Source organism: Euphorbia lathyris, chromosome 8, assembly GCF_963576675.1.
Source record: "Euphorbia lathyris chromosome 8, ddEupLath1.1, whole genome shotgun sequence".
NCBI lineage: Eukaryota > Viridiplantae > Streptophyta > Magnoliopsida > Malpighiales > Euphorbiaceae > Euphorbia > Euphorbia lathyris.
Genome location: NC_088917.1, coordinates 7,280,036 through 7,351,795, shown reverse-complemented (window position 1 = coordinate 7,351,795; position 71,760 = coordinate 7,280,036). Strand labels below are relative to the sequence as shown.

The 71,760-nt window shown below is 37.7% G+C and overlaps 4 protein-coding genes across 12 annotated transcripts; 2 read left to right on the top strand and 2 right to left on the bottom strand.

Annotated features, from left to right (window-relative positions):
• The first annotated feature begins 16,032 nt into the window (after positions 1-16,032).
• LOC136202705 (ubiquitin carboxyl-terminal hydrolase 18) lies at positions 16,033-25,393 on the top strand. The gene is made up of 11 exons (XM_065993486.1): positions 16,033-16,502; positions 17,350-17,545; positions 17,659-17,747; positions 17,982-18,067; positions 18,163-18,325; positions 18,400-18,523; positions 19,050-19,207; positions 21,074-21,158; positions 21,282-21,494; positions 22,282-22,343; positions 24,160-25,393. Exons 1-11 carry the CDS (start codon positions 16,243-16,245, stop codon positions 24,860-24,862), a joined length of 2,139 nt encoding a protein of 712 aa, XP_065849558.1. The 5' UTR covers positions 16,033-16,242; the 3' UTR covers positions 24,863-25,393.
• A 662-nt stretch (positions 25,394-26,055) lies between these two features.
• Positions 26,056-31,827, bottom strand: LOC136204018 (B3 domain-containing protein REM7-like). Its single transcript, XM_065995219.1, has 7 exons — positions 31,606-31,827; positions 31,201-31,525; positions 27,959-28,080; positions 27,643-27,880; positions 26,852-26,994; positions 26,366-26,603; positions 26,056-26,300 (listed from the first exon to the last, which is right to left on the bottom strand). Exons 1-7 carry the CDS (start codon positions 31,678-31,680, stop codon positions 26,164-26,166), a joined length of 1,278 nt encoding a protein of 425 aa, XP_065851291.1. The 5' UTR covers positions 31,681-31,827; the 3' UTR covers positions 26,056-26,163.
• Positions 31,828-42,780: 10,953 nt separating this feature from the next.
• On the top strand, positions 42,781-45,924 carry LOC136204021 (probable serine/threonine protein phosphatase 2A regulatory subunit B''gamma). 9 transcript variants are annotated; one of them, XM_065995222.1, is made up of 5 exons: positions 42,781-43,203; positions 43,541-43,742; positions 44,737-44,817; positions 45,125-45,208; positions 45,284-45,924. In XM_065995222.1, the coding sequence occupies exons 2-5, from the start codon at positions 43,647-43,649 to the stop codon at positions 45,335-45,337; spliced, it is 315 nt and encodes a 104-aa protein (XP_065851294.1). In that variant the 5' UTR covers positions 42,781-43,203; positions 43,541-43,646; the 3' UTR covers positions 45,338-45,924. The 9 variants fall into 9 exon arrangements, 2 of the variants coding, with proteins under 2 accessions (XP_065851294.1, XP_065851293.1); XM_065995221.1 differs by having other exon boundaries at positions 42,873-43,203; positions 45,482-45,924; XR_010675003.1 differs by lacking the exon at positions 44,737-44,817 and having other exon boundaries at positions 42,873-43,203; positions 43,541-43,770.
• A 2,245-nt stretch (positions 45,925-48,169) lies between these two features.
• Positions 48,170-51,435, bottom strand: LOC136204020 (B3 domain-containing protein REM9-like). The gene is made up of 4 exons (XM_065995220.1): positions 51,259-51,435; positions 50,844-51,174; positions 48,370-48,490; positions 48,170-48,291 (listed from the first exon to the last, which is right to left on the bottom strand). The coding sequence occupies exons 1-3, from the start codon at positions 51,331-51,333 to the stop codon at positions 48,462-48,464; spliced, it is 435 nt and encodes a 144-aa protein (XP_065851292.1). The 5' UTR covers positions 51,334-51,435; the 3' UTR covers positions 48,170-48,291; positions 48,370-48,461.
• Between the last annotated feature and the right edge of the window lie 20,325 nt (positions 51,436-71,760).

Sequence of the window (71,760 nt, the reverse complement as noted above, 5' to 3'; positions counted from 1 at the left end):
TCTTCAGGTAATGTTCCATTTAGCAAGTATTGGCGGATAACCGTCCTCCAATCATCTTCCACTGTTGTGAGTAGGGTTACCTCTGCAGATACAAATGCCGGGGCCATTTTTACCTCGAAGGGACAGTCCGGATCCGCCCAGTTTGCCTCACAAGAAGCCATTTTGGCCAATTGATCCGCCTCTGTGTTGGATTCTCTTGGTATGTGAACCAATTCCCATCTGGCTTCTTTAGCTTCAAGGTTATCTAGCAATTTCTTGACTTCTGCTACATATTTGGCCAGGATCTCGTCTTTTACCTCGTAATTCTTGATGACTTGGTTGACCATTAGTTTTGAATCGCTGTAGATCACGATCCGCTCCGGGGTGATCTCTTGAAGTATACGTAGACCCAATATCAGGGCCTCGTACTCAGCAGCATTATTAGTGACATGGAAATTTAATTTTGCTGCGTACCGTAATTTTATGTAATGGGGACCCTTGATCACAACTCCCACCCCTGCTCCCTCCGCCGATGAAGCCCCGTCGGTATACATCGACCATTATTCGAACGGAGGTTTGGGATGAGATATCCCCTCATCAGTGAATTCATTCACGAAGTCCGCCAGGACTTGACTTTTTAATGATGACCTGCTTTCATATCTTACATCAAATTCGCCTAGGCGGATCGCCCATTCCATCAACCTTCCCGAAGTGTCCGGCTTCTGCAATACTTTTCTCATTGGTATATTGGTACGAACTATTACTGTATGCGCCTGAAAATATGGTCTAAGGCGTATTGCCGTGGTTACAACAGCCAGTGCCATTTTATCTAGTCTTGAATATCTGGTTTCAGCATCTTTCAAAACCTTGCTCACGTAATAAATTGGGAACTGTTGGCCATCCTCCTCCCATATCATGACCGTGCATACGGCTTTATCCGTGACCGATACATACATGTATAAATCTTCTCCCTTCAAAGGTCGACTCATCATAGGTGGTTCTGTGAGGAACCGCTTGATTCCTTCAAAGGCATTCTGACAATCTTCATTCCACTCGAATGCTTTTTGCTGTTTGATAACTTCGAAAAAAGGCTGACATCTACGGGCTGAGCAAGAAATAAACCTGCCCAAGGCTATGATACGTCCGTTAAGGCGTTGTACCTCTTTGATGTTCCGGGGCGCTTGCATCTCAAGAACTGCTTTGACTTTGTCAGGGTTTGGGCTAACTCCTTTTTCACTGATCATGAATCCTAAAAATTTTCCATATGTAGCTCCAAAAGTGCATTTCTCGGGATTTAACTTGATGTTGTGGTGTCGCAGTACACCCAGTACTTCCTTTATATATTCTGCATGTCTTTCTGCCGTCGTGCTTTTAATGATCATGTCATCTACGTAGACGGAATAATTACCACTTTTATTGTCCGCGAATATCTTGTTCATCATCCTCTGATAGGTAGCTCCCGCATTCTTGAGCCCGAAGGGCATAACTTTGAAACAATAAGTGGCCTGATGTGTTACGAACGAGGTCTTGATTCTATCTGAGGGCTCCATAGGGATTTGATGATAACTAGACTTTACATCAGTAAAGGAATACATTGCGTGACCAGCAGTTCCATCTACAAGCATGTCTATGCACGATAGAGGATAGTTATCTTTAGGACAAGCTTTATTAAGATCTGTGAAATCGATGCACATACGATAAGACCCGCCAGCTTTCTTGACTAGTATGACGTTCGCCAACCACTGGGTGTAAAGCACCTCCTCGATGGCATCCGCCTTTTGGAGCTTGGCGATTTCATCCTCAATCACTTTTTGCCTTTCCGGACCATGGTTTCTCCTCTTCTGAGCCACAGGAACCGCGTTTTTGTCAATGTTGAGTTTATGGGTGATCACGTCTGGGCTAATCCCGGGGAGTACTTCATCCTTCCATGCGAAAAAATCTTCAGTTTTGCCAAGTACTTTGTTGATTGCGTCTCTGATCTCACCTTGTAGACTTTTAGCTATCCGCACCTGCTTCCCATCCGCCACAGGGTACATTTCGGTTTCCCCCAAAGCCATTGTGACGCGTTCCTCCTCATCCTCCTCCTTAGATTGAGGGCGAATCATTAAGGATGCAGAATATGTCTCTTGGGCCACTTTTTGACAACCTTTGACCATCATGCATCCCTTGGCCGTGGGAATGTAGAGTGTTAAATGGCGAATGGAGATAAGAGCTGCAACTTCGGAGATAAAAGGTCGTCCAAGGATAATATTGTAAGCTAATTGTCCATCTAAGATCGAAAACTCCAAATCTTCTCTCCAAACTTGATCATCCCCAGTAAGCTCGCAATCCAAAGTAACCTGACCTTTCGTCTGAATGGTATGACCAGTTACTCCTAAAATATCGACCACAGTTGATTCTACCCGGATAGGATCAATTTTGAGTTTGGCGAATGCTCCTCGCGTAATGATGTTACATGAACTTCCCATATCAATCATTACTCGCCTTATTTCCCAACCTTCAACCCTCATGGTGACAACCAGTGCGTCCGCATGGGGTGCAATCTTCTGACCTGTATCTGAAAAAGGGCGATTTAATGACATTCTCTTAAGGATGGTCATCCTTGCCTTCTTTGCCGTTGGCTGATAACCAAGTCCACCAGCTATGACGTTAATTATGTTTTTTCTCTTCCTTTTCGTCGAGTCCTCCTTGAGTCTAGCATCTTCTCTTCCTTCTATTTGGATAAATCGATCCAATTTACCTTATCCACCAAGTCGTTTGGTTTTTCGAGCCAACTCCCAGCGAGCATCCGCGTAGCCATTTTCCTTGTGACATTTATAACAATTCTCAGGAGTGGTCGTATCTGTGCGACCAGCACTTGGCGGTGTAATTATCAGTGATTTAATCTCAGAGGAGGAATTTCGTCTTTCCTCCGTCATGATGTTTCAGTGTGAACAAAAAATCCTTTATTTGACCAAGGATTCCACGTTCACCGCACCAATTGATAACACTGGAGAAATTTCCAATCAGATCACGTCCCTGTGAGGCGCCGTTGGGATCGGCCGGGGACACTCCGATGCCAAAGTCAGTAACAAATATGGAGAATAAACTGAATGGACAAAGCTTAGCGAAAAGTAAGTATGAGTGAATGTACCTTGATAGCCTAGACGTAGGCTATTTATAGTAGATGGATTTGTAACTTCTAGGTAACTAGAGAGTCTCTATTAATGCTCATTTAATGGCGGTTACAAGTTACTCTTAACCTGGCGGGTTAAGACTATTAATGATTCATTTAATGATCATTATGGCCGAGTTGTCGGTTTAGCCGTTAAGTAAATGGAGAGATTCGCCTTAGAGATCCGCCAGCGGATCTCTTAGAGCTAACCCAGGGGGATCCGCCGGGCGGCTTCCTATGCCAGGTGGCATATTTGAGGCGATTATCTCTTTTGGTCCTTGCGATAATATCCCGATGTTATCATTAATTTTTGCTAATGAGATGAGATTGCTTGGAATTAACAATATGAGATTGTATACTTATGCGGAACAAAATTGTGCGAACTATCATTGATAATATTTACGGAGGGTTTGTACATTCCAAGAGTTGTTCAAAGTTTCGCGCGATAGGTGAGCTAACTTGTATGCTCCGTTGTGGAAGTCCATGATGACTTGGCAGGGGCATTCCTAGTCTTGACCAAGCTTGCCTTTTTGCCAAGGGTGACTGTGATGCAACAACGTCTTTTAAGACCAAGTCACCGACTAAGAAGCTACGTGGTCGTAGCCGCTTGTTGTTATATCGAGCCACGACCTATTTCTGAGTGGTGATGGTAAGGAGTGCATTAAGGCGGTCTTCCTCTAGCCTATCATTGGCGTCCGTCAAGGCTTCTTGGTTAGTGATCTTACTGAAGTTAAGTATCCTTGGGGATTGGAGGATAACTTCTGTTGGCGCCATTCTGCTTTGTAGGTGAGAAAAAATGGTATTTTCCTTGTAGCCATGTGAGGAGTTGTTCTATAAAACCAAAGGATGGCTGACAGGTGGTCTGGCCAAAAAAGTCCTTTGTCGTATAGGCACACTTTAATGCCTCAAAGTAATGTTTGGTTGGTGACCTTTATAAGGCCATTGATTTGGGGGTTCATGATGGAAGTAAAGTGGTTCCGGATTCCCTATTAAGAGCAGAATTCCTATAAAAGAGGTGCACTCAAACTTCCTACCATTGCCCGTAATGAAAGAATGGAGAATTCCAAAATGGTGTAGAATGGTTTTCCGCATGAAGGAGATAACATTATCGGTTGTGATTTTGGTGATGGCCTCGTCCTCTTCCCATTTGGTAAAGTGGTCGATGGCTACTACAACAAATTGTTTCTGCCCAACCGCTAGAGGGAAAGGCCTTAGGATGTCGATTCCCCATACTGCGAATGACTATGGTGTTATGATGCCTTTAAATGGCCCCCAAGCAAGTGGTATGTGTGCACATGCATTTGGCAGGCCTGACAGCTCCGGACAATTTTAGTTAGCATCTACATCTATAGATTGCCAGAAGAGGCCATACAAGCATGCTTTTTTGGCTATGGATCGAGCTCTTTGATATGATCCGTAGACCTCTAAGTGGATCTCTTTGAGGCAGTGGTCGCCTTCCTCTTCTGAAATGCACTTAAGCCATAGGAGTGCGTAAGCCTTGCGATACAAAATGCCATCGCACAGATATCTCCATGAGTGACAAACAATGAGAAGAGCCTCCGTCTTGTCCTTTAGCAGCACCCTGCTTTTGAGAAACTTGATGATTAGGCTTTGCCGACCACTAAGAGATGCATCCGCTCCATCAATTTGAAAAATGGTTTGGCTATGAATGGTTGGGGTGGATGCATGATATCGAATTTGACTCCTCTTTTTGTGAGGGAATGAATGACGTATTTGGCTTCACTAGGTATAGGGCCATTACCGAGTCCTTTGCCTTGTATGAATCGTTAATATGGTAGACGACCAATTTGGAGTCGCAGTAAATTGTCAGATGCCCATTGACTACGAGCTTGGCAATTTTTAGTGTGACAATGACCGCCTCATACTCAGCCTGATTGTTCATTATTAGGAAGTTAAATCAAACTACGTAGCTAAAATGGAAACCTCTGGGTCCGCGAATGGCAATGTTGGCGCCACCCGTCTGGGTCCGCTGGAACCATCTATGTTTATGCTCCACTTGTCTTGTGGATGGGTTATTCGTGTTGCTGTGGGCTCTTTCTCGGATTTTCTTGTAAATTCGAAAATGAAATTTTCCAGGGCTTCGACATTGATGGTGGTTCTTGCCTCAAAACGTATGTTGAATTGGGACAGGTGGATGGACCAATCGGTGATTCTTTCAGACACTTTAGGTTTTTGGAATACATTCTTGAGTGAGTAGTTGGTTTTTATGATGACAGCGTGTGATTGAAAGTAAGGTCATAGGTGCTCCGTGGCGTGTGAGATGGCGAACAGATCCTTCTCAATGTCAGAGTATCATAGTTCTTCCCCCTTGAGAACACAACTCAAAAAGTAGAAGGGAAAGACTTCATTGCCCTCGTCTTGGACCAAGACTACTGCGACCGCTTCTTCGATGATTGTAAAATAGAGGTAAAGGTCTTTGGTTGGTATGGGTGTAGTTAGAAGTGGTGGTGAGGTAAGGAAGACTTTGATTTCTTTGAAGGCTTTCTGACATTGTGTGTTCTATAAGAAAGGATGCTCCTTCTTGAGTACTTTGTAGATAGGTAGGCATCTTTGTGCTGAGCAGGATATGAATCTTCCTAACGCAATGAACCGTCCATTGAACCTTTGCATCTCTTGTAGTGATCTTGGTGTAGTCATTGCCAAAATGACGGCTACCTTTTATGGGTTGGGCTCAATCCCTCGTTCGAATACTACGTAACCTAGGAACTTGTCGGATTGAATGCGAAGAAGTATTTCTCCGGGTTAAGTTTGAGGTTATATTGACAAAAAATTATGAAGACGTCTGTTAGGTCACGCAGGTGGTCCGTCTTATTGGCACTGAGGATGATCATATCGTCAATTGAGACCTATATGGTTTTACCTATTAGGTTGACGAACATTTTGTCGATTAGTCGCGGATAAGTGACCCCTGCATTATTTAGCTTGAAAGGCATTACATTCTAACAGTAAGTGCCTTCATGAGTGACGAATGAGGTTTTCTTGGCGTCGATCGGGTCCATTGGGATTTGTTGGAATCCAGCGATGACATCAAATTGAGATAATATTTTTCGACCAGCTGTCTGGTCGAGTAGCTGATCGATGTTAGGCAGAGGATAACAATCTTTTGGATACACTTTATTGACATTGATAAAGTCTACACACATACGGAAATTTTTGTTGCTCTTATTTACAAGTACGAATTAGAGAGCCAATCGGGATAATGTACCTCCCTAGTAAAATTTACAGCTAGGAGCTTGCCAATCTCTGCCTTCATTTCCAGCTGCCTGTCCTTGGCGTGTAGCCGTTTCTTCTGTGTTGATAGGTGTGTAAGTGGGGTCAATGTCCAACTTATGTATGGCGTGTTCCGGGGAGACCCCAGTGATGTCAATCGTACTCTAGGAAAAAATTGTTGTATTATCACTAAGTACCGCCTTAACGGAGGCCTCCAATTTAGTTGGTAGTTTAGTGCCAATCTTCAGGGAACACCCGTCAGTGACGAGGTAGTCAACAACTGGCTCGATTGGTCACAAATTATATCCTCACATATCCATCAGGTCCCCATCAACGCACATTGCCAGTTGCCTATTGCCGGTAATATTGATGATGCCTTTTGCACTGGGTATGGTAAGACTTAGGGCCAAAATGTTGACTGAGGCCTCAGCCTTTGAGAGTAGTGGTCGGCCAAGGATGGCATTGTAGGCCAGGGGAATGTCTACCACCACCCATTCAGCTTTTAGCTCCACCTCTTTTGCTCCTTTTAAGAAGACGATGGGTAGAGAGATCATTCATCGGACGGGGACTTTGATATCGGATAAATCGACCAATGGGAATGTTCCTTCCCGGATCATAATCGCATGGCCTTTTATGGCCTCGAATGCCTTTATAGTTAGTAGGTTGATGGAGCTTTCAGTGTCCACTAGGATCCTGTGGATGTTGAAATTTTCTATTGCTAAGGTCCACCAGAGCCTCTGAGTGCAGTGTTTGCAGCAGGGGCTGTACCGTCAGCATTTTATCGGTAACCTTTCTTTTATCGGAGGAGGCGGAGGCTCCCTCCCTGATCACCTAGATTTTTCCTTGGTATTAGGGCCTTTTGTTGTCCTTTTGCATGGGTGCTAAGTCACGCAGCGTGTGGGTCGACTCTGATTGTCAGGCTGCTCTGAGCGGAGCCCCATGCTCGAGGAGCTTATCAATCTCCTTCAGTAGCTGGTTACAGTTCTCTGTTGAGTGAAGGAAAATAGGCTATCGTTTGACAGCGGAAATATAAAAATTTTAACCTTTGTCCATTAACCCAAGATCCGTTAATCGTTATTTCATATAAAGAGGGATAAAAGGAAATACCAGATGTTGAAGCACCGTCTTTTCCCTTCTTGAGGGAGGCTAGGTACTCCTTGCAGTTCCTTCTCCAATGCCCGTCTTTACCACAGAAGTGGCACTCTCCTTTGGGCTTCTTCACTTCCTTCCCCTTAGCTTTAGTGGGCATGGCCCTCTTGCCTTTCTTGGAATGTTTAGGATTGGGAAAATTCCCTTTCCTCTTCTTTGATCCCTCTATGACAAGAGCCGATATTGCCTTGTCTTTCTTCATATTGGGCTCAACTGTCTTGAGCATATTTGCAAGCTCTTCAAGAGAGGTTTGCAAGTCATTCATCTGGTAGTTCATGATGAACTGTGAATAACTCTCTAAAAGGGATTAAAGAATTAAGTCCACACTTAGTTCGTTATCCATCGCGAATCCAATATTAGAAAGCTTGGTAATATAGCCAATCATCTTGACACAATGTGTCATCACAGATGTGCCCTCTTGCATCCTGCAACGATATAACAATTTTGATATCTCGTAGCGTTCGCACCTAGTCTGTTTCCCAAACAACTCCTTTAGGTGCATGATGATGGAATAGGCATCCATTTCCTCATGTTGCCTTTGCAATTCCGGTGTCATCGATGCAAGTATGATGCATCCCGCATGATCGTCATCAGCCTTGTGCTTCTGGTAAGCATCGATCTCTTCGATGGGAGCATCATCCGCCGGGTTAGGGGGTATCGGTGTATCAAGTACATACCCTATCTTATCGAACTTCAAAACGATTTTGAGGTTGCGATACCAGTCGGTGAAGTTTGAACCGTTCAACTTGTTATCGGTAAGTATATTTTGCAGATTGGTTTTAGTCATGATTTTAGGAGTGTTTTAATTTAACCTGAGAGTGAGAAAGAGTAAACGTATGTTATTCATTTGCTTTAAAGTACATCAATCTAAAATTATAGGTCTTTTAATTTATTTTAAATTGCTCCCACTATTTTGCCAAATTAATAGCCCTCCATATTAATTCGAAAAATTTCACAAATCCTTTAGTGAGCTAGGATCCTAACTCCTGAGATTTCACCTCAACAAGCTAGTCTCATTTGTTAGGTAGATTCATGCAATCAATCACATCTTTAATGTGATTCCTAGGTTATTGGGTTACTAACCACATTAGTAACTAATATGCTATTCATATTAATCCCAACCATATTGCCCATCAGTTTATGATAACATGAGTTTACCCATCCAATTATCATAATCTAATTTAAGTATTACCCCATATTCATGAAAAATGATTTTTCAATAATTCAGGTGTTACCATAAGACCCCGAGCTTGAGTTTACTCAACAACCCAAAGGCCCCCAGTACTGCCGGCTGAATTATAATATTAGGGAGGGGCAACCGATTTTAATAACTTGCTTATTTACTTAACTTTCAATTAGTGAGGGATTTTTATTTTAAGTCTCATAATCTAACCTAGTCTTGATTTTCTTTAGCATACATCAGACACATACATTGGCGTTATGGACATATTATCTAAATTATTCCGTTGAGCCAGAAACGGAATAAAAGGCCAAACCTAGGGAAATACTAACTATTACATATTTCTCTTCAGGTCCTCCGTTTTCTCCATGGCGCCTTGAAATTACATATTAATTTCTATACTACTAAAGAAAACTTCAATTATCTTGAAGGGAATTAGATGAGAGGAGAAATTACAATAGATAGTAGATAGGCAGAACTCGCAGGCCCTATTTCAAAAATACCAAAAGACTAAATAGAGGGCCCAAACATGTCCATAACTCCAAACATACATAGACTCAATTAAATAAATTTAATTTATTGATTACATAAAATATTTATGTAATATTTAGCCTTTGTTTGGGAGTTTGGAGGTTAATGGAGGGGAGAGTTAAAGGAGGTAATGGAAAGGGAAGGGAAGTGATGGAAAGGAAAGTTAAAAATTAACCTTGTTTGGGAGTTTATAGGATGTAAATGAGGTTAAATGTTTAACTTCGTTTGGAAGTTTAAATTTGGAGGGGAAGGAAGATTAAATTTACTCTGCAGAGACAAGAAATTTTAAAAAAGTTTACGTTACTCCCATTAACCCCCAATTTGGAGGTTAGAGTTTGGAGGTTAGAGGAAGTAAACATTTAACCCCATTAACCTCCATTTACTCTCAAAAAATAACTCTCAAACAAGGTTAACTTAATACTTAACCTTCCATTACTTCCATTTACTCCCATTAACCTCCTCCCAAACAAGGGCTTAGGTTAATCACATTAACTTATCAAATTAACTTTCATCTAATTTTAATTCTATCAGTTTCGTATCTTCTATATTTAATCACATTAGATTAATACAACTATACAAAACCTTATCTATGCATATCCCGGTTATTTTGATTTAATTCATTTAATACTTTTGATTTACAAATAGGTAAAACAAACTTTTAAATAAATTCTTTTATCCGATAATCAAAAACAGAAAACTATTAATTTTTGAAACATATATATATATATAAATATATTTAAAACTCAATTTTATTTTAAAAAAATTTTAAAATAAATATGAGTGGGCTCGTGTCGGGTCCACAAAAAGGGGGCCCGAGACAGTGGCGCCGCTGCCGTTTGGCAGCGGCGCCGCGGCTGGCCGCCGCTGCCTTACGGCAGCGACGTCCAGCCGCACACGGTTGCTGCCGCGAGGTAGCAACCGCGAACATCAGTTCGGGTTGCTGCCTCGCGGCGCAACCCGTACTGTTGTTCCAGAATTTTTTTTTAAATATAACAAATATATATATATATATATATATATATATATATATATATATATATATATATATCAGTTTCAAAACGATTTTCAGAAAATAAGAAAAATCTATTAAAGATTTTGTTTTATCTTTAGAATTAATAAAACTAATTATTATCAATGTAACTATAAAACCAATAGTTTTGTTATAATGATTATCAACCAAAATATAATCCCGAACATATGCATAATCTATTTTAATTAACAATTAATTAAAACTTATTTATCTTTAGTATTAATTAATCAAAACAGTTTCGTTAATTAACCTAACTATAAATATTTATTCAATCTGATTGAAAAACCTTTTAATTTTCATATATGAAATAACGGATTTAACGCAGGCTCTGATACCACTGAAGGAAAATAGGCTATCGTTTGGCAGCGGAAATATAAAAATTTTAACCTTTTTCCATTAACCCAAGATCCGTTAATCGTTATTTCATATAAAGAGGGATAGAAGGAAATACCTTTCGATGAACTATCTACCGTTGAAATCGTAGTGCCCACAACTCTTACTCCGAGTTCCCGAGCACAAGACAAAAACACAATTCAAAATACGATTAGAACTCAACTGTATGAAAGCAACCAAAGTAGATTGCCTCTAATAAATCAACACAAGATCAAGGAATAAGAGAAAGAGATTCATAATCAATTGAAACGGAAGGAAGCGGTAGATGATCTCGTCCTCAACAATGGGGTCGAAATTCTCTCTCTCCAGTTGGCCAGGGTTGGCCGAAATTCTACTATAAGGGGGGTATATATAGTCTCTTGTATCTAAACCCTAGTTAGATAGAATTAGGTTACTGAAATAAGAATTTAATTCGGAATAAAATTCTTATTAGTTATTATCTATAATTATATCTAAGTATAAAGATAATAATAATAACTTATTGATAGGATAATAATAGGAGCAATTTAATCTCATTAAACCTCATAACTTATTTATCCTTTAATTAATTTAATTCACAATCATAATCTAATTGGAATTGTTTAAAATCAAATTAATTTATTTATGTATTTTACATACATAAATCGCCCCCCTAGTTACTGGGCCTTAGTGGACTCAGTTGGGCTTCCATCAATTAATTAACATCTGTTTCTCTTTTGGGCTCCAAGTCTTATGTGTGACCTATTAGGTTCTTATTGCTTCTAGCCGTATGCAACTATTAAATTAATTTTCTCAGAATTATATTTAATCTTTGCATAACGGAATGAGTACGCAAAATGTGATTGGCAGATCCGAAACATTCCCCCAGAGCTATAAGAAGACAGGTTGATTCTGTCGTTGACCTTTCCATATTAGTTACAGTATAATTCGATCCTTCATCAACTACATCCTTGAACTGAATCTTATGACTATGGATAATGTCAAGTCACATATAACGAGACGTTCGTTTTACTTGTACAGGCCGAGTTAACTCCAATTAGATAGGTTAAGTGAAATCTGCATTTCAAGTCTTAAGCTATCACCTTGCAAGGATTTAGAGTCAAGTCTTCAACGAGCGATCCTTGGACGTATCTCCCATTTATCGGGAGTGACAAATGCTCAATCCAATGTATAACTATCCTGCAATTACTTCATGTGATACCCAACGTCTGCCGTTCACACCCCAGAGTCATCTCTGTTATGGATCGTGTTACAACAAGATCAAAGCATCACATTCCATAATCCAGAATCACTAATTAACATTCCTTTGAGTCTTAGGATTACTTATACCTATTAATACCAATGAGATGAACATGTGACAATGATAAATCCACCCATCCTGTTATCTCAAGTCGGGTCCCCAATCCTAATGAACTCCCTTTCATCGGATCCATGCAACTGTCCAGATATCTGCATATCTGAAGCTTGTGAGATCAGCTCTCTGTCTCGACAGAAGACATTGTTACATGCAAGTCTCAGCCGTGATATGTCAATCCTATTTCTAAACATATTACTTGACTTGGGGTGGTTTTAAGTTTATTATAAAGTTTCGTCTCACTTCATGCTTGTATGAACACTTTATAATCACTTTAAACAAACTTAGGGATTTCCTTTTAGTAGACTTATTTAGTTTTTAAAAGAGGTTGCCTTTATATAGTTATGAAACCATATCTTATTAAAACAAATGATATAAAGAACACTTCATTTACATTCAGTTCATATCCTAGAACAATTGTCTATAGGACACTAAACCCCAACATTGAGTGCCCAGTGGATTTGTGATACTTGTAGTACTACTCCTTGTCCATATGGGGCATGGACGCCCTTTCAAGTGGTGGCTGTTGCTGCTTGCTCTTGCGCAAAGGCTGTTAGGCGATGCGCTCAGTATATTGCACTTCTCTCCCTAAAGTTCTATCAGATTTGGGTATGCTTCTTCCATTCATATGATCGGGATCTCTCCAAGGTTGGTAGGGTATTGGTGCTTCGTCCCTCTTACTTCTTGCGCTGTCTCTCGGCTCTATGGGAAGTTTCCCTTTTTCCTCGCGCTTAGAGTCACCCTTGACCTTGTTTTTTCGGATTCCTCATATCTTGATGGACGATCATAGTCATCATACCAAATGAAAGTTTGTGCCATGGTCATGAGCTCCTCGAATGATCAAGGCATCTTACGGAAACAATCTACTTGAGGGGCTCGTAGGAGATGCCCTTTTCTAGTGCGTCATGCAACACTTCCAAGTTGAGACCCTTGACCTAAGAGGCTAAATGGAGAAATTTAAGAAGAAGTTTCTAAGTGGTTCTGTTTGACTCTTCCGAAGACCATTAAGGTCGGAGCTAATATTTCTAACCTTTTCCATCGCTGCAAACCTTGACAGGAAAAGGTCCTTCAAGAGGTAAAAAGAGTCGACTGATTCAGGCGCGAGTTCGTGGTACCACTCTTGAGTGCTCCCAGAGAGTGTTGTGAGGAACACCTTGCACATTATATCTTCATCCTTTGAGTAAAGGTTAATGGTGCTCATTAAGGAAGCCACATGATCATTAGGGTCTTCAGTGCCCGATTTGAACAAGAGGTGTTTTGCTGGTGGTGACATTTCCTCCCATTACTCTGTCCAAAGCGCGGTTGTTAAGGAATCGCTGGATCTTGGACTCCAGTAAGTCCTCCTTTTAGGATGCCATGGTTTGAGCTATGGACCCACTTGTGGATGTCTTCCGCCTAGGCAGATTTGTAGTGATCTGGATTGGGGCAGTGTCAATATGGTTGCGGGCTCTGCCACGTTCACAGAGCTAGTGGGGAAGAGTTGCTCACTTACGTCGGTCCTGCTCTTGAGGAACTGTAAAATCTTCACGTTTTCTTCCTGTAGGCTCCGCTACTGCTCAATTATTTTCTTCTGTGCTACGCTCTACACGGCTTGAGTAGTTTGAAAACTGCGTAAAGCATTGACCAACTGAGTGGTAGTGCTTGCCTCTTCCTCCTTTAGCTCTACCTCCACGAGTAGAGGAGTCAAGTTTAGCGATGCCACCACAGGGCTTAGAGACGGTTCCTCTTGCTTGGGGTTGGAGGTTCCGGCCGGGGTGATGAGCGTCTTTTTGACATGAGTTAATGCTTGTGGGTCATCCATTTTTAGTGGGAGATTCTAGTTCGGCTGATGATCACTTGCTCTTTATGTTCACCGCACCAAATATTGAAAATGTGGGGTAACAACTAATCTTCGAAATCTTTATCGTCCCTACGTTAGGAGCGGTCCCTAAAAACACTACGACGGTCAAGTCAGTAATTGATAAAGAGAGAAAGAGTGAGAGTATTCAAGTAGAGAGAGAATGTAGTAGACCTGTTTATTGGGTGTTGGGGGTCTCTTTATAGAGTGTAATTATGATATAGTGGGATGTTGGGCCTTGGCCCGTGTCGTATGGAGAAGGGTTCGGCGGGCCTGGATTGTCTGGCCCATATTCCTTATCAATTTTTTATTTACATATACTTGAAAAATAAGGGACAGTAGAATGTTAAAAGTGGAATTTTGAAAAGTGAAAATAGTTTTATAAAGCCCAATATCCATTGAGATAAAACCGATAAGTGTTTAGATTTAGAGTTTTATATCCCTCTCGACTTGGTGCATATCTCATGTATATAACTTTATATTCTCTAAATGTAAACTTAGTTTCATAAGGTGAAAGAGATTAATCCCCTTTTGATTCTATTAGCTTTGGCTGAAATATATACAAAATTTGCTAGCTAAAATCAAGCCTATAATTATGGTGATATACCATAAATATAGTCAAGCCTAAAATCAAGCCTGCAATTACGTAATCAAGCCTATAATTATGGCGATATACCATAAATATAGTCAAGCCTACAATTACTACGTATTCAAGGCTATAGTTATGGTGATATACCATAAATACAAAATATGTAAACATACCATAAATACAAAATATATCAACTCTACAAAATAGTGACACAATCTAATATAAGGTTTGGTGTTTGTGATATAATACAAACAACCAAACACTTTAAACTTCTTAAGTTTGGCTCATTGAGAGTTTGTGACATAGATGGACTCTTCCAATTGAGAATCCTCTAGGTAAGACATTTATGATTTGAATGGCTTGTAACATGGCTTCACCCTAATACTTTGTGGTTAAAAGAGGCTTTGTTGAAATAGAGCTTTGTCAATCTCAGTTAGATGTATATGCGTCTTTTCCACTACACCATTTTGTTGTGGTGTATGGATGCAATCTCTGATGCAAAGTGCCATGTGAATAAAGTACTTGTTGTGTATCTTTACTAATGAGTTCATTACAATTATCCATCCTTATACACATGATAGAGGCTCCAAGCTGTATTGAAAGTATGAAAGAGGGGGGGGGGGGGAGGGGGTTAGAAGAAACAGGGGAAAACCTCCTTTTTTCGACAACGACAATGGGGGAGTCGCCAGTATCATCCATCTCTAGCCAAGGAGAAATGGATTGAGCACACTTATGGTGGGGGCGGGGAAGCCTCCCAATTCTCACAAACTTGTCTAGCAAACAAGATACTTGTAACTTGTAATATAACACCAAATTCCAAGACACTCTAGAAAAACCATCAATTATAGTGAGTATAAATCTCCCACCATTGGTAGCAGATCGTTTATAAGAGTCATAGACATCTACATGTAAAAGGTGAAGACAATGAAATGTTTTAATTATACTAGAAGGGAAGTCTTTCTTGCTTTTTTTTAATCTCCCACCATTGGTAGCATATGTTTTTGCCTATGAATCTACTATCCAAATAGAAGATATGAATGTATGTAAACAAACTCGATGAATGTTAAATTTATACATCAAATATTTAATTTTAGTATAAATTTTAAACTATATGTATTTTTAGATGGACTTATTTGATACGAGTTTGTGATTTGATTTTTAAGTCCAAACTCACCTAAGATAACAAAGAACTGGACTAAGTCTAGGCTAATCATTTTTTGACATAAGCTCAATGGATATGTATAGTTCCAATTATAAACTTCAACAATGATAACAGAAATCGAATCAGACGAGTATCAAATTCTTAGGGGTGTTTGGTTACTCATTTTTTCCCTTCTAGTTGCATTTTCACATTGAAATTTTTGTATTTGGTTAGAGATCTCCTCTTTGCATTTCTCTACCTAAAAATTAGTTTTTTACAAAAGTAGAGAATATATGATTTTCGGGAAAGCAGTCTTTTCCAACGACATACCAAACAGCAAAACCATAAGATTAAAATAAAATAAAGAATGTTTTAAAAAAATAAAAACAAAGAAAAAGTTTTAGGTCAAAGAATTAGGGAAAAGAGTTGATGAGAAAGTTGATTTCTTTTCAAAGAAGAAAACAAAAACGGATTTCCATAACAGGCTCATAACAGAGACAGAACGAAAGGAAGAAGAGAAAGGAAACAATGGCCAAGGCCCACTTCCTTCTTCTTCCCTAATTATTTCTTAATTTCACTGTTTTTGCATCCTTCATTTTTCACAAATTTCCCCCTAAATTATCCCCCCAAAACCCTAAAAATAAACAGTTTTCCAATTACACTTGTCTTTATGTATATATATGATCAACGGGTAGATGCATGTCGGCGGAATAACGGTGGATCTCAATTGGTTCCTTCGATTTATATTTACTCTATTCCTAATTGCTTTGGGATTGTTACATTTAGTAAAGAATACGGCGTCCAAGTACTTCGAGGTAGACGCCAGTTTCGAAGGCGGAGGAGGTACCACTGATCGGAATCAGTCTGTTGTTCCTTCCATTTCTATGGAAACCTGCGCTAATTGTGGCGACACTGGGACCAAGAAGTGCTCCCGTTGTAAATCCGTTAGATACTGGTACTTATCGACTTCTTTTCTTCTTTCAATTATAATTATTGCTTCAAGCTGATTCTGTGATTAAGTATCAATTTGATGTTTGATTCTACTTGATAATTTGATATTCGGATAGCAATCAATAGATATTCACTTGTAAATGAATATGAATGGAGTTACAATGTTTAATCCCTAATTCTTGATATGTGAGTGCTCCCGTTGTAAATCCGTTAGATACTGGTACTTATGCACTTCTTTTCTTTTTTCAATTATAATTATTGCTTCAAGCTGATTCTGTACTTAAGTTTCAATTTGATGTTTGATAATAGGATAGCAATCAACAGATATTAACTTGTGAATAAATATGAATGGAGTTACAATCTTTAATCCCTAATTCTTGACATATGATTATCAAAACATGACAGTTAGCAACTTGAATAGGGAAATTAAGGGTTAGTTCAACTAGAAATTACAGAAGAGTAAGACTGTTCCATTAATGTCAATAGGTAGGTAGTTGGTAAACATTCTAACTTCTAGATACAAGTTTCAATTCATCATACAAGAAAGCCCTAATTGCATTTGAATAGACATGATTAGAAAGTCATCTATGCACTTTCTTGAAAATGACGATCTTGTTTTCTATGAATCTATTTCATTGTCAATGGGATGTAATTCTATTATATAATGTTATAAATTTCATGTTTTCCTGTTTCATGAATGCACAATTATTTGTGTTCCATTTTTCGCTTTTAGGATTGTGTTGTTCTGTTTTAGTTTTATGTATGCATTGAGGTGTATTCTTAGTGATTTTGTTGATGAGAATTTTAAATTATATGAATGTCCTAAGGTTTATTGTTTGTCTCCTTTCCAGCTCAGCAAAATGCCAAGAAGCACATTGGAAATCTGGACATAAGTCAAAATGCAAGGAACCAACCAAGGTAAGTTTAGAACGGAACGGGAAAACAAATTTTGGATTGAGAGCATCAGGAGTTGGTGGTAGAAATTTTTCTGGTATTGCACTGATTCCTACCAGTGGAACCTCTAAACTTACAAACAAGGCAAAGAAGGTATATACTTATATATTCTTATAATTCTGTTTTTTAGCACGGTGCCAGCTGGATTTGTTAACTGATTTTTGTTCTACAAAGTGAAAATGTTTATTTACTTGTATTAACTTCAGGTTCTTTTCCCCTATGATGAGTTCATTAAACTTTATTACTGGGATAAGGCATCATTTCCACCTTGCGGGCTATTAAATTGCGGAAACAGGTAAAATTTACTGGCTTACTCTCAATTTGCGTGTCCTTGTAAATCACACATTTCATGCACTGATGCTAGAACGTTTAGTTAGTTCAACTAAATTCATCTCAAATCTGGTTCATGTTCCCCCCCCCCCCCCCCCCCCCCAATTCCACTCAACTTCAGGCACATGCTAGTTTCTGTTGCTGTATCTTATTTATTCTTCCTAGAATATTTTCATTGAAATTTGAGTTTTATGCCCAGCTGCTTTGCCAATGTGGTTCTGCAATGCCTCACATTTACAAGGCCGCTTGCTGCCTACGTATTGGAGAACAACCATCAAAAAGAATGTACGCTTAAAGCTAGATTTATTCGTGGCCTTATTTGTTCTCATTTTCTTAGAAGCTTTTACAATTCCTTATTTGGTCAATTAATTTGCTTTCAGGCAGGCGCAATGACTGGTGCTTTCTATGTGAATTTCAAGCTCATGTCGACAGAGCAAGCAAAAGCTCCAATCCCTTTTCACCAATGAGAATCCTGTCTCGTTTGCCCAATATTGGTGGTAACCTTGGCTATGGAAGACAGGAGGATGCTCATGAGTTTATGAGGTCTGTTTGCTTTCCTTGTATATGGTTTATCTATAGGTTCATCATCCAATGGTGTAATGCTTGCTTTTCTGCAGGTTTGCCATTGATACAATGCAATCAGTGTGCCTTGATGAATTTGGTGGGGAAAATGCTGTTGATCTGGCCTCTCAAGAGACGACCCTTATTCAACATGTATTTGGTGGTCACCTACAATCTCAGGTTGGACATCCTATTTTGCTGCAAGCAGATGAAAATTTTATTTGAGTGCAGTCTGATTAATATGATGGCACACACACGGAGGCAATTCACATTGACATCACATGTAATGTGTTGTGCCTTAAGATTGGTTATCTTCTCAAAATTGAGAAATAAGAACTATCCCTCTTCCATTGTAAGAAATACATACGTTCTTCTCAAAATTGAGAAATAAGAACTATCCCTTTTTTATTTTAATGTTCACATTCCTTGTGACAACAACAATAACAAAGCCTTATTATCAACTACTTGGGCCTAATCTTTCACAGAGTAAAATCAATTGATTACCCTGTCCATTCTTAACCCAATTAAAACTTTTGAGAAAAAGCTGTACTTTATGCAATTAAACTAGTTTCCTTTCTAGGCTTCTTAATCTAATGTTCCAAGCAAATTTTTTATAGCTATTAACATGTATTATTATATCATCACTGATCCAATCGGTAGTGTTAGTACTGGCCCTGATGATTGTTATGTTGAATAATTTCTTTAGGTGATATGCACAAAATGTGACAAGGTGTCAAATCAGTTGGAAAACATGATGGATTTAACCGTTGAAATTCATGGGGATGCAGCATCCTTGGAGGAATGCCTTGATCAATTCACAGTCAAAGAGTGGCTTCATGGAGAAAATATGTACAAATGTGACGGGTATTGTTCTTGCTCTGTATTATTCGTATTACAAGTTGTAATATCTGATTAATTTACTTCGCTTAGTTTGTTATGTTGGCATTTAATCACTGCATGCATTTTGGTATGACTATTGCAATTTATGAGCAGATTCTTGTAAGCAGTTTCTTTTGTGATCTTGTTGTGTTTAGTTTTGAGGCCGACAATACAAATTTGAGAAAATTAAAAAACTAAACAATTACATGCTGGTTGGTATTCTAGGTTAAGGCGTTTTTCTGGGATTAAACCCATATTTGGCCCCGGGGGTATCCAAAAATTTTTCATTTCCCCTTGAAGTATTCCTGTTGGTGACATTTAACCCATTTTGGATGGAAAATTAACCGATTTGTTAAATTTTTTGCCACATTAGACAATTTTTGACACGTGACATACAAGTGGCAATTGATTTTTTTTTTTATTATTTTTATATAGATTTAATATGTGGATAAATAAGAAGTTAATTTTTTTTCTTATTTATCTACATATTAAGTCTGTAAAGATTTTTTTTATTATATTTATATGTCACTATCAAAAATTGTGTTGTGTGACAATTTTTTAACAAATTGGTTAGTTTTCCATCCAGAATGGGTTAAATGTCAGTTATGTGAATACTCTATGGGGCAAATGTTATCAAATAATAACACGGGCTAAATGACAAAATTTTGGATACTACTGGGGCCAAATAGGGGTTTAATCCGGTTTTTCTGTAATAATCTGCTCTGATGGAACATTAGTTCAAATTTATTTACTAGTCTTTATTTTAATGCCTATTTCATTTCTCATTAGTTCAGGAAAACAGCATTCTCCTTGGTTTTCTGTAGGAATCCATATATTCTTAGAGGAGTAGGATGATAATTGATAAGTCCAATGTCTTGTAGGTCCCTACGAATTTTGATAACTGTAATTGAATTTTAATGAACTTTTCGTCCATTATAAAAAAGAGTCCAGCACTTGTTGCTTACATTTTTCTGTGTATGTAACTCCTATGGAGTTCTGGATATGATTGTTGAATTTCTACTATAAACTGACCCCTTTATTTTTTTTACGAGTGTTACCTAATTTTTCTTCAATTCTAATTTGTGTTTAAATCTAAAAATAAAAACCCTACAAAATGTCTCTATTCAGCTTTGAAGAAAAAAATTGGGTCAATTTCGTACTTTTTCTTTTATTTCGTTGAACTTCTTTGCACCACCTGAGGTACAAGTTCACAGTGAAAAACAGTCTCTTTGATCCCTAATCCCTATTTACTTTGTGTGACCTTACAGTCATAGTTTTCAATATTGAAGTACTTGAGTATGCGAAATAATTTTTTATTTTAATTTTTTTAGTAAAAACACAACCAAATATAGGATGGATGAAGAAAAATGATTTCTGTAGCTGATTCCAATAAAAGTAGGGGTTACGTCTATTGAGAATAAAATGAGGGAAAACCGACTAAGGTGGTTTGGCCATGTAAGACGAAGAGCGCTTGATGCGCCGGTTAGGAGGACTGAAGAGCGCTTGATGCGCCGGTTAGGGGTTCGAGCCTTGGTGCGACGGTAAAACGTTGTTGTCGTGTGATTGAGAGGTCACGGGTTCTAGTCTTAGGAGCGGCCTCTTGCCAAAAAATTGGCAGGGAAAGGCTTGCCCCCAGTACACCCTTGTGGTGGGACCCCTCCCCGGACCCTCGCTTAAGCGGGGATGCGTAATGCACCGGGCCGCCCTTTATCCTTGTGAAGAGGGCTGATAATTCTTTTGTTCTTTTCATTGATCCTACAGATGAAATCCAGTAAAACTTAGAAGTAAGGCAACAAAATAAGTTCTATGAATTTCTGTTATTTGATGTCTCCAATGTACTATTTTTAACAGGTGCAATGAGTACGTCAAGGCATGGAAGCGTCTTACAATTCGACAGCCTCCAAATATTCTTACGATTGCCTTGAAAAGATTCCAGGTCTCGGCTGTTCACCTCTTATTTGGATGTTTCAGTGTCTTTAAGATCTTTGTGCTCTGAACTACTTTGTTGTGTGATACTGAGAGATGCTAACTAAAATGTATATTTGGACTATATGTGCAGAGCGGAAGGTTCGGGAAACTGAACAAAAGAGTAACGTTTCCAGAGATATTAGATCTCAGCCCCTATACAAGTGAAGAAGGTGATGGGACAGATAGGTACAAGCTTTATGCGGTTGTTGTTCATGTTGATATGCTGAATGCATCGTTTTTTGGTCACTACATTTGTTATATTAAGGATTTCAGTGGAGACTGGTACAGAGTTGATGACTGTAAGGTAGAATCTCTTTTTTACCCCTATGTCCCCTCTCCCTCTTGCATCTTCTTGCACATCCTTCCTACTTGGTTTTTTGCTTTTGCAAGTCGAGAAATGTGGTATTTTTTTGTTGCAAAAATAGCATGTAATTTAGATGGTTAGCAAAAGCACAAAAGTATATGTTCCTCAACTTGGGTAAATTACACCTATGGCCACTAATGGCCACTAAACTTTAAAACGTAACATAAAAGTCACTCAATTTTACCCTTTTTAACATGATGGCCAACTAAACTTCAATAAACGCCTCAAAATGACCGTTTATGACCTCAAAATAGAAAATTCCAAGAATTGATGATATTCTAAGCAACTTCAATTCTTCAACTTTTTCGTTTTGAGGTCATTTATGTGTTGTTTGGTTAGGAAAGAGAAATTGAATATTTAGAGAAAGGAAGATCCATAAATGGTGATTTTGGAAAATAAAAAATGTGATTCTAAACAACTTTAATTCTTCTGCGTTTCCATTTTGAGGTCGTTAACGGTTATATTGAGGCGTTAATTGAAGTTTAGTAACCATAATGTTAGAAAGTGTAAAGTTGAGTGACTTTTATGTTACGTTTTGAAGTTTAGTGTCCATACCATGAAAATGAGTAAAAAGTTCAGTGGCCAAGGGCTTAATTTCCCCTTCTCGACTTTTAAAAGCGTGGAACTACATTCCTTTCGTCACGAACATTCAAATGAACAGTGCATTTTCTTTCTAGCATGCCATAGAATGTACCATCTGATGGTGTAACTTTTGCTGTTCTCTCAGGTTAGAAGAGTTGACTTAGATGAAGTACTTTCTCAGGGAGCGTATATGCTTTTATATAGCAGGTATATGGCTAACATCCAGTGCTAGTATATCTACTTTTGCATCTTATATCAATTTCATATCTATAAAGGGCGGCCCGGTGCACTACGCGTCCCTGCTAAGCGAGGGTCCGGGGAGGGGTCCCACCACAAGGGTGTGTTGGGGGCAAGCCTTCCCCTGCCAAAAAAAAGGCCGCTCCTAAGACTCGAACCCAATCCATCAATATTTATGTGTCTCAAAATGGCCTCAAGGTTTTTGGGAAGTACCAATTTAACCCTAACATACAAAATAGCACCATTTTATCCTCAACGTTTGTGAAATGATACCAATTTAACCTTGAATGACGAAACTTGATGCTTCAATGTACCATTTCACAAATGTTGAGCCCAAAATGGTACTATTTTGTACGTTGGGGCTAAATTGGCACTTCCCCAAAAACCTTGAGGCCATTTTGATACCTTATCCCTTTATTTTCCAGTAGCTTAGTATAGTTGACCAACTAAATACATGAGAATCTGTCTATATGTTCTAGAAGAATGAAGCAAATAGAAAAATTGTGTAGGACCTTGATAATATTTGAATATGAAAGTGAGCTTGACATGGTTATGGTAACAATCCAAACTATTTTCCATTTTGTGTTTCTTTTGAAAATATTTCCCGAGTTGTGGCATTTTTTTGTCCAAAATGCCTGTTGAGGAGTCCATCCGCCAATGCAAATTCAAAACTCATCCGCCAAATTCTTTTTCTTTTTAGTTTTTTTATCTTTATAATATATATTTCATAAAGGCATAACACCCATTTGGGTCCCTAATTCAAAGTCAATTAGAACACTAAACTATCAAAATCATCAATAAGGTTCCTGAACTAGCTAAAAAAACATCAATTGAGTCTCCATTCTAAACAATAATCTTCAATTGAGGCTTCATCGAAAATCATTCGGTTGAACAATTTCATACATTTTTTCTCAACTCATTTTGAATCAACACAGATATCAAATAGTCACAGTTTCCGATTTTAGGATAGGATAGAGACTCAATTGATGATTTTTGCTTAGTTCAGGGACCTAATTGATGATTTTGATAGTCTAGGATCCTAATTGATTCTGAAGCTTTAGTTTAGGGATCCAAATGGGTATAATGCCTTTCATAAAGGATATATTAGACATCTGATGAAATAATAATTATGATTGTATAGTGTGTGTATATATATTAGGCCTGAACCATATAGAGCCACCTAGAGTTTGTCCATTTTAGTCATTTTGCCTTCCGAATTTAAGGGGCAGCTCATTAGCAACTCCAACTCTGTAAAAGTGACATAACGCACCTTATTGTTTCTCAATCTGAGAAGATTTTGACCACTCACCTGTTGATTGACTTTCCCTATGCAATGGGTTGTCCTTTAAGTTCGGAGGGCAAAGTGACCAAAATGAACAACTATAGGGGCTCCTTATGGTTTAGGCCTATGTATTATAATGTAAAAGAAAAAAAAAAGAATTTGGCATCCACTTCAAAACTCATCTCCCTATGTAATAGGCGGATGCACTCCTCCGTTTGTTTGACAGGCGTTTTAGACCAAAAAAATGCCACAAATGAGAAACAATTTTTATTTTTTTTACCACAATGTGTCAATATGATAGAATCTTAGGTGATCCCACTTTAAAGATAATAACAGCGGGCCTGAATGCGATAGCAGCTCGACAATGTAAAAATGTTTCTGTAGTAAGCAGTTTCATCTAGTGCACCACCCTCTTAATCTTTAGCTTCTAGTTCCTGTCTTTTCTGGCGTAAAATGGTAAATCATTTGTGTTTTTTCTGATAAATATTCCTGATTCCGATGCAGGAGTTCTGCCCGAGCGACATGTTTACGAACCATGGAACCTTCAGAGGAGCAATCATTGGCAAAAGTCAAATCAGATTGCTCCACAAACAAAAAAGTCGAATGCATGAACGGAGAAGTTAAATCCATTAACGGGGAAGTCGAAGGCATGAATGGAGAAATTAAATCCATTAACGGGGAAGTCGAAGGCATGAACGGAGAAGTTAAATCCATTAACGGGGAAGTCGAAGGCATGAACGGAGAAATTAAATCCATTAACGGGGAAGTCGAAGGCTTCTCACCTCCGGAATCCATGACCATGACTGCGCCGATACCATCTGAAAGGAATTCTGAATATGCAAACGGTTGTGACGTTGCATTAAGTTCAGCTGTTTCAATGGATATTAGCTTCTCCGAAGAAGATTCATCTCCACGAGTTGACTCTCGGAACACGGATAATTCTCACTCTCCTTCAATACTGGAAGTTTCAAACATCGATGAAGATGCATCAGCTGCAATTAAGTCAGAAGCCGATAACGGTGAAGATGCAGAGAGCATAAACGCCTTAGCTGTTGCTCAAACTGAGTTCGAGTTCGAGTCCATTCCAATGGAGATCTCCGGCTGTGAGGAGGAGGATTCGTCTTCTGCAACAGACTCCAAACTTATTCCGATTGAAGAACTTCAAAATGGCGAAAATAAATCCGAGAATCAAGATCTGCATTCGTGAAGGATACTCCTTTTCAGGCACGGCAGCTTCAACTAAACCTCACATATTGAAAACCGAGCCGCTCATGAACGGTTCAGATGATGAAGATAGAAGAAGTGTAACAGATGGTCATTTGTCTCACTAATTATTTGTTGATATATATTTTTGGGTAAATAATTTATTAGTCCTTATATTTTTACTTAATATACTGCTTAGTCCTTATATTTTAATAGTATACTTTTTTAGTCTTTACTTTTTGTTCTATTCAACAGTAAGGGCTAAAGAGTGTATTAATAAAAGACGAGGACTAAACGGTGTGTTAAGGTAAAAAATGTACGGGCTAATAAATTGTTTACCCGGTATTTTTTGGTTACCCCATCATCAAAGAAAAATAAAAAAGCTTGGTGGATGGATGAATGTAGCCTCCATTTTTTTTCTTTTTTCATTTTTCTCTTCCCGGGTTTCGCTATTTGCAGAAATATAGGCTTTAATTTGTAGCAATTGTAGATTGAGCATTGCCCTTTTATTAAAATGAAGGCGTTTTTTCTATTCTGATCGATCTGATATAATCGTGTTATGTTATTTATACGTTCTATACGATTATATATATGATATAAATGAATGGTCAGGAAGTATGATGATTCTGCATGTATTTCGTGTGTATCTTACTGATGGTTTAAAAAACCTCGCAAATTCACTCGGATTACAAGCATAGTTCTAGTATTTGCTGTATAGACGGCATCTTATTTATGCGTTCTATACGATTATATGTATGATATAAATGCATCATATGATGATTCTGCACGTATTTCGTGTGTATCTTACTGATGGTTTTAAGAAACCTCGCAAATGCACCTGGATTACATGATAGACGTGTCGGATAACAAGTGGATGACCTGTAACTTTTTTGGCCATTGAGATACCTGTAACCAAGTCTGACTTGTGTAGAACAAGTTGTATCTTACTGATGGTTTTGAAAAACCTCGCAAATTTACCGGATTACACGATAGATGTGCCGGATAACAAGCGGATGGCTGTAACCAAGTCTGAATTGTGCAAAACGAGTTGTATCAGTCGAATTGTGCAGAACGAGCCAGATAACAAGTGGATGACCTGTAAGTCTTTTGGCCATTCAGATGCCTGTGACCATGTCTGAATTGTGCAGAATGAGTTATATATCAGTCGAATTGTGCGGAACGAGTTGTATCAGTCGAAAAGTTCTGAATTTTTTTGACGGAAATTAGAAATCCCACATAATGTCGAAAGCGGCAGCTAATGCCAATTCGAAATCATCCAAAGTTAAACAAGGATTTTGACAGGAATTACATAATATCTACTTCTTGCTTGATCTCTGCAACTGCCTCAACGTCTGCTGGAGTTCCCGAGCTGTTCTTTTCGCTCTCTGCACCCCGTTTCGCACCTTCAACACTGTTCTTTTCGCTCTCCGCACCTTCAACAACTACAAAGAGAAACATTTATTCACTAGCAGCAAAAATCGAATAAGAAAGCGAAAACGATAATCACCCGAAATTCTCACAACAGGCTTCTTTCCTTTCCTGACGAGTTCCAACATCAAGAAATCTCCTGCTTTGATACCATTTGACCTTGCAAATCTTCTCCATCCTTGTCCTATACGAAAACCTCCTGTCTCGCTTTTCAGCAGCGAAACTGTCCACGATCTTCCTCCTTCATTCCGAATAGTCATCTCTTCCGGACACTCTCTAGCTATGCCACTCTTCATTGCAAACTTAATTGGTATTCTCTGTAATTCATCAACATACAGTAAAACCTTCATAAATTAATACTCGATAAATTAATAACCTCTTTAAAATAATAATTTCTTCGGACTTGGACCAGTTCAGTAAATTAATACTTGATAAATTAATATTTCTATAAATTAATAAAATTTCATGGTCCTAACATTATTAATTTATAGAAGTTTTATTGTATACAATAAAATGTTGGTCGTTGTTGTATACGAGATTCGCGCAAAGTAGGAATGCTACTCACCAGTCTATTGTTGTTGATGTAAGATTGCTTCACAATGACATGAACATGTAGATTTCCCGATGAAGATCCAGCTCCAGCTCGTGCGACGTTGTAAGTTGGCTGTTTTTTAGGCGTCGGATTCGGCTGATACTCTTGAGTACATCCTGGTTTCGGTAACAAAAGCATCAAAATTTCGACATGTTTGATATAAAGTTATCGTCTTTCATCTTCATTCAAAAACATTTGTAAGAAACGCGGGATTCCCGCCCTTTCATGAATCATATAAAGTAGTCAAAGAAAAGTTCTCATCTTTCATCTTTATTCAAAAGCACATCTTTCATCTTTATTCAAAAGCATACTTAAGAAAACACGGGATTCCCGCCCTTTCATGAATCATATAACGTGTCAAAGAAAAGTTCGTCTTTCATCTTCATTCAAAAGCATACTTAAAAAAATGCGGGATTCTGGACCTTTCATGAATCATATAATGTTTCAAAGAAAAGTTTTTGTCTTTCATCTTCATTCAAAAGCATACTTAAGAAAACACGGGAATCCCGTGCTTTCATGAATCATATAACGTGTAAAAAAAAACTTCTCATCTTTCATCTTCATTCAAAAGCATACTTAAGAAAACACGGGATTCCCGCCTTTTCACAAACCATATAACGTGTCAAACAAAAGTTCCCGTCTTTCATCTTCATTCAAAAGCATACTAAAAAAAAGCAGGATTCCCGCTCTTCCATGAATCATATAACATGTCAAAAACAACCTTCCACGTATCGAAAAACAGTAAGAAAGAACGGAGAGCTCACTTGTTATCTTCAATACAGGCTTCTCACCATCTCGAATGAGTTCGAAAACGCAAAAATCCCCCGCCTTAAGCGAATTAGCACAACGGAAAGCAGTCCAGCAGTGCTTAATATAAGGTTGACCGTCCCGTTGCTTGAATCCTAAGTGCCCCATCCACACCTTTCCTTGTTCATTCAAAAGCACAATCTTGCAACATCTGTTCTCCAGGCCGTTCGCCCGGGCAAATTCCTTCGGAATAGTCTGCTTAAACGCACATAAGATCATTATCTAACCCGAAATTTCGTACTTAAAGAAAGAAAAAGAGTAGTCAGAACTAACTAGTATAGGACAATTAGCAGCATAAGACGTCAAATTCTTCATAAAATGAGGGTATTGAGAAGCTGAAGGACCGGGTTTTCCTTCGAACTTAGCCGTGTCTTTCTTCTTCTTTGTCAAGTTTCCTGCATTTCATCGGTTTTGTAAGCAAAAACATGTTTACGGAGACAACTTGTTTGACACGATTATCATTCACAAAACAACATTCTTTAAATTAGGACCTACATTGCACGGAAATGGAAACGGAAGCCGGGAAACATTCATTATAAAAAAAATATAGCTAGGAAATAGTAATCGAAACGGAAAAGAAGCAGAAACGGACACGAAACACGGAAATGCTATCCACGAAGAGTTTATGTGCAACATAGATTAGGACTGTCAGTTTTTTAAGCGACAACACATTTACAGAGATAACATGTTGGACACGAACACGATTAACATTTTCCTTGCATTTATATATCATATATAATCATATTTAACATATAGATCACGTAACACGATTACGACACAATAACACGTCTTAACACCCCTTACATCATTAAATATCCAAGCATAGGATAGGCATTTCATCCATAGAAAACATGTTTACGGAGTCAACGTTTTTGACACGATTATCATTCACAAAACAGCATTTTTTCAATTATGATCGATGTTGCATGGAAACGGAAACCGGGAGACATTGTTTCTAAAAAAATATAGCTAGTAAACGGTAATGAAGTAGAAAAGGACATGAAACGCTAGTGAGGAAGAGTTTCCGTGCAACATAGATTATGACTGTCAGTTTCTGAAGTGACAATACATTTACGGGAACAACCTGTTTGACACAATTATCATTTTCGTTGCAATTATATATCATGTAGTCATATGGAATATATAGATCATGTAACACGATTATGACTCGTTTTGACATCCTTTACTTTAAACTATATGTATTAGATGTTCAAGCATAGGATATGCATTTCATCCATAGAAAAAGGAAAGGCAAAAACCATTAATGGAGATGGAATCCAGGGGTGGCAACGGGCGGGGTGGGGATGTATTCCCCTTCTGCACTAATACTTTCGGGACGGTTTCAGGGAATCCCAAAAAAGGATCAGAGTTTTTTGGGAATCCCCGCGGGGTTTTGTCGGGGACGAGCGGGTAGTAACGCTACCCCACCCGGCCTCACCCTGCCATGAATAATTCAGTGATTCCCAGCCTCGTCGGTTTGGATTCCCGCACGTGACCCTTAACATGGACATTTCACCTTGTTTATTTAGATGGAAGGAAATGGGCAGGGATGCAAAAGAAAAATGTAGGCTTAATACATCATTTGCCGCCTGAACTTGTATAAAATTGTAGTAATTAACATTTAGGAGTTTGGAACCAACCCTAAAGAGTTTGGAACCAACACTAAACTTCTATTGATCTTCAAGAAATTTATACAGAATTACAAACATCAGTTACAATTGACTTCCAGAACTTCTCCTGAACATAAGCAATAACTGAATAACTTCTCCTAAATTCAAATAATTAAATGAAACATTATCTGCTAATAAATTAACTAAGGCATATTTCCAACAAAAATGTTCAGTTAGCCACCTGAACTTGCATAAAATGTAATTAATTAATCACTCGGTTGTAAAAAAGTAAGTTAAATGCGGAAGATATGTTGCACACATCTTAAAAAAAGTAAAACGACCAAGATCAGGGTATGCGATTATAATATTAGAGAAGAGAATGTTTTATAGTTGAATAAGTAAGAAATTCTTTTATAACATGTTTTAATCTATTCTGTGAAATATGTAATAACATTTTAAGGCACGTGTAACATATCTTCCGCATTTGACTTACTTTTTTACAACCGAATGATTAATTGAGTACATTTTATGCAAGTTCAGGAGGCTATCGAGACACTTTAAAAGTTCAGGGAGCCAATCAACCATTTTGGATAAGTTCAGAGGGCAAATGATGTATTAAGCCAAAAATGTATTTAGAGTATACTTGTTCATGGACAGAGCTGGGTTTGTGCCTTACGAGCTTATATCTAAAATCACTTTATACAAGGTCAGTTTCTTATCACCTTAACCTGGCTTAGGACCCTGAAATTTCACAATGTTCCGATAGCTCCCTCAACTTGTATAAAATGTTCAGTTAACCCATTGAACTTGCGCAAAATATAATCAATTGATCACTCGGTTGTAAAAAAACAGATTAAATGTATAAAATACATCTTCCATATTTAATTTACTTTTTTTGCAACCGAGTGATCAACTAATTACATTTTACGCAAGTTCAAGGGACTAACAAAATATTTTATGAACTTTTGGGACATTTTAAAAGTTAAGAACGCCAATCAAGTTTTTTTTAGACAAGTTCAAGAGCCAAATGATGTATTAAGCCTAAATATTATATACTGATTATTTTTAAAATAACCGATAACTAAATACCATTTTAAAATAACCAAACTAAATATATAAACCAAACCAAACTACAGTTACGGTTCAGCTTCGGTCAGTGGTCAATTTGCTCAACCCTACTTAAACAAATGCCGTATATTTACTGGGTAAATTACACCCATGGCCACTGAACTTTACCTATTTTCATATTATAGCCATTGAACTTCATTTCTTCCCTGTATTGCCACTGATCTTTACATTTTTTAACACCGGTGGTCACTCAACGCCTCAAAACAACCGTTGACGGCTAAAAATAAAAAATCCAAAGTGTTAATAATATTCTAAGGAACTTTAATTCTTGAAAATTCTCGTTTTGAGGTCATTTAGGTGTTGTTTGGTTAGGAGAGAGAAAGTGAATTTTTAGAGAGAGAAAACTCCAAAAAATGTGATTTTCGAAAATAAAAAATTTGGTTTCATGGTAAATGTCGTTCTGAACAATTTTAATTCTTGAATATTTTCATTTTGAGGTCGTTAACGATCATTAACGGTCATTTTGAGAAGTTAGTTAAAATTGAGTGGCGACCGGTGTTAAAAATTATAAAGTTAAGTGGCTGTACCGAGAAAAAATGAAGTTCGGTGTCCATAATATGAAAATGGGTAAAGTTCAGTGGCCATGGGTGTAATTTACCCTATATTTACTAGAAGTTTTACTAAACTGCCTTTCAAACTCGAAAAGATCACGCGGATATAAGTTCCAACTATGCTTTATATTTACGAAAATGCCACTATCTCGTCAAAACCCAACATTGCCCCCAAAAATCAGCACCAAATGAACTAGAAAAACAGAAGAAAAAAAAAGAAAATTACCTGAAGATCCTTCTTCTTGTTCTTCTGGTATATCTTCTTCTTTTACTTCAGGTGGTGTTTGTTTGACATTAAAAGAAGAATACTCTCTTTGACAAGAACTCGGATCAAAAACCAGAACATCAAACACAAAATCACCGTCATATCTGAAAACACAGAAATCCCCAACATGCAATTGATGTTCTTCACTAAATTCTTGCCATCCATCTTCAATTAATCTCCCTTTCATCTTCACATGCCATAGCTTCCCGTTAATCGGACTTCTCAAAACAGCCTTCTCTGGGTTTTCCCCCTTCAAATGTTGCAGGTAAAACGACACCGGAACTGACTGAAACACAAGAAAAACGACATTACTAACTTGATTGATCATCAGAAGAAGAAAGATTGGTTTTTTTTGGAGAAACTTACAAGTTGGTGTTGGAATCCAGGTAGAAGAGGCTGGAAGAAGTGGGGTTTTGTGGGTCTTTTTTGTTTTTCAGCCATTGTTGTTCTCAGATTTTGGGGTTCTTCTCTCTTCTGGTTGTTGGTGTTAATTTTGAGTGACAACTGAGAAGTGACAAGACAGTGATTTACATTTTTGGAAATTAAGTACTTCTGCCAATTAGAGCAAAGAAAGTTGTAGTTACCAATATTAGTCTAACAAATCTTTTCTATCTTTTTAACCTTTTTAGTTCATCAAGATATGTTTTAATTGCTTAAATTTAGTACTTCAATTGTATATTAATGGAGCGTAGGTGTAATGTTTTATAATAGGCTTAATACATCATTTTCTTCCAGAAAAAAATTGATTGCCCCCAACATATACGGTGTATTATTATTAGCCTCTTAAACTTGCTTGAAGTGTTATGATTAAGTGGTTGTTTGGTTGCTCATTTTCATGTTCCTTTTTGTTTTTTCACTCCAAAATGGAGAGTTTCAGGTGTTTGGTTAGTAATATCCTGTTTGCCTTTTACATCTGAAAAGCAACATTAGGTGTTTGGTTAGTGATCTCTTGTTTGCCTTTTACACCCGAAAAGCAGCCTTTTACAAAAGCAGAGAATCTCTGCTTTTTGGAAAATCAATTTTTTTTCCAACACTAAACAGCAAACCGTAACAGCAAACAGCAAACCGTAACATCATACAACATACAGCAAACAGCAACATCAAATAGTAGGTAAAACAAACAGACCCTAAGTCTCCAAATCTATAAAAACGCCATAAAAATGTAAAAAATACAAAGTTAATTTGTTCTAAAAACTTAAAATCACTAATTAACCTTTACTTTTTAAGTTTTGATTTTTTTTTACAGATTTGGACAAATTGCAATGTATGTCACTTTGAACAAGTTCATGAGGTAAATGGATCACTGTAAGCAAGTTCAGAAGGTCAATAAGTCATTTTAAATAAATTCAGGTAAATTATTTTAAACAAGTTGAGAAGGCTAACGAAATATTATTTAAGTTCAAAGGACCAATTAAACTTTTTAAACAAGTTCACGAGACTTTTAATGTATTAAGTCTTTATGATAAGACTCTACAAAATATGAAAATAACAAAGATTATAATGTGTTGTTATTTATGATTATTACTTTTATCGAGATGACAAAAATAAGTAACAAAAGTGTGTTACCTCCATTACTCTTAGTCAATTTTATACTAAATTAGCTCATCAATTGGTAAAAGCTAATAACTCCCCCATCCACCATCGGATGTATCCCAAAATATATTTTGTATCCATTCCAATACATCTTATGCAATCATTCTTTCACTGATTTGAAAAGATATAGAAACTTAATAGTACGAAGTGTTACATCTGGTGAGTTGAAGAGGCCAATAGGATGTACAAGATGGGTCGAAGGAGATAATCAATGTCATACAAACACATAAAAGACACAAAGTATAACATTTGTTAAGTTGAGGGGAGCTGATAGATTGACCACTAAATAAATAGAACTAATTGATAAAATGAAACAAGTTTATGAGACGACAAAGGCATTAAACTATTGGCAAAATTTGGGCTTAATACATCATTTGCTCCCTGAATTTGTCCAAAAAGGTTAATTTGCCTCCTGAACTTACAAAGTGTCCCAATAGCCCTCTGAATTTGCATAAAATATTCAGTTAGCCCTCTGAACTTCCGTAAAATGTAATCAATTAATCACTCGGTTGCAAAAAAGTAAGTTAAATGCGAAAGATGTATTCCACGTGTCTTACAAAAGTAAAACAATCAAGATCGGGGTATTGCGATTGTAATATTAGACAATACAAGGTTTATAATTGAGCAAGTAATAACTTTATTTTTACTCTAGTTTTGAATTATGTAATAACATTCTAAAAAACGTGGAATACATCTTCCGCATTTAACTTACTTTTTTGCAACCGAGTAATCAACTGATTACATTTTATATAAGTTTAGGAGGCTAATTGAACATTTTATGCAAGTTTAGGAGGCTATGAAAATTCAGAAAGCCAATCAACCTTTTTGGATAAGTTCAGGGTACAAGATGATGTATTAAGCCCAAAATTTGTGAAATTAGCTCATACATTGGTAAAATTTGTGAAATTACTTTAATTACAAAACATTTAGTGGATATATTTGATAATGAGTGAGATTGCAATTCAATTTGTTTGGTTAAATTGTAGGGATTTATAAATGTTGTTAATTTGGTTGAGTTCTTAAAAAAAATCAATAATTCAATATAATTTTGAATATTTTTATTTGGGTATTTGGTTCAAGAATTTTGAATATCCGTGCTTAAAGTTAGCAAGGTAAATTACACTCATGGCATCGGAATTTTATCCATTTTAATATTGTGGCCATTGAATTTCAATTCTTAACATTATGGTCACTGAATTTTACAATTTTTAACATCAGTGGTCACTCACGGCCTCAAACCGACTGTTGATGGCCTTAAAATAAAAAATTCGGAAAGTTAATGATATTCTAAAAAACTTTAATTCTTGAATTTTTTTGTTTTGAGGTTAGTTAGATGTTGTTTGATTAGGAGAGAGAGTGTATTTTTAGAGAGAGAAAGCATAAAAAAATGTGATTTTGGAAAATAAAAAATATGCTTTCATGGTAAATATCGTTCTGAACAACTCTAATTCTTGAATATTTTCATTTTGAGATCGTTAACGGTAATTTTGAGGAGTTAGCTAAAATTGAATGACTACCGGTACTAAAAAAAAGTATTCAGTGGCCACAATGTTAAAATGGATAAAGTTCAATAGCAATGGATATAATTTATGGTTATACCCAATTTCAAAAATAACAATTCATTTATGCTTTTAGGTTTTGGATAACAAACTTTTCATATTCGTTATATCATTCTTAAATCCAAAATTCTAATTTTTTTAGTTTATTAGACCATTCTAAATCCGATTTTTTCTATTAGACACAATTTTTTTACATGTTAAGAATCTTAAATACAATGTAGCTTAATTTTGAGAAATCTTATATTAGTTCTTGACCACTCAGATTATAACACGTGTATATATGAAAAGAATTTGAACAAGTTCGATTTTTTTTTTACACATATATATATATGTGTAAAATCAACCTTCTAACCGATCAATCCTGTATCGCCATTGAGAACAAGCAACCTCATGAAAATGATCAACCCTGCCTCTCTTATTCTGCTCAAATAGGTATCAACTTTCTTTTATTATGATTTTAACTTTCAACTTTATTTCCACTTTAAAAATAACTTAGTATCATTCGTCATTAATCAAGAATATGATAAAAAATTTAAATTTTTGATTTAAATGGTTACTCTGTATACTATGTCTCTAATTAATCAAATAAGCAAGAGTTTAAATCTTTGTCAACTCTTTAGTGATGAAATGTTAACGGAAAACAAGATGGGTCTATATTATACGACCTGATTTGGTGGCCTTCAGCCTCCGATTTCTGCTTACTTTTTATTTTTGATGACATTTGCAATGTTGCTTATTTGTGTTTTCTTTGATTTCGTTTTTTTGTTTTTGTTTTCTCCCCCTGTGCTTGAACTTTTTTGATTTCTTTTAATATATTTGGGTTTTGTTGATCCTGATTTTGAGGGTGTCAATCTAGTTGGGATGTCCAGAAGCTAGATCTAACATCGCCCCAACCTTTGATGGAAAAAAAGATTGGTCTATATTATACACGTTGGATGACAGAGCTAAGAGATAGGAGTACCTCTGACTTCTGGAAACCATCTCAAGGACGGAAAGATGGTCCTGCCTCTCTGTCTCCATAAAATACTACCAGAATCTATACAGTTCCTTTATTCTTCCAATCATGTCCATTTTTTGTCCAATCTTTGATTATACTAGTATGCTATGAAGCATCGAAACGTCAACATGCCTGTGTATCACATTTCCCATACGGTTCAGAAACGCCAAAAAATGGCTCGGATACATTTCAGAACCGTTTTCGTAATATTTAGAAGTTGGATACACGAATCAGTCTAGGAAACACGTTTCCCAAACAAAAACTGATCGCATTTCATTTCACAAAAAAAAAGGACGAGGTAAACCGAACCCGATTGCAGTGATGGTCAATCGTTATTTGAAGGGAAAATGAGTATGAATAACCAAATGAATATCTTTATATACAGAAAATGTAACAAAAGACAGAAAAGAGAGTAGTTACAGATTGAGATATGATGCAACTAAAAAAACAGAGACAAATAGAGCAATTGCCGTCGCAAATAACCGAAGGAGAGAGGGAATTGATGCAACTCCTAATACAAAAACTGATTCTCAAATTTCTCAATCTATATAAATATGGTGCAGTAATCTTTCACAAATCGCAAACTAAAATTCTCTGGTATGTTCTAAAATTTTGCTTCAACACTACCACTTGCTACTACTTTTAAAGGTATGAGATAAAGTGTAAAAATACCTCTAAAGATTACAGGCATGGGCAATTTTATTATTAACGTCTAAAATGATGCAATTTTACCCATAGTATTGGCAGGCAAGAGCAATTTTACCAATTCTACATATGATTCTAAAAAAATATTTCAAATTTTTTGTGAGTTAATAATAGAATTGAAGATTAATATTTTTAAATTCGGCTAAATTTGAATTTTTTTTATCCAACTCATACAAAATACAATATATTTTAAAAAAAAAATTCAAGTTTAAGCATATGTTTGTGAACAGTTACTAATTAGTAATAAAATGACGCACATAAGAATTATAGATGACAAAATTCATAACCGAGAGCACAATTTGATGAATAATTTCTCCAATTTACCCAACTTGTTAATATTAGGGGTAAAATTGCTCTTGACTGTTAACGTTAAGGGTAAAATTGCACCATTTTAGACGTTAGAGGTAAAGTTGCTCCTAGGCGTAAATGTTAGGGGTATTTTTACACCTTATCCCTATACGTATTTATTTAATATTTTTAAATGTGCCACAATATTTTTAATATTTACACGTTTCCGTATCCTATGTTTTATAGAAATGACGTTTTCCGTGTCCGTTTCGGAGACCGTATACGTATCCGTGTTCGGGCAACATACTATCCATGTTCGGGCAACATAGCTAGTATGAGCTAAATCTATAAACTTTTTTGGATAAATTACACCCATGACCCCTGAACTTTACCCTTTTGAACATTGTGGCCACTGAACTTCAATTCTTAACGGTATGACCACTGAACTTTACACTTTTTAACACCAGTGGCCACTCAACTTTAACTAACTCCTCAAAATGACTGTTACAATATCATTAAAGTTCCTTACAATATCATTAACTTTTCGAATTTTTTATTTTGAGGCCGTTAATGGTCGTTTTGAGGCGTTGAGTAGCCACCGTGTTAAAAGCTGTAAAGTTCATTGATTATTCCGTTAAGAATTGAATTTCAATAGCCACAATATTAAAATGGGTAACGTTCAGTGGCCATGGGTGTAATTTACCTCCTTTTTTTCTCCAGGAATAAGAAATGAAAATGTTATCTATTTTGACAGGAATTACATAATGTTGAATATGGCAGCTAATGCCAATTTGAAATCATCCAAAGTTAAACAAGGCTTTTGACAGGAATTACATAAGAGGTCGTAAAATGACACGACACGAACACGATAATGGTCAGGTCTACATAATATCTACTTCTTGCTTGATCTCTACAACTGCCTCAATGTCTGTTGGAGTTCCTAACTTTTCTTTAACACGAACCCGAAATGACACGACACGAACACGACTCCAACACGATAATTGCCACGTCTACATAATATCTGTAATAATGTAATTCTCAGTGATTATCATTGATGTGTAAAATAGTATAAATACATAGTACAGTTCACGTTTCAGTGAAACTCTAATTCTGTCTAACTGTTGTGTAGATAAGTACAGTAAATGCTATAACAGTAAATACTTAATAAATATCTCTAATACACCCCCGTAGTCGCAAGGTTCGGAGGCCGAACATTGAGACTATTTCTGAAGTCCTCGAACAGAGGTGAGGGCAGGCCTTTTGTGAAAATGTCAGCTATTTGATATCGGGACGGGACATGGAGCACACGGACTTCGCCTTTGGCAACACGTTCCCGGACAAAGTGAATGTCCATCTCTACATGCTTGGTTCGATGGTGTTGAACTGGATTACCGGTGAGATAAATGGCGCTGACGTTAACACAGTAAACAACTGTAGATTTTTGAATTGGGTACCCGAGCTCAAGTAAAAGGTTACGAATCCAGCATGTTTCAGACACAACATTGGCCACACCCCGATACTCGGCTTCTGCGCTGGAACGGGACAGCGTGGGCTGTCGTTTGGCTGACCAGGAAATAAGATTGTCACCAAGGAAAACACAGTAGCTGGAGGTTGAGCGACGAGTGTCGGGACAACCAGACCAATCCGCATCAGTGTAAGAGATCAACTGCGATGGAGATGAAGCAATTAATGTGAGACCAAGATCAAGAGTGCCTTGTATATACCGAAGAATGCGTTTAAGGGCTGCCATATGAGATGTTTTGGGGTCGTGCATGAATAGACAGATCTGCTGAACTGCATAGGAGATATCTGGCCGGGTGAGAGTAAGGTATTGCAGTGCGCCGGCTAACTGTCTGTATTCAGTAGGATTGTGATACGCTGAGCTAGAGGATATACTGAGCTTTTGTTTTGTGTCAACCGGAGTAGCAACTAGATTGCAGGAACCAAGCCCAGCTTTATCAATAATTTCTGAGGCATACTTCTTTTGAGACAGAAATAGGGAGCCTGGTGAGTGTGTAACCGATATTCCCAAAAAATAGTGAAGGGGTCCCAGATCTTTCATTGCAAATTCAGAATTCAGCTGAGATAGAATTGAGGACTGAAGTTTGTCAGAAGAGCTTACAAGAACAATATCATCAACGTAGAGGAGAATGTAGGCGGTGTCCGTGCCTTGCTGAAAGATGAATAACGAGTGATCAGATATGCTATTGGTGAATCCCACTTTGGTGACAAATGCAGCAAAACGCTGGTACCAGGCCCTAGGTGCTTGCTTTAAGCCATACAAAGATTTCTGAAGCAGACAAACATAATCAGGATGTCGGGGGTCACGAAAACCCAAAGGCTGATGCATATATACCGTTTCATTGAGATTGCCATGGAGGAAAGCATTTTTGACATCCAATTGACGGATATTCCATCTTTTGGATAGAGCAATACTAAGAACAGCCCTGATGGTTGCAGGTTTGACCACGGGACTGAACGTTTCACCACAATCTACACCTGCCAACTGTCCTGATTCGTTACCCACCAATCGTGCTTTATACCTCTCGAATGATCCGTCTGATTTAGTTTTGTGCCTGAAAATCCACCAACTACGAATAACATTAGCATTCTTTGGATGGGGTACTAGTACCCACGTCTTATTTTCAATAAGAGCTTCAAATTCATCAGTCATGGCTTGTGTCCAATTTGGATCACTTAGTGCAATAGCCGGTGTTTTAGAAAGAGGGGAAATTTGAGTAGGTGCAGAAACAGTTAAATTGAGCATACGACGGGGCTTGTGAATGCCATGTTTGGCGCGGGTGGTCATAGTGTGATTGTTGGGATTACAGAGCTGGTTATTCATTTGTGGGGAAATAGAGGTAGACGGAATAGATGTTAAGGCAGGAGCTGTGTTTTGCGATGAAGAAGAGTAGGGGGGAGAGACATCAGACGACTCGAAGGATGACGAGACGGAGGACGGGACAGACTCGACGGACGACGCGATGGGAGAAGGAGACGTAGGCGGGGTCGACGCAACAGGGGACGCGGAAGACCGCGGGGTCGATACTGACACGGACGAGACGCGAGGGGACGAAGGAACGACGCGGACAGGAGATGACGCTACGACGGGGGACTGCGGTGTTGAAATAGAAGCAGGAAGGAACAAGCATGCGTCTTCCATGGGAAGTGCAGGGATAGAGGCGGTAGGTGTAGAAATTGAGGAAAATGGGTAAACAGATTCATCAAACACGACATGACGAGAAATTATGAATTTATTTGTGGAGGGATTGAAGCATTTGTATCCTCGGTGATTCGACGGGTAGCCGAGAAATACACACGGAGAGGACCGAGCTTCGAGTTTGTGACGAGATGTGGATGGAATGAGAGGGAAACAAAGACAACCGAACACACGGAGATGAGAGTATGTGGGATCTTTCCTATATAACATTTTGGTGGGAGAATTATATCCTAATACTTTGTGAGGGTAAATGTTTAGGAGGTATGTGGCGAGTTCAAGTGCATGGTGCCAAAATTTATATGGAATAGATACATGGTTCATGACAGTGCGGATGACATTGTTAATAGTTCGGATTGTGCGTTCGGATTTACCGTTTTGAGGCGATGTGTAAGGACAAGAAAAACGAAGTTGCATTCCGTGTTCATTGCAAAATTGACGAAATGATTGATTGTTAAATTCACCTCCGTTGTCACATTGGAAAACTTTAATTTTTCTCTCAAATTGGGTTTGAACGTATGAACTGAACTTGAGAAAGACGGAAAAGACTTGGGATTTATTAGCCAACGGAAACGTCCATAAGAAGTTGGTATAGCTATCAAGAAACAGTACATAATATCTATGACCACAAGAGCTTAGAGTAGGAGAAGTCCAGATATCACTATGAATTAAATCAAAAGGCATACATGCGACATTATACGAGGACTGAAACGGTAATTTTATTTGTTTGCCATTAATGCAAGAAGAACACACAGAAATATCCTTAATCCTATTACATGAAATAAAATTTTTATTCTGCAGGACTCTCAGTATAGGAGGTCCTGGATGACCTAAACGGCTATGCCAGACATCAGAAGACAATGCAGTAAACGCAGACGGAGAGGAGGACGACACGGAAGGACTAGATGTGACTGGGTAGAGATCTCCTTTACTGTTACATCTCATGATAGGAATTCCCGTCTGTATATCCTTCACAGAAAAACCCAAAGGATCAAATTCAACAGAAACATGGTTATCTTTAGTAAACTTTCGGACGGAAATAAGATTTTTTATGAGTTGTGGAGCATGTAAGACATCATTTAATTTTAAGGGACAATGTTTAGTGTCTAATTGCGTATTGCCAGATCCACAAATTGGAACACAAGTACCATTACCGACTATAATATTGCCATTGAAGCTCGAATTAAAATAAGACGTAAGTGTACCTTTATGAGCTGTCATATGAGATGTTGCTCCGGTGTCCATATGCCATTGATCAGGAGGTGGTGTGATTGACATGGTGTGCATGGCTTCAGCAATGTCTGTCGGAACATAGGATGGGGAGACCATATTCACATGTGCCTGCTGTGTGTGTGGACGAGGACCAAGAATGCCAGATTGAGAGCTCGATTGGCCTGAAGAGTACTGTGGCTGCCAATTGTTCGTTGGGAAGGGGCAGGGTGGAGCGGACCATTGCTGTTGGGGCACCCATGGGTATTGAGGAACCCATTGCGCGTAGGCAGCAGGACGATAGCCCGAGTGAGCAGGGCGATACCGTCCACCGCGGCCGCGGTAGTTGCGTCCGTATCTCCCACCGCGATAATGAGATTGGTGGCAATAGGAAGAAATATCAGAAAAATTGTCAAGCTTAGTTTTGGAGAATTCTTGTTGTAGGAAAAGGGCACGAGAGTTTTTGTTATCTGAGAATATATCCTGTAAACTAGTCCAGGCTGTGGCTGCGGTGGAATCAGCCTCAATAATGGTATGAAGGAGATCAAAAGATATGGTACTGTATATCCATTGAAGGACTATGGCATCAATACGGGACCATAAGGCAGGATTTCGAGTTTTGAGGGATGTAGCAGGGGTTTCAGAAGGTGGAATGATATGATCTAGGACTTGGAAGGCAGTGGCATGGAGTTTGAATAGGGCTGCCCAGGTTGGATAGTGGCCTTTTTCAATGTCCAGGGTAATTTTGATGAAGGTCGTTATGTTTGAGAGGGAGAGGGCGGGATGATTTGTGTTGTTCTCGATTATGGGAGATTCCGTGTTGGAATTCGCAGTGTTGTTGGTGTTTGTATTAGAGGTGGCTGAGGTATTAGTCATGGCGACGGAAAACAAAGGGGGGGGGGGGGTGGGCGACGGTTGCAATTTGGTAGCTTTAGGGTTTGGGCCGGCGGCGGCGGCGGAAGGTTAGGTTTGGGGGAGGAAGACAGAATTTTCGGAATTTTAGAGGGGGAAGGAGAGTAGAGTCTCTGATACCATGTAACAATGTAATTCTCGGTGATTATCATTGATGTGTAAAATAGTATAAATACATAGTACAGTTCACGTTTCAGTGAAACTCTAATTCTGTCTAACTGTTGTGTAGATAAGTACAGTAAATGCTATAACAGTAAATACTTAATAAATATCTCTAATAATATCTACTTCTTGCTTGATCTCTGCAACTGCCTCAACGTCTGCTGGAGTTCCCAAGCTGTTCTTTTCGCTCTCTGCACCCCGTTTCGCACCTTCAACCTCCAAGCTGTTCTTTTCACTCTCCGCACCTTCAACAACTACAAAAAGAAACATCTATTCCAAGCAGCGAAACTCGAAACGAAAACTTAAGAAAGCGAAAACGATAATCACCCGAAATTCTCATAACAGGCTTCTTTCCTTTCCTGATGAGTTCCAACATCAAGAAATCTCCTGCTTTGATACCATTTGACCTTGCAAATCTTCTCCATCCTTGTCCTATACGAAAACCTCCTGTCTCGCTTTTCAGGAGCGAAACTGTCCACGATCTCCCTCCTTCGTTTCGAATAGTCATCTCTTCCGGACACTCTCTAGCTATGCCACTCTTCATTGCAAACTTAATTGGTATTCTCTGTAATTCATCAACATACAGCAAAACCTTCATAAATTAATACTCGATAAATTAATGACCTCTTTAAAATAATAATTTCTCATGGTCTCGACTTGGACCAATTCAGTAAATTAATATTTCTATAAATTAATAAAATTTCATAGTCCCAACATTATTAATTTATAGAGGTTTTACCGCATACAATAAAATGTTGGTCGTTGTATACGAGATTCGCGTAAAGTAGTAATGCTACTCACCAGTCTCGATTGTTGTTGATGTAAGATTGCTTCACAATGACATGAACATGCAGATTTCCCGATGAAGATCCAGCTCCGGCTCGTGAGACGTTGTAAGTTGGCTGTTTTTTATGCGTCGGCACTACAAGAAAAGTGGGCTTTACCGGCCCTTTCATAGCAGCTGCAAGACAAACCGCTTAAATGGGCTTATCCATGTATTGTAAAAGGGCGGATCCATAAATCGTCACTATAGAAAAGCCCATTAATTTGTTTTATCTGCCATTTGGATCCCATTAAAACCGCTTACGGAAAACAGAGCTTCCTCCTCCTCTTTCTTCCCTATGATCCTGTTTCGTCCGTCTGGTTCATCGACCATTCTTTCTCTCTAGAAATTTGGATGAGTTTGCTAATTGAGATTTGTTTATACAGAAAACGATTTTTATGTTTTTTCTACTTTTCTAATCCCTTGTGATAACAAATGCAAGAGGAGAATCGCAGGCGAAATGCTCCTTCTCGGTCACGGCTGAGGACTACTCGGCTTTGTAAGTTCTAGCTTCTCTTGGATCCATCTAGGTGGTTTAGTTCGTTGTGTTTGACTCTCTTCTTTGTGTCAATGGAGGAATCCAGATCGATCTCGATCTCGCTGGATTTTGTTTGGTTTCAGTTTTTTTTATACTCCTTGATTTTTGTATTTTTATGCTTTGATTTCTTATAACCAATTTTTAATTTATTCTTTTGTGCTGAACTGCTTCTGGAATGACCAGATTTCTGTTTTCAGTGGTTTACACGGATAATTTTCATTTCTAAGTTCTGATCAACCAAACTGCCGAGTTCTTTTACATCAATGACTAACGGAAATTCTTAATTCTTTTGGATTAGGTATGGTCACTGGTTAGGCGATTCAATCAGCCACAGAGATACAAACCATTCGTGAGTAGGTGCATCATGAATGGAGAGCTTGGGATTGGAAGTGTTAGGGAAGTGAATGTCTGCTACCACTAATACAGAGAGGCTCGAACTCCTCGAGAATGAAGAGCACATTCTGGGAGTCAAGTTTGTAGGCGGTGATCACAGGCTAAAGGTATATATTCTATGATCACAGGCTAAAGGTATATATTCTATGTGCTTCTTTATTTGTAATGAATAGTTGCAATTACATTTTTTGAGATTCTCTTTTGTTTTCCAAATAAAACTGTCTAGTAATTTTCTTCCTAAAGAGGCATTGCCATATAGTTTGCTGGTTACACAGATTTGGAATGGACTTGTAGATCACCATTGATATAGTAGTAATTAGGATTGGTTGCTTTGAGATTAGATCACCATTGATATTTTATGCTGGTAATCCTGAAATGGTTGATGGTTTGAAGTCATGTTCAGTTGCTACATTTCAAGTGCTTTTAAGGGGGTTCTGTCAAGGACTTTGGACAAAGTGTTTGTAAAATTAGGAAACACTAATAAACAGAGAAAGTGAGATATTGAATTGTTGAAATATGTGTTGTTCTTAGTTGTGAAGGATAACATACTGCCACTTGAAATTTTGTAAGTTCTAGCTTGTAGCTTTTGGACTTTTTTTTTTCTTTTTTGTTCATTTAAACTATAAAACCTTGCTGTAAGACATTTTATGATAATGTTAAAACATATTCTTGTTACATCAAAGTCGAGTTTAAAGTTCCTTTTCATTTGTTTTGTGTTTTGCACTTGCCTTGAATTTGTTTGTGTTTCTTTGTTATGAACTGTTTTAATTCTAGATACTCCAAGATTGAAGTTTTTGATATGGATTTACAACAGGATGAGTTATGGATTTCAAGTCAAAACTACGCACTTTAGGCATGAGAATGTTAGCGATTAATGTATCTGTATTTGTGATGACTATTGAGGGTATCATATTTGATGAAGGTCGTATTAAGATGAGACACTCTTTTGCTGCATCACAAAACATGTTGTTAATATCATTGGTTGTTTTCTTTTCTTTTTTTGAATGGAAACAAATGGTCAAACAAAGGGTTAGTCTGATAGGCAACAGAAGAGGGGAGTTGATTAGCTGTGTATTCATGCCATTGGTGTGTTTTTGATAGGCAACAGAGGGAAAAACATGGCTGGCTGATGAGAAAGTATTAACTCAATTGGAAATGCTCAAGTTAGAGATTGATGGAAAAGTATGCCTAACCCTTTAAACTGCTTCTAGCTATGCAGCAGTATTATGATATATTTGGTGTAACTTGCATTTTAGCATTTGATGTTGATGTTAGCTGAGAACTTGTGTCAATGTGCATTTTCAAACGTTATCACTTGAAATTTTATTAGGATAGTCAAAATTCATGACTATTTCACTTAAGGACACATCCAGACACATTGTTTAAATTCCTAGGTGATGTCTAACGATTGACCTGGTCTAGCTATTAAATCGTTCAGTTAGGGAGTTAACACAATTTTAACTTTTTGCTATACTTCTATGAAGAGCAGCTGCACCGCATGGAATGCATGGCCCAGGAGCCTGTACTATTTGAGGATATCTTGTGTCAAATTGTAGATATGATTGCACCGAAGGTGAAAACTCAAATAGCTATTTCGAATCTTCTATTTCTGTTTGGTGCATTAAGAATGGTGTAATCTTATTTGCAGAGAGAAGCTTTTATCACACTGCGAGACTTGAAATGTTTTCAATATACTTTTTAACCTCAATAAGTTCATGGCTTTTGAAAGCCGTGATCCATTTCTAATTCGCCAGATATGTTGATTACTCTGCTGATTTTTATTTCCCTAGTTATGACATTATCAACTGTGGGGTATATTATCATATGCTGATTTTGGTTTGGACAGGAGCGTGAGGATCCAACTTTGACAGATTGGGATCGGTTTGCGCATAGGGAGTATATCAGGCTATCAATGGAAGAAGATGTTGAAAATGTCTCAAATGGGAGCGCAGATGTTTGGGATGAAACACTTGAGGCTCCTTTTTAACTGAATGAGGTAAATTTTATTTGGAGTTCAGGATCGACTTCCTAAAGTGAAAGATGTGGAGAGTTATTTCCAGGCTTGAAGATTACACACACTGTGACACTGGCTGCCAAAGAGCTCGTGATTGTTGCAACATTGGCACTAAGAGGCAATGCCATTAGTGTCTAGGTTTCCAATAAGTATGGGTGGAAGATCGACAATTTAGAAACAAGAGGGATCTCATGTAATAGTTTTATTTTGATATTTAAATGACATTAGTGTTGCAATATTAAGATAGTGATATTGAAATGACATACTTCATTAAATTTAGTGTTTTATAATTTTAGAATCATGTATTGAATTTAGTAATATATCAAAAGTTGAATTTTTTGATATTATATATTCTTTTTGAATTGATTTGTACAATTAAATTAATCAATAATTATTGTAGGTAGCAAATTCAAATATAAAAAATAGTATGCATAATAAATAATGCATATATTATGTTGGGGCGGTTTTAACCGCCCCTAGAGTCAAAAGGGATTCTAGAATCAGGTGTAGGGGCGGTTTAAACCGCCCCTACTAATCCGTCGCTAATTTTTAGTCTATCCCGTCGGTGATGATTTTTAGTCTACATGTTTGACATAAAGTTATCGTCTTTTATCTTCATTCAAAAGCATACTTAAGAAAACGCGAGAATCCCACCCTTTCATGAATGATGTAACGTGTCAAAGCAAAGTTCTCGTCTTTCATCTTCATTCAAAAGGATACTAAAGAAAACTCGGGATTCCCGCGCTTTCATGAATCATATAATATAATGTGTCAAAGAGAAGTTCTTGTCTTTCATCTTTGTACAAAAGCATACTTAAAAAAATCCGGGATTCTCACCCTTTCACGAATCATATAATGTGTCAAAAAAGTTATTGTCTTTCAGCTTCATTTAAAATCAAACTAAAGAAAACGGGGGATTCCCACCCTTTCATGAATCATATAACAACAACAACAACAAAGCCTTAGTCCCGAAATGATTCGGGGTCGGCTAACATGAACCATCATATAAAACCGTGAAAGTCAAGTCGTGTCAGCGACACAGATTCGCTCCCTCCAATCCGTCCTATCCACTACCATATTTTCCTCAATTTCCAGTAAACTCATATCACTCTCGATCACCCTCCTCCAAGTTTGCTTAGGTCTTCCCCTACCCCTCACCACTACATCCCTTTGCCACTCTTCGGTTCTCCTAACCGGCGCATCAAGCGCTCTACGTCTCACATGGCCAAACCACCTTAGTCGGTTTTCTCTCATTTTATTCTCAATAGATGTGACCCCTACTTTTGTCCTAATTATTCATTACGCACCCGGTCCTTTCTCGTATGACCACACATCCATCTCAACATACGCATCTCCGCCACCGACATCTTATGGATGTGGCAGTGTTTCACTGCCCAACACTCCGTACCATATAACAATGCTGGTCTAATTGCCGTCCGGTAGAATTTTCCCTTCAATCTATTAGGCATGCCGGGATCACAAAGGAAACCCGTAGCACTCTTCCACTTCGACCAACCAGCTTTAATCCTATGAGCAACATCTCCATCTACTTCTCCATCCGTTTGGATAATAGATCTCATGAATCATATAACGTGTCAAAGAAAAGTTCTATATACTTAAGAAAATGCGGGATTCCCGCCGTTTCATGAATCATATGATGTGTCATAGAAAAGTTCTCGTCTTTCCTTTTCATTCAAAAGCATACTAAACAAAACGTGGGATTCCTGCCCTTTCATGAATCATATAATGTGTCAAAAGAAAATTTCTATCTTTCATCTTCATTCAAAAGCATACTTAAGAAAACACGGAATTCCCACCCTTTCGTGAATCATATAATGTGTCAAAGAAAAGTTCTTGTCTTTCATCTTCATTCAAAAGTATACTAAAAAACGCACCGGATTCCCGCCCTTTCACGAATCATATAATGTGTCAAAAAAGTTATTGTCTTTCAGCTTCATTTAAAATTAAACTAAATAAAACGCGGGATTCCCGCCCTTTCACGAACCATATAACTGTGTCAAATAAAAATTCTACATACTTAAGAAAACGCGGGATCGCGCCATTTCATGAATCATTAATTTCTCAAAGAAAAGTTCTTCTCTTTCATCTTCATTAAAAAGAATACTTAAGAAAACGCGAGATTCCCTTTCATGAATCATATAACATGTCAAAGAAAAGTTCTTATCTTTATCTTCATTCGAAAGCATACCTAAGAGAACACGGGTCCCGCCCTTTTAATGAATCATATCACGTGTCAAACAAAAGTTCCCATCTTTCATCTTCATTCAAAAGCATACTTAAAAAAACGCGGGATTCCCGCTCTTCCATGCATCACATAACATATCAAAGAGCAGAAACAACCTTCCACACATCGAAAAACAGCAAGAAAAAACAGAAAACTCACTTGTTATCTTCAATACAGGCTTCTCACCATCTCGAATGAGTTCGAAAACGCAAGAATCCCCCGCCTTAAGCGAATTAGCACAACGGAAAGCGGTCCAACAGTGCTTAATATAAGGTTGACTGTCGCGTTGCTTGAATCCTAAGCGCCCCATCCACACCTTTCCTTGTTCATTCAAAAGCACAATCTTGCAACATCTGTTGTCCAGGCCGTTCGCCCGGGCAAATTCCTTCAGAATGGTCTGCTTAAATGCACATATAATCGTTATCTAACCCGAAATTTCGTATGTAAATAGAGAAAAAGAGTACTCAGAACTAACTAGTATAGGACAATTAGCAGCATAAGATGTCAAATTCTTCATAAAATGAGGGTATTGAGAAGCTAAAGAACCGGGGTTTCCTTCGAACTTAGTCATGTCTTTCTTTGCTTTGGCATGTTTCCTGCATTTCAAAATTTCAGTTTCGTAAGCGAAAACATGTTTACGGAGACGACCTGTTTGACACGATTATCATCGTTCACAAAACATCTTTTCAGTTAGGACCTATGTTGCACGGAAATGGAAACTGGGAATGTTGTTTCTTAAAAAATATAGCTAGGAAACTGTAATAGAAACGGAAAAGAAGCAGAAACGGACACAGAACGCGGAAATGCTGTCGACAAGAGTTTCTGTGCAACATAGATTAGGACTGTCAGCGACAACACATTTTTAGAGATAACCTATTTGACATGAACACGATTAACATTTTTGTTGCATTTATATATCATATATAATCATATGAAACATATAGATCATGTAAACACGATTATGACACAATAACCCGTTTTAACACCCCTTACAACATTGAATATCCAAGCATAGGGTAGGCATTTCATGCATAGAAAACATGTTTACAGAGATAACCTGTTTGACACAATTATCATTCACAAAACAACATCTTTTCAATTAGGACCTATGTTGTATGGAAACGGAAACCGGAAAACGTTGTTTCTAGAAAAAATATAGGTAGGAAATGGTAATGAAGCAGAAACGGACACGAAACACTGAAATGCTATCCACGAAGAGTTTATGTGCAACATAGATTAGGATTGTCAGTTTCTTAAGCGACAACACATTTATAAAGACAACCTGTTTGACATAATTATCATTTTCGTTGTAATTATATATCATGTATACTCATATGAAACATATAAATCATGTAACACGATTATAACCCGTTCTGACATCTTTAATTTAAATTATATGTATCAGATATCCAAGCATAGGATAGGCATTTCATCCATAGAAAAAGAAAAGACAAAAAACATTAATGAACATGGACTAGGGGTGGCAACCAGACGGGGCGGGGGTATGGATGCATTCCCCGTTCCCTTCAATACTTTCGAGAATGGTTTTGGGGAATCCCAAAAAAGAGGATTGGGATTTTTCGGGGCGGGGTGGGGCTCCCCACCATTCGAGGAGTAACCCCCACCCCACCTCACCTCACCCCATCCAAATTTAGCCATTGGAGGGTAAATTTTCCCCGGTCCCTACCCTGTCCCGAATAATTTAGTGATTCCCTATCCCGTTGATTCGGATCCTTGCGATTTTCGGAGAATTCCAACCCAGTTGCCACCCTTAAATGGACTCTTCACCTTGTTTACTTAGAGGGAAGGAAATGGGCAGGGATGCAAAAGAAAAAATGTATTTAGAGTATACTTGTTCATGGATCGGGCCGGGTTTCGGGCCTTACGAGCTTATATCTAAAAACACTTTATCCAAGCTCAGTTTGTTATCACTTTAACCTGGTTTGGGACGGGTTTGGACTTGAAAATCAAATCTCGCATTCATCACACATATCAAAAAGCTACCAATCTAACAAAAAACACAAGTTATGGACTAAATTGACTATTTTTTTTTACCCCTATACTTACGGGTGAGCATCTATTTGGTAACTAACCAAACCGAACTATAAGTTAAAAACCAAAATTTCTCTTGAAATTAAAACACAACCGAGTAAGGTTACGAACCCAATTTTCTCGGTTCGGTTACTAACCGATGACCGACCAAACTTTATTACAATAAATAAAAGAATTGAAAAAAATATAATAAAATATAAACTAAAATAAAAACAGTATTTTAATAGTAAATATATTAAATAGCAAAGTAAAAGTAAAACAATGTAGAATAAATATTATATACATAATTCGGTTCGTTTTCAGTTATATGGACCGATAACTAAAAACCGAATTGAACCAAACTAAATAAATAACCGAACCAAACTACAATTCCTGTTTAGCTTCGGTTAGTGGTCAATTTTGTTTACCCCTACTTAAACCAATGCCGTATATTTACGAAAAGTTTTACTAAACTGCCCCTTCAAATTCAAAAAGATTGCAGGGATAGAATGTTCAGACTAAGCTTTATATTTACTAAACTGCCACTGTTGGCAGAGAATTTGCGGCGACAGGGCGAGTTTTACTAATCTGCCCCTCCAAAATAAAAAAGATCACACCGGGAGAAAATCTGATGTTCTCGTTTGGGTGTCCCTTTCCATGTCCCTCCTACAAAAATTGATCCCTTTTAATTAAAATAATATATTTTATGAGCTAAAAGGACCATATGATTAAAAGGGACCACTTTGTATGAGAGAAACATGGGAGGGAAGTACATCAGATTTTTTCCCATCACACCAATAAAATGTTCTGATTGTGTTTTATATTTACGAAAATGCCACTATCACGCCAAAACGCAACTTTACCCCCAAATCAGCATCAAATAAACTAGAAGAACAGAAGAAAAAAAGAGAAAATTACTTGGAGATCCTTCATCTTCATCTTCTTCTCCTGCTATATCTTCTTCTTTTACTTCAGGTGGTGTTTGTTTGACAGTAAAAGAAGAATACTCTCTTTGACAAGAACTTGGATCAAAAACCAGAACATCAAACACAAAACCACCATCATATCTGAAAACACAGAAATCACCAACATGCAATTCATGTTCTTCACTAAATTCTTGCCATCCATCTTCAATTAATCTCCCTTTCATCTTCACATGCCATAGCTTCCCATTTATCGGACTTCTCAAAACTGCCTTTTCTGGGTTTTCCCCCTTCAAATGTTGCAGGTAAAACGACACTGGAACTGACTGAAACACAAGAAAAACGACATCACTTGATTGATCATCGGAATGAGATTATGAAGAAAGATTAGTTTATTTTAAGAAACTTACAAGTTGGTGTTGGAATCCAGGAAGAAGAGGCTGGAAGAAGTGGGGTTTTGTGGGTCTTTTTTGTTTTTCTGCCATTGTTGTTCTTCTCAGATTTTGGGTTTCTTCTCTCTTCTGGTTGTTGGTGTTAATTTTGAGTGACAACTGATAGGTGACAAGACAGTGATTTACATTTTTGGAAATTAAGTAATTTTGCCAATTAGAGCAAAGAAAGTTGTAGTTACCAATATTGCTGGGTAAATTACATCCCTGACCACTGAACTATACCCATTTTCACATTATGGAACATTTTCACATTATGGAACTAAATTTCTTCCCAGTATAACCATCGAACTTTATACTGGTAGCCACTATCACCGTTAACCATGAATTTTCAACGGTTGACTCCCTTTTAAAACGTAAAATTACCATTTTACACTTTCCTTTCTTCCTCCTTCCTACTCTCTCATTTCTGTTTCTTCCTTTCTCTCTCATCTCCTTGTCTATCCAATTCCTTCCTCCCAAAATTATGTACTGTGAATCAGATCAAGCAAGTCCCTGTTGGGATTGTGATTCCAAAGTTCACTCCGCAAATTTCCTCGTAGCCAAACACTCAAGAACTCTTCTCTGCAATATTTGTCAATCCTTCACTCCGTGGACCGCCTCCGGACCTAATCTCACCCCTACCGCTTCCGTCTGCAACAATTGCATCACCGATTCAACTTGCCGAGAAGAAATTCGAAATGGCCATCAAACAAATAGCAGCAACGACCATGATGAAAATAATAGGGAAGGACATAATACCGACGACGATGATGATTCCGACGGAGGAGATGGAGATGGCAATGAAGATGATGAAGAAAATCAAGTGGTTCCTTGGTCATCGACGGCACCGCCGCCGGCTTCGAGTTCATCTAATAGTGACCAAGAAAGTTACAGTAATAGCGATTAGAGTTCATGTTTTCAAACAATTTCATTTGCTTTCAAATCTTCATCCTCTGTTTTTCAGGTAATTTCAAACAATTTCACTTGCTTTCAAATCCCGAGTTTTCTTTTTCAGATAAATTACACTCATGGCCACTGAACTTTATCCATTTTCACATTATGGCCACTCAACTTCATTTCTTTCCAGTATGGCCACTGAACTTTACACTTTTTAACACCGGCAGCCACTCAATTTTAACTAATTTCTTAAAATGACCGTTAACGATCGTTAACGACCTTAAAATGAAAATATTCAAGAATTAAAGTTGTTCAGAACGACATTTACCATGTAATCACATTTTTTATTTTCGAAAATCACATTTTTTTTGGAGCTTTCTCTCTCCTAAACAAACAACACTTAAATGACCTCAAAACGAAAATTTTCAAGAATTAAAATTCCTTAAAATATAATTAATGCTTTGGATTTTTTAATTTTGGCCGTCAATGGCCGTTTTGAGGCGTTAAGTGGCCACCGGTGTTAAAAAGTGTAAAATCCAGTGGTCATACCAGAAAGAAATAAAGTTCAGTGGCTATAATGTGAAAATGGGTAAAATCCAGTGGCCATGGGTGTAATTTACCCTTTCTTTTTCTGTTAGATTTTTTCTCTTTTTATGTTTTTGTTTTGATTTTTAATTGTAATTTGAATCAGAATCATCTCGATTTTCTGGGATCGGACTCAATTTCAAGGCCATTGAAGAGGAATCAGAAAAAAGAAATGCAGAAGAAAGCTCAAATTCCTGAACACAGCAAGAAAATTGGTATCCGGAACAGAGGAGATTAATGTCCAGTTAGAAAGGAGGGAGGAGGAAGAAAGGCTTAAAGCACTTTTTGGGCTTTGACCTATCCGAAATTTGTGCATTTGGCCCCTAACCTATTATTTGGTCATATTTGGCCCCTAACCTATCAAATTAGATAAAATCAAACTCATATTGACTGAAAAATTAACTGTGTTGGAAAATTAACGGAGGTAACCAATACAAAAATGACACATGACACATAAATAAAATTAATTTTCACTCTATCGGAACACTAGAAAAGTTTTTAGGATTTTTTTTACTGTGTAAAATAGTTACTATTACCATCTCTAGTTGAAAATTAATTGTATTCATATGTCATGTGTCGTTTTTATATTGGTGACTGCTGTTAATTTTCTAACAAAGTTAATTTTCCATTCAATATGGGTTGAATTTTATCTAATTTGATAGGTCATGGGCCAAATGTGACCAAATAATAGATGAGGGGCCAAATGCACAAATTTTAGATAGGTCAGGGGCCAAAAAGTGCTTTAAGCCGAGGAAGAAATGAAAGGGTAAAATGGTAATTTTATATTTTAAAAGGATGAGAGGAGAGAGACAGCCGGTTAAAAGGGAATCAACGGTTGAAAATTCATAGTCAACGGTGACAGTGGCCACCGGTGTAACAAAGTATAAAGTTTGATGGCCGTACCGGGAAGAAATTTAGTTCAGTGGCCATAATGTGAAAATGGGTATAGTTCAGTGGCCGTGTAATTTACCCCAATATTGCTCTAACAAATCTTTTCTATCTTTTTAACCTTTTTAGTTCATCAAGATATGTTTTAATGGCTTAAATTTAGTACTTCAATTGTATATTAATGGAGGGTTGGTGTAAGTGCATCCGCAAGAGACTCTTAGTGCATTTTATAAAAATAATATAAATAATTGAGTCTTAGTGATTTAAGAGTGACTAAGACATATCATCTCCAATAATACTCCTTATATTCACTCCTTATTTATTGTTTTATCATTAAAATTATTAATTGTTGTTATATTTACCAATAGTGTAAAGAGAGAGATTCCTCAATAATAAATTATTAATAAAAAATGATTTAAGAGGTACTAAGAGGTGGAGAGAGACTCTTAGTGATTTGATGAGCCACTAAGAGACTATTGGAGCTGATTTTTCATTATCACTCTTCAAATTTTAACTTAAGAGCTAATTTAAAAGGTTGTTGGAGATGCTCTAATGTTTTACAATAGGCTTAATACATCATATCCCTCGAAAAAAACTTGATTGCCCCGGAACTTATACAGTGTATTATTAGTCTCTTAAACTTACTTAAAGTGTTATGATTAAGTCCCCAAATCTATAAAAACGCCATAAAAATGTAAAAAATACAAAGTTAATTTGTTCTAAAAACTTAAAATCACTAATTAACTTTTACTTTTTAAGTTTTGAATTTCTTTTACAGATTTAGACAAATTGCAATGTATGTCACTTTGAACAAGTTCAGGAAGTAAATGGATCGCTATAAGCAAGTTCAGAAGGCCAATAGGTCATTTTAAATAAATTCAGATGTTAAATAGATTATTTTAAACAAGTTGAGATGGCTAACCAGACACTATATAAGTTTAAAGGGCTCATTAAACTTTTTCGACAAGTTTATGAGATTTTTAATGTATTAAATCTTTATGATAAGACTCTACAAAATATGAAAATAACAAAAGATTATAATATGTTGTTATTTATGATTATTACTTTTATCGAGATGACAACAATAAGTAACAAAAGTGTGTTACCTCCATTGTTTTTTTTGAATAAAGACCGGGTAATACCTAATATTATTAAAAGCGAAAGCAAAAATTAACAATAGAGCATCCAGAAAACAACAACTAAACAAAACGGAAAGAATCCCTACCTAAAGCATTATCGCGAATGAGAAAAGAAGAAAAATCTGGAATTCTTTGTCAATTTTATACTAAATTAGCTCATCAATTGGCAAAAAGCTAATAACTCTACTATCCACTGGATGTATCCCATTTTATCGGTTAGCCCTCTCAATTAAAAAATTGTCATATGTTTGATTAATTTTATGCACCTTCCAAAATATATTTTGCATCCATTCCAATACACTTTATGCAATTATTCTTTCACTGATTTGAAAAGATATAAAAACTTAAAGGCACGAAGTGTTATACCTGGTGAGTTGAAGAGGTTAATAGAATGTACAAGATGGGCCGAAGGAGATAATCAATGCCATACAGACACATAAAAGGCACAAAGTATAACATTTGTTAAGTTGAGAGGAGCTGATAGATTGACCACTAAATAAATAGGACTAATTGACAAAATGAAACAAGTTTATCACGCGACAGAGGCATTAAACCATTGGCAAAATTTGTGAAATTAGCTCATAAATTGGTAAAATTTGTGAAATTACTTTAATTACAAAACATTTAGTTCAAGAATTTTCAATATATGTGGTTAAAGTTAATATTTAATTACAAAACATTTGATAATGAGTGAGATTTAACTATAATTTGTTTGGTTAAATTGTAGGGATTTGTAAATCTTGTTATTTTGGTTGAGTTTTATGATTCGATATAATTTTAATTTTTTTTTTATTTGGGTATTCGAATTAGTTGAAGAATTTTCAATATATGTGGTTAAAGTTAACAAGGTAAATTACACTCATGGCCACTGAACTTTATCCATTTTAATATTGTGGCCATTGAATTTCAATTCTTAACATTATGGTCACTGAACTTTACAATTTTTAACATCAATGGCCACTCAACGTCTCAAAACGACTGTTGATGGCCTTAAAATAAAAAATTCGGAGAGTTAATGATATTCTAAAGAACTTTAATTCTTGAAAATTTTCGTTTTGAGGTTAGTTAGGTATTGTTTGATTAGGAGAGGGTGAGTGTATTTTTAGAGAGAGAAAACTTCCAAAAAATTTGATTTTGGAAAATAAAAAATGTGGTTTCATGGTAAATGACGTTCTGAACAACTCTAATTCCTGAATATTTTCATTTTGAGATTGTTAACAGTAATTTTGAGGAATTGGTTAAAGTTGAATGACCACCGATATTAAAAAAGTGTAAAATTCAGTGACCATTTAAAAATTAAAGTTCATTGATCATAATATTAAAACGGGTAAAGTTCAATAGCAATGGCAATCGATATAATTTACCCATCCATTCGATTTTAAAGAAAAAGGCAAAGATTCAATCCAATTTCATTATTTTTTAGAAAATTACAAAAATAACAATATGGATATATCCAATTTCAAAAATAATAATTCATTCATGCTTTTAGGGTTTGGATAACAAACTTTTCATATTCGTTATATTCCTATTTTTTTTGGTAGAAACAGGAAAGAAAACAAACCAACACCGAGACAAAAGCTAACCTGGGATCAGCCTATGAAAGCTAACCCCTACTCTGTCCTCTAAAAGGAGAGAAGAAAGATAGATAGGAGGATCAAAAAGGGTGGAAACACCTAACATCCCCTCGTGCCCAGCCGCCGCCAAGCGATCCGCAATTCATTCGTTATATTCCTATTAAATTCAAATTTCTAATTTTTTTTAGAAACAGACAAAAATAAACCTTGTGGTTACATCTGTTTTCGAACAACACTTATGTGGTTTAAAAGTTTACAAAATGGTACCATGTACTTCATTCCGTTAGCAAACACATGCCAAATTGACTAACAATGTTAAAAGTTAAGGTGAAAAGAGTTAATTTGGTCCTTATATTTATTTCTTTTATAAATTAATTCTACCCTATTATCTAATTATCACAAATAAACTCCAAAATAAAAATTAAAAATCAAATACACCATCTTCTTCATCTCTTTAATTTCTTATTTTTGTTCTTCTTTCTCTCTCTTCTTTCTCCTATTTGTTAATTTCTTCCTCTAAAATCAATTGAATTTCAAGGTATTTGTACTTTTTTTAGAGATGGAATTTCAATATTAAGGAATTGATTCAGCATCTTTCTTCACCAATCTCTACTGCACTACACTTGATAGTTTAGTTACCACAAGCTTCCTGAACACAATATTACCATATGGGTCGCGACACCACTGTTCGGGGTTCCGCCCTCTGACCTTTTCGGCCTTCTGGGTTCAGGGGCTGAATTCCGATAGCCTTGGGAAATCTGAAGGTCTTCAAACAGAGAGATAGTATCCTGTTTTTCAGTAAGGAGATGGGTAGGGCTGTAATCGAGCCGAGCCGAGCCGAGCTTTGGTCTGTTCAAGTTCGGCTCGCTATAAAATTAACAAGCTCGAGCCCGAGGCGAGCTTGCTATAAAATTAACGAGCTGAGCCCGAGCCGAGCTTTGGCTTGCTCAACGAGCTTGAGCCGAGCTTCGAGCTTGTTTCGAGCCCAAAATCCTCTTTTGGACTTGGTTCATTAAGAAAATTATTTAACCATGAATTGTTTGTGAGTAAATTGTTAATTATATTTGTGAAGTTTGCTCACAAATAACTCTTTAATTGTGTACATAAACAAGCTCACAAGCAAAGTTCGTGAATAAATAAACAAGATGCTTACAAATAATTCGTCTATTACTCATTCATTATGTTTGTGAACGAACTCATCTAGTAGCAAATGAAATAATATTAAGTTTAAATATTTGTGAATTAACACAAAACTATATAGTTTTCTACAAAACTATAAAATTTGTTCATAAATGTTCTAATCGAGTCTGCTCGCGAGCTTTCGAGCCGAGCTTTGGCCTGCTCAAGTTTGGCTTGTTTACAAACCGAGCCAGTAAATCGTGTTCACGAGCAGCTCGTTTACAAATCGAGCCGAGTCAAGCCGAGAATTTATCGAGCCGATCACCGAACCGCTCATGAGCGGCTCTGTTCATTTACAACCCTACTTGGTGGAGAAGAAGGACCACTTCTCCTTGTAGGTGGGTCTTTACTTGGCGTCATCCACTCTTCTTTTTGAATCGTAATTGCTCAAGCTGGGAATTGTGAATTTTATCAACTTATTTGTGGATAATTCGAGTGATTCAAATTCTTTTCTCAATTTAATAGATAAACAGAAGTTGATAAAATTCACAAATAAGTTGAAATTCCTTAATTTCAATCCCGAATTGATTCCTTAATTTCAATTGAAATTTCATCTCTAAAAAATACAAACACTTTGAAATTCAACTGATTTTAGATAGAAATTAATAAAGAGGAGAGAGAAGAGAGAGAAAGAAGAACAAAAATAAGAAATTAAAGAGATGGAGAAGATGGTGTATTTGATTTTTAATTTTTATTTTGGAGTTTATTTGTGATAATTAGATAATAAGGAGGGGTTAATTTATAAAATAAATAAATATAAGGACCAAATTAACTATTTTTCCTTTGACTTTTAACACCGTTAGTCAATTTGGTATGTGTTTGCGAACGGAAGGAAGTACATGATACCATTTTAGAAACTTTTAAACCGCATGTGTTTTGTTCGAAAACAGGTGGCCATAAGGTTTTTTTTTTGTACTTTTCTCTTTTTTTTTTTACCAATTAGACCCTTCCTAAATCCGATCTTTTCTATTAGACACAATTTTTTTTTTGCATGTTAAGAATCTTAAATATAATGTAGCTTAATTTTGAAATTTTTTACATTGGTACTTAAAAATTGGTTCTTGACCACTCAGATTATATCACGTATATATACGTAAAAAATTTGAAAAAATTCGATTTATCAATTTTTTTAACACACGCACGTGTAAAATCGGTCTTCTAACAGATCAATCCTATATGCACCACTAGGAAAAAGCAACCTCATGAAAATGATCAACCTGCCTCTTTTATTCTGGTACCAACTTTCTTTTATTATGGATTTTAACTTTCAACTTTATTTCCACTTCAAAAATAACTTAGTATCATTCGTCATTCATCAAGAATAAAAGAGCGGCCCGGTGTATTACGCGTAGTGAGGGTCCGAGAAGGGGTCCCACCACAAGGGTATATTGGGGGCAAGTCTTCCTCTGCTATTTTTTTTTTTTTGCAAGAGGCCGTTCCTAAGACTCGAATCTGTGACCTCTCAATTAGGACTGTGCATCGGTTTAAAACCGAACCGAACCGAATACCGAAATATCTAAAAACCTTGTACCGAACTGAACCGACGTAAGAACATAAACCGAACCGAACTGAGCCGATTTTTTCGGTGTGGTTTTTCCCGAATTAACCGAATTAATATAAAACTTTACAAATAATCTAAAAAGCACAAAGCTTTAATTCATATACTAAGTAAGATAAAAAAATCAATGGTTATATTAAATATTTTTTTTAAGGTAAATAGGTGTTAGATTAGAATTTAATGGTTATATTAAATTCAAAGTTAAAGTAAATAGATGTTAAATTAGAATTTAATGGTTATATTTAAATGCTTTGTTTTTGTAGAATCATAAATTAAAAAATTAGCAGGTGTTTGTTTTTTCTTTTCCTTTTCTACCAAAAAAAAAAAATAGCAGGTTGTGTTATCATTAATAGGTGCTGTGTATAAATTTAGGAAGGATTAGAATTTTTTTCCAACCATACATGTATAAAACGATATAGTAGCAACTCGATACATGTATAAAACGACATAGTAGCAACTCGGTGCGGTTCGGTTATTTCGGTTTTTTATTAGAAACCGAACCGAACCGCAAATCGATATTCATCAAAATAAAACACCGACTCCGAACTGTGTAATAATAAAACCGAACAGTGTCGGTTCGGTTCGGTTTTGCGGTTTCAAACCGCATAATGCACATCCCTACTCTCAATCATCCATCAAGAATATAATAAATTTTTTTTTTTTATTTAAATGGTTACTCCGAATACTATCAGTGTCTCTTATTAATCAAATGATCAAGAGTTTGAATCTTTGTCAACTCTTTAGTGATGAAATGTTAATGGATAACAAGATGGATCTATATTATAGACATTGGACGGCGGAGCTAAGAGACAGGAGTACCTCTGACTTCTGGAAATCATACAATTCTCTCTTATAGAATATTAAAGGTGTTTATAGGTCGGTTCAATTTGAAAACCGAACCGGACTGAATAATTTGATCGGTTCGGTTCGATTATTCGGTTTTCTTTATTAATTAATATAATATTATATATTAAAGATGGTAGTTGTGAGCTAGTCTTTAACGTTGGTAGGCATTTTATCTTGATGTATACCTGTACTTTTTAGGAAAAACTAATATTTTTTTTTATTTATTTAATATATGTAACAATTTTTTATATATATTCGTGAAACTTATTTATAAATTCTATAAATAAATTTGTTAAAATGAAAACCCCATTGTCCCTTATTACTTATATATTTAATCATCTTATTAATAATAATAAGATTGACTTCTAATTAAAAATATAACATGTAACTATAATTTAACTTTCATCCAGTTTCCATCAACAAATTCTGTCATTCGATTACCCATTTGTTCTTCGCTGATGATGTTATGATCTTTGTGGAAGGGAATGAGGAGCAAATTGGTGTGGTTATGGATATCCTTAACTGTTTCTGCGCTGCTTCTGGCCATAAGATCAATATCCAAAAATCCCGGATGTTATGCTCTAAAAACATGAGTAAAGGTGTCTGCAAAAGGCTAAGTGATTTATCTGGTATTCCTCTGACTAATTCTTTGGGTAAGTATCTGGGGGTTCCCCTCCATAGTGACAGAGTTTCCAAAGCCTCTTTTAAAGAGACTTTGGACAAGACTAATGAAAAATGTGCCAGTTGGAAAGCTAAAACTCTTTCTCTAGCGGGCCGTCTTACTTTAATTCAGTCTGTCAATTGTGCGGCTCCTAATCATATTATGCAAGCTTGTAGACTGCCTGAGCTTGTTCTTAATGATCTTGATAAAATCAACCAGCGTTTCCTTTGGGGGGACTCTAAGGAGGGGAAAAAGATCCATCTTGTCCCTTGGAAGGAGGTTTGCCAACCTAAAAACATGGGAGGCCTGGGGATAAGACAAGCCAAGGACAATAACAAAGTTTTATTAGTGAAACTTCTGTGGAGAATGTGGCAATGTCCTTCTTCTCTTTGGATTCGTCTTCTTTGTGGGAAGTATCGAAAACATAAGATTTTTGGGGCCCTAAGGAGAGAGTTGCCAATTGTTCTTTTCTTTGGAAATGGCTTAGTACTGTGTTTTCAGATTTTTGCTCTGGGATAGGCTGGGAGGTGGGAAATGGTAAGTCCATCAGCTTCTGGAATGATATCTGGATTGGAGACAAATCTTTATTAGAAGTGTGTAGATCCCCTCCGCCTAGTAATTGTTGGTCCCGTATAACGTGACAAGGTTAGTTCCAAGGGGGGGGGGGGGGATAGGAACTATTTAAAATTTTGTCCGTTAAGGCTGACTTCTTTTCTTTGAGAAAAGGTTTACACATCGGCGCTAAGTAGTTTTAAGACACAAGCTTAGTCAACTAGTGACTAAGTCTGCTTCTTTCCTTGAGTCAGGAGATATCACTTAAGTCTATTCCTGAACTCAGCTTCTTAGTGCACTCAACTCAACGTGAGTTTGTTACTTAGTCAGTTTTATAACAAGCAATATATAAAGGAGTTTAAAGGTTAGAAATATGTTACTCAGCAGACATATCCTGGTTCGGCCTCTCCGCCTACGTCTAGTCCCCGGAATTCGTTCCGAGCTTTTTGAATCCTCTACTGAGCTCTTTAAAGGTAGAGCACGAAACCTTTTACAACAGAAGCTGAGTATACAAGAGTACCTTCCTCTATTCCTCTACTCACTCTTATAACTACCGCTGAGTACTATAACCGAGTACTCAGCTTCTCCTTTATATTCTTCTAGAAATGATAAGTGTTTGTCCTAAACAACAATTGCTAAGACACTTTAGATGAATGAAATCACTCTAGACTTTTACACAATGATTGGAATTGGTGTAAGATTTGCTTTGCTTTTCTCACATAACTTCAAGTATGAATTTGGTCACCATTTCGACTTGATTGAAGATCTGCATCGAATGAAGCAATTGAGAGGTCTATTTATAGTGACACTTCAAGCATCGGTGATTTTGAATTTCGAAATAACCGTTGGAGGCTAACGGCTTCCTGTCGCTTTCACTAAGGACGTGCTCAGTGTCGTTGGCCAATGAGATTCTTGTATCTTCTGTCTATGGCAGTGCTCAGCAGCTTTTCGTCAGATGAACATAATGTTTCGGCATTTATAGTAAAGTCTTCCAGACAGCTTACTGCAACTTCTGAGCTTTACCCAAAGTAGAAATACTTTGTCTCTAAGTTGATTCCGTTCTGCCGCTGACTTGTACTTCTTGTCGTTTAACTCAGCAACTTCATCTTGAAGCAATTGATAGAAGGCTTCTCGATCCTTCTTCATGCTGAGCTAGCGCTTTGCTTAGAACGACTGCGTTTTGTCTTCTTGGGCCATGAGATCTTGATCTGTTGACTTGGGCTTGACTTCATCTTATGGGCCTTTTGGCTTTTTATCTTAATGTCTTATAAATCAATTAACTCAACATTGAACAAACACATTAGTGTGAATAAATCAAAGCATTTAAATTTAATGTGTTAGAATATTTTTATCATTCACATAAATAATTTTGTCAAATCAAAATCATGTGGAAAGGTGTTTCAACAAACTCCCCCATTTTGATGTTGGCAAAAATATTCAGTAAGGAACTCAGTGTTGAGCTCCCCCATGATAGTTGACCTTGTTTTTCTCAAGATACTCCCCCGTAAGGGTTGAGCTACTGACTTAGTTTTACTTTAAACATTTCAAGGTTTAATCAAGGAAGTCTAAGGTCAGTTTTCAGAAATAGGTCAGCTCATGGAACATATTCTATTTAACTCAGTTAAGTTCTGCTGAAGATTTAGATATCAGAGTACGCTGAGTATTTCTTTGTTCAATGAGTTTTAGTTAAGAAGACATATAAAAGAGGTCAACTTATAGATCAACAGAGCAGACAATCATGAAGCAATGTAAGCACATAAGACAGTTGATTTAATGAAGATACGTTAAATGTTTAGCACAAAACATAAGTTAGCATCACATAAGATTAGTCAATTTGAAAAAGGTAGATGCATGCATAGTTTTGGATTAATGGTCAGCACAACAAAATACACCAGGAAAAGAATAAAAGTTTTACAAGCTAAATCTAGCAATCCTAGTCAAGCTATTTTTTCTTGCTGACTTGAGCAGAAAGCTCTTTGGCTTTTCCCTTTGATTTCTGCTGACTTTCAGATGCTTCTCCTGTATGCTGAGTTCTATTAGCTTGTTCTTTCTCCCCTGTTTTTCCACCATCGGGAGGAGGAGGAATGAAGGTGTCGTTGAGAGCAGCACGAGTTAACCGCACAGAGAATGCCTTAAGCTTGCATGTGCTTTCATTTATACCATCAAAGACACGAATACCATCATCCAAGACAGAGTGGGGAACCCTGACCGAGGCACTGAGCATACTCACAATGTATTCTTGAGACTTCCCAACCCAGGTGATACTGTCAGTCAACATGGCAAAAGCTTGATGAAACATCTTAAGCAGAGCCGAGTCATAATAATGACGTTGAGAATTCGAGTGAGGCACGTGTTTGAAGATGGATTGGGAGTATTGTAGAAGCTCATTTGTTTTAAGTTGGTCAGTTTCCATCTCTTTCTTACTCAAGTTGAGTAGACGGACAGCCTCACTAATTTGCTCAATGGAGCATTGGGAGGAGGAAGAGAGTTGCTCGTTGGTTCTGGCTTGCTCAGATTGAAGCTGGGTGAAGAGTTAATGAACTTCAGCAGAAGTTGCATACATTGAGTTCGCAGCTGACAGGTTTTGAAGTTGACCCTGGAGAGAGTTCATGTGATTGACCATTGTCAACTGGAGTTCGGCCAGCTTTGTTATTGATTCCTGCTTGGGCTGTTGAGACTGGAGTGAAGTTGTGACACTCAGAAGATCCTTAAGACCTTTGATTTCTGTGAGAAGCTGAGTGACAGACGAAAGTTGAGTTGGCTCAACAGGAATTAGCCCAGCGGCATCAGCATTGGTTTGATGGAGGTCCTGGAGTAGAGCTTGAGCTGAGTCAATTATTCTTCGACCAGACTCAGTGGCATGCAAGTAGTTGTAGGATCCATCAATGTTTGGCCCAAATGCCGGAGTATGAGTGGAATCGGATGGAGGAGGTGTTTGGTTCAGTTCATTATTGGAAGTGCCAGTAAGATCAGCGGCTGGACTTGAGTTTAGATTGCCAGCAGGAGCTGACTGGTTGATATTCTGCACTTGAGGATATGGAAGAGGATGTTCGACAGAATTATCTACTTGCTCAGAGTTAGGCTGAAGCTGACTGGTTTGTGGAGGTTGAGGTGTTTCAGCACTAACCTGAGCAGGTGTTTCCTTAGCTAGCTCAGTATGTTGAAGAGCAGAAACTTCGAGCACTTGCTCGATATCAACTTGATGTTGAGTAGCAATTGAGTCGGCATGTTCCTTCGGTTGAGAAACATAGGCTTGCTTTTTCGGGTGCTCTCTTGGAGGAGACTTAGTGGGATTGGAGAAGAACTTAAACTGCATATCCGAGAGATCAGTGATCGGATCCCGTAGTGGTGAGTCATCCATAAGATCGATCACTGGGGATTTTTGAGCCTTCTTTTTAAGTCTCCTTAATCTCTTAGTCTTTTGAGGAGAGGGGTCAGCAGGAATAGACTCAATTGAGTCAGTAGGTGAAGTTGCCCCTTGATCAGCATGATCCTTTGCTGTTGGCTCAACTTCTTCTTCAACCAGCTCAGTGTTGGTTGGTTCATGTTGCTCAACATCTGCTGTCTCCTCAGCATCAAACTGACCACCCAATTCTTCTTCATCTTGGTCAGTGGGGTTTTTCTCAAGAACAACGCCCTGACTTCTCACAAAATGAGAGTCTTCAGAGATAACGACTCCAAGTGGGGGTACATCGATGGGACTTAACCCAGAAGAGACCTTCTTCTTCTTTCTCAGTGGTTGCTCAGGAGTGTCCTCTTTTTCTTCTTCTTCAGGCTCAGCTTGCCTTTTGAGGTTTTCTGCTGACTTAGGCTCAGCCTGACCTTGTGCAACTTGAGGTTTTGTTCCTTTGGACACAAACCGAACTTTCTTCGGTGGAGCATCATCGTCTTTGGAAGAGCTTTGAACAGCTTTTCTTTTTCTGTCCTGCTTGTCAGCTTAAGCTTTCCTCTTTTTCTTTCCTTCTCTAGTCTGCATCCCCTCGGTTTCCTGAACAGCGGCCCCTTTTCCTTTCTTAGGGACAATGGGTTGATCGTAGACCAAGCCAAACAGTGCAGCTGCAGTAATTTCAGTCCCCCAGACATTAATTTCCTCAACCAAACTCACCTGGTGATCTTTGAGGATTCTGGTAAGAAGGGAGCCTAACCTAAGGGTTCCAGTACTTCTTTGAAAACCACCGATTAAAAAGACTTGCATGTTGAGCGGCTGGTAGGTCAGCATATGCCAAATGAAGCATTGCTCGAAGTTCGACGCTGAGGAAGTAGCATTGATCTTGGGGAAGAGAAAGTTTGTGAGGATATAATGGGCCATCTTTTGATTCTGACCCATGGAAGTGCTGGATATCTCTCCTACGTGACCAGCGGGTTTACAGAACTCAACGGTATAGTTAGTTTTATCTTGGTCACCTGATTTTCTAAGTTTAGCTCCTTCGGCTTTTAGTTTTAGCAGTTTGGCAAGGTAGGGAGGGTTGATGAAGATATCCTTCCCTTGAACCTTGGTGACCATGTAGTCCTGGTCATCATCAGCGGCTCTTAGGTTAGCGTAGAACTCCTTCACTAACTCAGGATAGGTGGCTTCTCGAATCGAGAACAGCTCGGTCCAGCCGTTCTTTGAGATCCACTCACAGAAGGGTTGCTCAGCTTCCACAAATCCCTTCGAGAACCAGTGGGAGTGGTCAACCTTATACCCCCTTACACTCTCGTAAACTAGAGAGTAGGTACGTTCCATCGGTTTCTTTCCCTTATCCTGCTTCTGTTTCCCTTTCGATGAGGTAGCTTGGTCAGCGTGGGATTTCTTGCTTGGGGTTGTGACCTTAGAATGGTCATGCTGACCTTCTTGCTGAGATTCAGTTGAGGTATCCTCGTGTTGTTGCTCAGTTTGGTATGATGGATTTTCATCGGAGTGGTTGTCGTTGTAACAGCCTCCGGAGAGATTCTGAGAATCCGACATGATTTTCAGAGAAATTTGAGAGGTTTGGGAATTTTAGAAAAGGGAGGATTTGAATACCAGAAATTTCTTAGCGTAAAGAGGTACAAGTGGGAATTCGTCCACTATTTATAGAGGTGTCGAGTTGATCTGAAGCGTTGAGGTGGCCGTTTGACCTCGAGATACTCAACCGACAAAGATTCTGGCATTTATGACACAATCGGCGCATGTATTTTCTAATTATTGCGCTTACGTCATCCTAGGTGGCTATTTAATTTGCGTGTATAGCATTAATTGTGCAACGGATCTTTACTCAGTGTTAAGAATTCTAAACGTTTAATGTTCTGAGTAGTCAGTTTTACGCAAAGGAATTATTCGTGTGCTTAGTAACTCGGCTTGAGATAATCACTCAGTATGTAAGTCTACTCGGCATGAAGTGATTTTATGTTATGTTTTACTTAGCATACAATAGTTACTAGTTTTAGCACAATTCACTCAGCATGGTAATCACTCAACGTTCAATTTAAACATAGAATTTCATTGAAGAGGATTGAACATACCGATGGCTTCCCTTAATATGTTAAATTGCTCACGAGCCAGTGGCTTTGTGAAGATATCAGCAAGGTGCTCATCCGTTAGGACGTAGGACAGCTTGATCTCTCCCTTGAGTACATGGTCTCTAATGAAGTGATGTCTTATGCTGACGTGCTTCATCCTGCTGTGCTGGATTGGGTTCTTTGATAGGTCAATGGCACTCTTGTTGTCACATTTGACTTCAATTGTCTTAGTCTGAACGCCATAATCTTCTAGCTGTTGCTTAATCTAGAGGATTTGAGCAACACAGCTTCCAGCAGCAATGTACTCAGCTTCAGTGGTTGACAGGGCTACTAACGACTGCTTCTTACTGAACCAAGACACAAGACAGCTTCCAAGGAAGTGACATCCTCTTGAGGTGCTCTTCCGTTCAAGCTTGTCTCGTCCGTAGTCAGCGTCAGTGTATCTAATAAGTGTGAAATCATAAGTATTGGGATACCATAAACCTGCATTCACTGAGCTTTGCAAATATCTAAGGATTCTTTTTACAGCTATGTAATGAGATTCCTTAGGGTTAGATTGATATCTAGCACAATAACATACTGAGAACTGAATGTCCGGCCTACCAGCAGTTAAGTAGAGTAGAGAGCCAATCATACCTCGGTACAGTTTGCTGTCTACTGACTTACCATTTTCGTCAGCGCAGAGGACAGTGTCAGTGCCCATAGGAGTAGATATTGGCTTGCAGTTCTCAAGTTCATACTTCTTCAATATCTCCTTAGCATACTTAGTTTGACTGATGAAGATGCCATTTTTCCCTTGTTTGATTTGAAGTCCAAGGAAGAAGTTGAGTTCTCCCATCATTGACATTTCAAACTCAGTCTGCATCTGCTTACTAAATTCCTTGCACATGAACTCATTAGTGGCACCAAAAATAATGTCATAAACATATATCTGAGCCAGTAGGGTATCTTTACCCTTCCTCTTAATGAATAAGGTTGTATCAGCTTTACCTCTGATATAATTTCTAGTCAGCAGGAAACTGGTGAGCCTCTCATACCAAGCACGTGGTGCTTGCTTGAGGCCATACATAGCCTTTTTGAGTTTATAAACGTGGTTTGGGAACTTGGGATCCTCAAACCCTGGAGGCTGATTAACATAGACTTCCTCGTTTATAACTCCATTAAGGAATGCACTCTTAACATCCATTTGAAATAATTTAAAGTTCATATAACCTGCATATACACATAAAATTCTTATAGCCTCTAGCCTTGCCACTGGGGCGAAGGTCTCACCGTAGTCAATACCTTCTTGCTGACTATAGCCCTGAGCTACAAGTCTTGCTTTGTTCCTGACCACGTTCCCTTGTTCATCCAATTTGTTGCGGAAGACCCATCTTGTTCCTATGGTCTTCTGACTTTTTGGATTTGGCACTAAGTCCCACACTTCATTTCTTCTGAACTGATCAAGTTCTTCTTTCATTGCACTCATCCAGAACTCATCGTGCTCAGCTTCAGCGAAGTTCTTTGGTTCCTGAACTGAGACGAATGCTACGTTGCTGAGGTATCTCCTGAGTTGATTTCTTGTCATCAGCGTGTTTTCAGCAGCATCAAGAATGGCACTCTCTGAGTGTCCTCTTGGCATTCTGATCTCTTTTGGTAGAGTGATGTCTTGAGCTGGTTGTGTTTCAACAATCTCTGCAGGTATAGATTGGTCAGTGAAAACAATTTGAGTTTCGCTTTTACCTTTGGTCAGCCCTTGAGGTAGTGACTCAGCGGCTGTTTCTTGGTCAGCGGGTGCTGAGTATGGATCATCCTCAGTCAGCTGCTTGTCTTTTCTTGCAGGGTTAGTTTCATCGAACTCAACATGTACGGACTCTTCTAAGACCTGAGTTCGTTTATTGAAAACTCTGTATGCTTTGCTATTTGTTGAGTAGCCTAAAAAGATAGCTTCATCAGCTTTTGAATCAAACTTAGCAAGGCTGTCTTCAGTATTTAAAATGAAACATTTACAGCCGAAGGCATGAAAGTATCCAATGTTGGGTTTTCGTCCTTTCCAAAGTTCACAAGGAGTCTTCTTTAATATGGGTCTGACTAAAGCCCTATTAAGTATGTAGCAAGCTGTGTTGACAGCTTCTCCCCAAAAGTACTTTGGAAGCCTATGCTCACTCAGCATTGTCCTGGCTATTTCAACCAAAGTTCTGTTTTTCCTTTCAACCACCCCATTCTGTTGAGGCGTTCTAGGAGCAGAAAAATTATGGTCAATGCCGCTGGCTTCACAGAATTCAACAAACTGTTGGTTTTTGAATTCTCCACCATTATCACTTCGGATGTGAGTCAACTTTAAGTCTTTATCATTTTCAAGTTTTCTTACTAATGTTGAAAACGTCTCAAAAGTTTCATCCTTGATACTCAGCAAGATGATCCAAGTGTACCGAGAAAAGTCATCTACAATGACCAAGGAAAATCTTCTACCACCCAAGCTCAGCGGCTGGACTGGTCCGAAGAGATCCAAGTGTAGCAACTCTAATGGACGCTTAGTTGAGACGATGTTTTACTATGAAAAGATTTTTTAGTTTGTTTTCCTTGCTGGCATGCATTGCACAATTGATCTTTTTCGAACTTAAGTTCTGGCAGTCCCTCAACTAATTGCTTTCTTGTTAGTTTGGCCAGGAGGTCCATGCTTACATGACCAAGTCTCCTGTGCCATAGCCAGGAATTTTCTTCCTTTGACACTAAGCATACATTTTTTGAAAATTTCTTTTCCAAATTCAGCATAAAGACATTATCAATACGAGGGGCAGTTAAAATCAATTCATTTGTTTTTCCCTCGAGTATTTTACATCCAGTGTCATCAAATATAAATTTTCTCCCATTATCACATAGCTGAGCTACGCTGAGTAAGTTATATTTAAGTCCACTGACTAGGGAGACTGACTCAATAGTAGGATTACCACCAACGGTTCCTGACCCTACTATCTTACCCTTTTTGTTGTCTCCGAAACTTACGCTTCCACCTCGTTTATGCACAAGTGTGATGAACTGAGTTTCATCACCAGTCATATGCCTCGAGCATGCGCTGTCAATGTACCACATTTTTTACTTCTCAGCACACCTCATGCTTACCTGCAATATAGCTAGTTATCTTTAGGTACCCAAGTCTTTTTGGGTCCTTGTTTGTTAGGCTTAGTAGGTAAAGCATCATATTTAATCTTATGATGACACATTTGGACAGTGTGTCCATTTTTCCTACAGAAGTCACAGCTGACCTTCCGTTTGGGATATCTCACTGACTGGTCAGCACCCCAGTGCTGAGCATGCCAGCACACCTTTGTGGTGTGTCCCTTCTTCCCACAGAAGTCACACTGGACATTCCGCTGAGGATTCCATCTCTGCTGACTAGTACTTCGGTACTGAGTGTTCAGAGGAATATTTCTTTTATTTGGAACCTTGAGTTGATTCTGAATAGATGTGACATCCTTTCTCAGTTTCTTAGAATCTGATTGGACCTCAGAGACAAACTTGTGCATAGTTTCTACGTTGCTATGCAAAGTTGAGTTGTCTTGGAGAAGATATCGAAGGTCACTCAGTTTGACCTCTTCAATCTCGTCACATCGCCTGCTGAGTGCTCTAACCTTCTTGTTACACTTTTTGATAAGTGTGTAGAGGTCACTCAGGGCATTTATCATTTCATTTCTGAGCAGGGTAGTGATATTACCTCAGTTGAGTGTGCCTCATCGTCAGATGCAACAGAGGGGTCAGCATGCTCAGAAACACAAGGCTCAGCAAGCTCATCTGCCATGAAGCAGATCTTTGCTGACTCAGTGGCATCAGCTCCTGATGATGATGACTCATCACTATCACTCTAGGTTGCCACCATTGCCTTCTTGTTGTTCTTCTTTTCCTTCCTCAAGGTAGGACAGCTTGACTTGATATGGCCAGTTTGATGACATTCAAAGCATGTGATAGGCTTTGAGCTGTCCGTCTTGTACTTGCTATCGCTGGACTCAGCTTTGTACTTGTCAAACTTCTTGTAAGGCTTCTTTGAATACTTATCATTCTTTCTGAACAACCTTTTCATTTTTCTAGTGAACATGACCATCTCTTCATCGTCTGTTGAGCTCCCATCAGTGGAGTCAGCTTTCATGACAAGAGACTTTTGTTTCTTGTCCTCAGACTTCTCCTTCACCTCAAAATTCTTCATTGAGATCTCATGGGTCAGCAAAGATCCAATGAGTTCATCATACTTGTAGGTGGTCAAGTCTTGAGCTTCCTCAACAGTGGTTTTCTTGGCTTGCCAGCCTTTGGGAAGGCTCTTCAGTATCTTCTTGACTTGCTCTTCCTCAGTAAAGATCTTGCCAAGTCTTTTGAGCTCGTTGATTATATTTGTGAATCTTGAGTTCATTTCAGAGATTCCTTCATCATCATTCATTTCAAACAGCTCGTACAACCTCATGTGATGGTTCACCTTGGACTCCTTAACTTTGTTGGTTCCTTCATAGGTGACCTCCAGTTTCTTCCAGATTTCCTACGCTGACTCATAACCTGAAATCTTGTTGTACTCTGCAGCATCTAATGCACAGTGAAACATGTTTATAGCCGAAGCATGATTTTGTAGCTTCTTGAGGTCATCTTCTGTCCACTTAGCCTCAGCTTTGACAACCGTTTGGCTGTCAACAGTTTCAACAGGAACAAATGGGCCTTGGACTATAGAAAGCCATGCACTCATATTTGTTGCCTGAATGAAATTTTTCATTCTGTTCTTCCAAAAGGTGTAGTTAGACCCGAAGAACAGAGGAGGCCGAGTAATGGACAGTCCCTCAGGAAGAATCTGAGTTGTCTGATTTCCTGGGAGGAAACGAGTGCTGTTCTCAGCCATTGTGGGGATCAGCTCAAGATAGTTATATCTTGCTCAGTGAGATTTTAAGCTCTGATACCACTTGTTGGTCCCGTATAACATGACAAGGTTAGTTCCAAGGGGGGGATAGGAATTATTTAAAATTTTGTCCGTTAAGGCTAACTTCTTTTCTTTGAGAAAAGGTTTACACAGCGGCGCTAAGTAGTTTTAAGACACAAGCTTAGTCAACTGGTGACTAAGTCTGCTTCTTTCCTTGAGTCAGGAGATAGCACTTAAGTCTATTCCTG

Excerpts from the sequence above, each read along its gene's own strand:
- LOC136202705 (XM_065993486.1), top strand. The coding sequence starts at position 16,243 with ATGCATGTCGGCGGAATAACGGTGGATCTCAATTGGTTCCTTCGATTT. Across the intron at positions 17,546-17,658 it reads TTACAAACAAGGCAAAGAAG|GTTCTTTTCCCCTATGATGA; the intron begins GTATATACTTAT and ends TATTAACTTCAG. Across the intron at positions 18,524-19,049 it reads GTGGTCACCTACAATCTCAG|GTGATATGCACAAAATGTGA; the intron begins GTTGGACATCCT and ends TAATTTCTTTAG.
- LOC136204021 (XM_065995221.1), top strand. The coding sequence starts at position 43,647 with ATGTCTGCTACCACTAATACAGAGAGGCTCGAACTCCTCGAGAATGAA. Across the intron at positions 43,743-44,736 it reads GCGGTGATCACAGGCTAAAG|GCAACAGAGGGAAAAACATG; the intron begins GTATATATTCTA and ends TGTTTTTGATAG. Across the intron at positions 44,818-45,124 it reads AGTTAGAGATTGATGGAAAA|CTGCACCGCATGGAATGCAT; the intron begins GTATGCCTAACC and ends TATGAAGAGCAG.
- LOC136204018 (XM_065995219.1), bottom strand. The coding sequence starts at position 31,680 with ATGGCTGAAAAACAAAAAAGACCCACAAAACCCCACTTCTTCCAGCCT. Across the intron at positions 28,081-31,200 it reads ACAAGAAGAAGGATCTTCAG|GAAACTTGACAAAGAAGAAG; the intron begins GTAATTTTCTTT and ends GATGAAATGCAG. Across the intron at positions 26,301-26,365 it reads GCCTGTTGTGAGAATTTCGG|TTGTTGAAGGTGCGGAGAGC; the intron begins GTGATTATCGTT and ends TTCTCTTTGTAG.
- LOC136204020 (XM_065995220.1), bottom strand. The coding sequence starts at position 51,333 with ATGGCAGAAAAACAAAAAAGACCCACAAAACCCCACTTCTTCCAGCCT. Across the intron at positions 51,175-51,258 it reads CTGGATTCCAACACCAACTT|TCAGTTCCAGTGTCGTTTTA; the intron begins GTAAGTTTCTTA and ends CTTGTGTTTCAG. Across the intron at positions 48,491-50,843 it reads TGAAGATGAAGGATCTCCAA|GAAACATGCCAAAGCAAAGA; the intron begins GTAATTTTCTCT and ends TTTGAAATGCAG.